Source organism: Lepidochelys olivacea (assembly GCF_965140295.1).
Source record: "Lepidochelys olivacea isolate rLepOli2 genome assembly, chromosome: 8".
Taxonomy (NCBI): Eukaryota; Metazoa; Chordata; order Testudines; family Cheloniidae; genus Lepidochelys; species Lepidochelys olivacea.
Window position 1 is genome coordinate 94,689,109 of NC_140418.1, and position 72,089 is coordinate 94,761,197.

The following is a 72,089-nucleotide window of genomic DNA, read 5'->3' on the forward strand; positions in this document are numbered from 1 at the left end:
TAAAATACATCTAACTGCATTGTCGTTTCAAAAAAAGGAAACCACGAAAATATTTCTCTTCATTGTTTGTTTGGCTGAGCCCAACCGTGTTGACAGGGTCTTTTTAACAAAAGAAAAGGGAAATATAAGAAATAAATAAATAGCACTGGAGTCTGGAACTTCTGGGTGGGTGAATTTCTGTGTGGGATGGCATTTCCATTCCTTTACATGTGCACTGAGTGAAAAAATAAGTTGGATGCTTATATGAACCAGCTGGCATTGGTTTTCAATATTTGTTGTTATTCATATGTATTTAAGTATGAAACAAGGGCTCTATAATGCTGAGTAAATAAACACACACTCACTAATCTTTCAGTTAGGAGGACTGTGTCATTTTATTCACACTTTTTACCATACACTCTAGGGTAACTTTCCAGACTAGGAATCAACGACATCTGGTAGCACTATAACCCAGGGCCTGATTCTACTCATAGTTACAAATGTTACCTTTTTGGCTTCCAGGGTGCAACACCACTGTTAGAGAGGAAAATCAGGTCCCAAAAATGTCTTAAAAACTGATAATAGTCTAGGGCCTTATTCTGAATTCACTTACTTCCTTTTTACACCACTGAGGGTGGATGGAGAATCAAGCAATCTGTGTTTTATTTATAGTCAATTGGAATGTTGTGTGGCTCGATATTTGTTACTCATTTTCTCAGCCTCAATAGGAGCAATTTCAATAAAACAATTGCTTTTTAAAAACCTACAATAAAGTTCCTACTAAATCTAACATAATTTGTTATGTGAGACATTTAATGAAGTTGGAGGGAAGACTCCAGAATGCAAACTGTGGCAGTAGGGAAACCATTCATTTCACAAAGCAAATTTGTTCAACAACAGAGAGATTCCCTTGCTGCTTACTTCAACTTTATATCAATGTAATGCCATTGACTTCAGTGGAGCTACTCCTGATTTACACCAGAATGAGAGGAAATCTGGCCTAAGAGGTCACCTTAGATAGGATTCTTGAACCCAAGTTATTAATGACATCATTAAGGTGTATATTAAATTCAAGTAAGGCTTGGATCTTCTTCCCATTGGCTTCAATGGAAATAGTGACAAAGATTTATGAAGGTGAATGGTTTTGCGTACTAGGGTCAATGATACATGCTATTTATAACAAATAAAACAGCTCGAAAGCTAAGAGAAAAATGGAAGTTGAGGATGAAGTGCCATGAATTTGCTCCTCGTCTCATGAAATCTTACAATATTAATTCAAGTCGGCTTGGATATAAAACCCGACACATGGGCTGAAACCTGGGCTCAGAGGCTGAGGTTGTGAATGCCCTCTGTCACCACCACAGCTCCCAAATGGCTGCATTTGCTACCACCAGAAGCAGTGGCTGAGACTTGTCTCGGGCTGAATCTGGCCCATCAAAATGTGTTTAACAATAACATATCTATGTTCATTTGCAATTGGCAAGTCTTACATGAAGAAAAAAAAAAAAGACAAGCAGGTTTTTGAGGTCAGGCTTGACAAAGCCCTGGCTGGGATGATTTAGTTGGGGTTGGTCCTGCTTTGAGCAGGGGGTTGGACTAGATGACCTCCTGAGGTCCCTTCCAACCCTGATATTCTGTGATTCTATGATTCTAAGCCGGTACTGCAGCACCTGTGATTCACTGTGAACCTCACGAATGTTCCTGCAGGTGCACAAGGGGAGAAAATAAAAATTGGGTAGGTTAGTTAGCCCCCGCCACTGCAGAAGTTGTGAGATCTGAGGGTAGGTTGGTTTCCACAGTCAAGGCAAGGCAGATCACTGGCAAAATACTTCATGCTCTGGGTATGTTCAAAACCCTCTGTATTATTTATTTTGTAAACCCTTTCTTATAACTGTTAAATATTATCTCTGTTGGGAATGTTTTGTATTTCTAAAGGTAAAACTATGGATATGGTAAAGTTCACGGTGGGATTGCCTGATGCAGTTTGTTTGGCCTCATCCGATTTCATGGGGTGCACACAATGATAAGGAAGTTTTAATTTCTTTGCCATTGCAAGGGCAACACAATTGTAGATCTTCGTGGCCCGATTCCTGCTGCTGTTGAAATAAATGGGATTTTTGCCATTGACTTGTGTGGGAGTAGGAGTCGCCCAGAGTGTAGGGTAGCCATAAAATTAGAGCACTGCAGAACAGTATTAATTATGGTATGGTTAGTATAGAAGTGAATTCCCAGTGGTATGGGAGATTACTTAGTGGTGGAGTGGTGTGGGATCTTGCCTACTATTATGTATCACTACCAACCCGTGTTAGGTCTTGCACTGTGTTCCTAGCTTAATAAATACAAATAAATACAAAATCTTTAATGAGACAATCTGCTAAGACTTTGTTGTGGCCTGAGCTGGATGAACACACCGGCTTGGGTAGGGGGTTTATCAAACATGACAGGGGAAGGAAGGCTTGCACATACAATAGATGTACCTTTGAAGACCAACAGTACGGCTACCATCTCCTACTCTACTGTGACCAAATCCAGGTGCATCAGAGTATGAACCCCTCACCTGCCACCTACTGTCATGTACCTGATTGTGCAATATTATCTTATGGGAATTCTGTCCTTGGCTGTTGTTCGGTTTAGATCTTGCAGAAATAAAACCTACTACCCCTTGTATTTTTAGCCTAGCTCATGTAGTTGCTGATATGACTCTATTTCATGTGTCTAATTCTGTTTTCTATGCACAATATGTAACACCATAAAAGTATTCTATCTTGAAGAATTACAAAACACAACTTCCATGTAACATAGGCTATTAGCTTAATCTCTGGTTCCCAGCATGTAACAGGGCTTTGGACATGTACAAGAGGTCTGATCCCACAGGCCAAACACATTTGAATAGCCCCACTGATTTCAATGGGAGTACTTCCATAAGTAAGTTTACTCATGTTTGCACAACTGGGCCTCAAGGCCTTACTCCTATTGACTTCAGAGGGCTTTGGATCAGCCTGCAAGCATTTGGGGGCTACATGGGGTCCATGGTTGGGGTGGTGTCTAGGAAAAATACAAATGGAATGAAGGATGTGCAGACTGTGATGGGAGCAGATTTCATTAGTCTGAACTTTTCCTGTTCATAGATTAGTTGCTGAGAAGAATGTATTTTTAAATACGCACATGGAATTAATTTATTTAATGAAGAATTTTCCTGGAAAGGAACCTTGTTTTTAACATACAAAATGATGGGCTCTGAATTAACTGTTACCAGTCAAGAAAGAGATCTTGGACTCATCATGGATAGTTCTCTGAAAACATCCACTCAATATGCAGCGTCAGTCAAAAAAAAGTTAACTCAATGTTAGGAACCATTAGGAAAGGGATAGATAAATCAGAACATATCATAAAATTTCTAGACATCATAAATGACTGCTTCTTGGAGAAGCTACTCCTGAAACCCACAAGAGGAGAGGCATTTCTTGATTTAGTTCTAAGTGGAGCACAAGATCTGGACCAAGAGGAGAATATAGCTGAAGCACTCAATGATAGCAACCATAATGTAATTAAAATTAACATCATTGTAGGGGAGAAATGCCAAAGAAACCCACCTCAGTAGCATGTAACTTCAAAAAGGAGAACTACACAAAAATGAGGAAGCTAATTAAAGGGAAATTAAAAGGAACAATCACACAGGTGAAATGCCTGCAAACTGCCTGGAAGCCATTCAAAACCACCATAATAAGGCTCAAAGTAAATATATACACCAAATTAAAAATAAACCTAACAAAAATATGCCACCATGGAAAAACAACAGAGTAAAGAGGCGGTTCAATGCAAAATGACATCATTTAAATATTGGATGTCAAATCCTAGTGCAGAAAACAAAAAAGGAGCAGAAACTCTGGCAAGTCAAGTGTAAGAGTATAATAAAGCAGGCCAAGAAAGACTCTGAAGAGCAACTAGCTAAAGAAATAAAAACGTCCAGTATTAAAAAAGTACATCAGATGCCGGAAGCCTGCCAAACAATCATGGGGGCCACTGGACGATCGAGGTGCTACAGGAGCACGAAAGGTAGAAAAGGCCATTGTGGGGAAGCAATGAATTCTTTGCATCAGTCTTCACTGCAGAGGATGTGAGGGAGATTATCAAATCCGAGCTACCCTTTTTAGGTGACAAATCTGAAGAATTGTCCCAGATTGAGGTGTCATTAGAGGAGGTTTTGGAACAAATTGATAAATTGAACAGTAATAAGTCACCCAAGAGTAGATGGTATTCACCCGAGAGTTTTGAAGGAACTCAAATATGAAGTTTCACAACTAATAATTGTGGTATGAAACGTATCACTTAAATCAGCCTATGTACCAGATGACTGGCAGATAGCTAATGTGACACTGATTTTTTAAAAGGCTCCAGAGGCGATCCTGTCAATTGCAGGCTGGTAAACCTAACTTCAGTGCCAGGCAAATTGCTTGAACTTATCAGATACATAGATGAACTCAATTTGTTTGGGAAGAGTCAACAAGGCTTTTGTAAAGGGAAATCATGCCTCAGCAATCTATTAAAATTCTTTGGGGGTTCAGCAAACATGTGAACAAGCATGATCCAGTGGATATAGTGTACTTGGACTTTCAGAAAGCCTTTTTGACAAGGTTACTCAAAGGCTCATCAGCAAATAAGCAGTTATAGGAGAAGAGGAAAGATCCTCTCATCAGTAACTGGTTAAAAGATAGGAGACAAAGGGTAGGAATAAATGGTCAGTTTTCGCAGTGGATAGAGGTAAATAGCGGGATCCCACAAGAATCTGTACTGGAACCAGTGCTGTTCAAAATATGCATAAATGATCTGGAAAAGGAAGTGAACAGTGAGATGGCAAAATGTGCAGATGATACAAAATTACTGAAAATAGTAAAGTCCAAAGCTGACTGCAAAGAGTTACAAAGAGATCTCACAAAACTGGGTGACTGGGCAACAAAATGGCAGAGGAAATTCAATGCTGATAAATGCAAAGCAATGCAGATCGGAAAAATAATCCCAACTCTACATGAAAAATAAGGAGGTCTAAATTAGCTGTTACCATTCAAGAAAGAGATCTTGGAGTCAGTGTAGAGAGTCCTCTGAAAACAGGGCAAGTCATGCCTGACTAATCTAATTGCCTTCTGTGACGAGATAACTGGTTCTGTGGATGAAGTGAAAGCAGTGGACGTGTTGTTCCTTGACTTTAGCAAAGCTTTTGACACTGTCTCCCACAGTATTCTTGCCAGCCAGTTAAAGAAGTATGGGCTGGATGAATGGACTATAAAGTGGATAGAAAGCTGGCTAGATTGTTGGGCTCAGCATGTAGTGATCAATGGCTCCATGTCTAGTTGGCAGCCAGTATCAAGTGGAGTGCCCCAAGGGTCGGTCCTGGGGCCAGTTTTGTTCAATATCTTCATTAATGATCTGGAGGATGGTGTGGATTGCACCCTCAGCAAGTTTGCAGATGACACTAAACTGGGAGGAGATGTAGATACGCTGGAGGGAAGGGATAGGATACAGAGGGACCTAGACAAATTGGAGGATTGGGCCAAAAGAAATCTGATGAGGTTCAACAAGGACAAGTGCAGAGTCCTGCACCTAGGATGGAAGAATCCAATGCACCGCTACAGACTAGGGATCGAGCAGCTAGACAGCAGTTCTGCAGAAAAGGACCTAGGGGTTACAGTGGACGAGAAGCTGGATATGAGTCAACAGTGTGCCCTTATTGCCAAAAAGGCCAATGGCATTTTGGGATGTATAAGTAGGGGCATTGCCAGCAGATCAAGGGACGTGATCTTTCCCCTCTATTCGACATTGGTGAGGCCTCATCTGGAGTACTGTGTCCAGTTTTGGCCCCCACCCTACAAGAAGGATGTGGAAAAATTGGAAAGAGTCCAGCGGAGGGCAACAAAAATGATTAGGGGAATGGAACACATGACTTATGAGGAGAGGCTGAGGGAACTGGGATTGTTTAGTCTACGGAAGAAAAGAATGAGGGGGGATTTGATAGCTGCTTTCAACTACCTGAAAGGGGGTTCCAAAGTGGATGGCTCTAGACTGTTCTCAGTGGTAGCAGATGACAGAACAAGGAGTAATGGTCTCAAGTTGCAGTGGAGGAGATTTAGGTTGGATATTAGGAAAAACTTTTTCACCAGGAGGGTGGTGAAACACTGGAATGTGTTACCTAGGGAGGTGGTGGAATCTCCTTCTTTAGAAGTTTTTAAGGTCAGGCTTGACAAAGCCCTGGCTGGGATGATTTAATTGGGGATCGGTCCTGCTTTGAGCAGGGGGTTGGACTAGATGACCTCCTGAGGTCCCTTCCAACCCTGATATTCTATGATTCTATGATGACCAGGGACACAACCCGACTCTCTTGGTGTCGCTAAACCTCTGAGCGCTAGAAGCTAGGACTGAACAACAGGAGATGGATCACTTGATAATTGCCCTGTTGTGTTCACTCTCTCTGACGCATCTGGCACTGGCCACTGTTAGAAGATAGGCTACGGGCAGTGGTGAGCTGGAGCAGGTCCGCACCAGTTCGCGTGAACCGGTTGTTAAATTTTGAAGCCAGTTTAGAACCAGTTATTAAAGGGGTGGGCAAACTCTGGCCTGCAGGCCACATGCTGCCTGTGGCACTGTCCTTTCTGTCCCACCTGAGTCCCCAGCTGGGGAAGCACCCCTGAGAATTTTTACTCACCCAGCGGCACTCCGGACCTTCGGAGGCACTGCAGTGGCGGGTCCTTCACTCGCTCCGGGACGTCGGCAGCACTTCAGCGGCAGGTCCTTCAGTGCGGCAGAAGACCCAGAGCGACTGAAGGAACCGGTTCTTCAGCTTCTGGCAGCTCATCCCTGGCTATGGGGCTAGATGGACCATTGGTCTGAGCCAGTACAGCCATTCTTGTGTTCTAACTCTGGGCTATCATTACTGAACAAAAGAAAAAAAATATCAGGGCTCAATTATTTGTTGTCAAAATTGATACTTCCAAAGTGTATTATTGCAAGGCAGCAGAAAAAAATGCAGCTCCCCCCAGTTCAGATAAAGGTTCAGTAATGTTCATGAATCAGGCAAATGTGGTGCCACAAGCCAGGGCTTCTCCCCAGGTTCCAAGCATACACTGCCCCCTACCAGTGTCCTTCAGAAAGGTTTACGGTCCAAACATAAGCAAAACAAACAAACAATTCTTCAGCTCACCCTTTTTAGCCAGGCCTTTTTCAGCTAGCTCAACTCTCTGCTGGCTCTGTTACTCTTCTGCCACAGCAGGTTCCTTCCTTCCTGGCCCTTTGCCCCCTAACCCTCTCACAAGAGATAGCACCTCTCCACAGGCACTGCCTGCCCCAATCAGTTTGTGTGACCTCTGGCAGATCTTTATAACCCCAGGTATAGCTCTGCCCCCTTTAAATTGGCGCAGTTGAGTCCACCTGTTCTGAGACAGGGGAGCTGGGCCTGATCTACTCACAGGGACTGGCTCCTCTGTGACACACGGGTTATGGTTGTGCATCAAAACCATGTGGAACTCACAGCTTTGTGTGGGTTGGGCACAAAACCAGGTGAAACTGGGTAGTTTGACTGGGGTTTGCACTGAGTTTTGAGTTGATTTCAAACCCATCAGAGACCCCAAAGCTCAGGTTGCGTGAACCATCAAGTGTTGAAACCAAAGAGAGGGTTTTTGTGAATTGCAGTTGTAGTTCAAACTGCTGAGTCTCACACACCTCTAATGATTGCTTTTTTATTTTGTTTTTTAATAAGACGTATAACGCATTTAATGCTCTGTAATTACAGTTTTGGGGACTATTGTGTCAGAATTGATTAGAGAGTATTGTACTTTCCAGTGATTAAAGTAAACCTGTCAAATTAAAAATCAGATGCTGTAATGAAGTGTTTATTTTCTATTTGTGAAACACCACCCTCTCCTGGGTGGGATCACAACTGCTCAGCCATGTGCTATAAGCTCTATACGAGAGCAAACTGGAAAAAAACCAACCACCACAAATCACTAAAAATGGTTTGAAAAATATCCTCTATTCTTTTTAAAATTAAAATGAGACCTTTCATCAAAATTTCAAAATGTGAAAAAAATTGGACCAGCTTTGCACGGCTAGTCACAAATGAATGAGCTAAGTGGCAAGTTGTTGGAGTAAGATGATCTCTGATTTATCCCTACTGTCACTGGTAAGCTCTAAATGGCCATGAAGTGCAGCATAATTATAACATTCCTCAGCAGTCATGGCTGGTACAATAATTGCATAAGACACTTATTCTAATAATAATTTTGGATGAGTGTAATTGAAAGTACTTTAAAAAACTAATTACAGTACTCTTCACCATTTGCTTACTTTTTGCATTTCTAGTGTATCAGACAATGGAAATAAATATGAGGATTTTAATGTTGCTTCTGGTCAGATTCACTTGCAGGTCACTGGCTTTTGTGCAATGCCAAAAAGATTCACTGCAAAAATTGCAATATGTTCAGGGGAACATTTCCATCCAACCAAAAAAAACCCAATTGTTTTCACTGAAATGGAAAAAAAATCATGCAAATGTTTCTTCTGATCTTAGGGTTTGTTATCATAATGTTTCTATAACACCTTCCTGTTAGGCCTGAATCTAGTTGACACTGTCCCTTTAAATACGAATAGACAAACAGGTTTGGCTAAAATAAGCCTGAAGCTTCCATTTGTCCAACAACAAATCAAATCCAAATCTTATCTAAGAGGTGAAACAATTGGGAGAAAAGTGGAAATATCATAAATAAAAATGATTCTTTCAGCATTTCAATCCCTGGAGGTGCTGGCTAATGCACAAAAAAGCCTGCTCTGGACATTGGTATGTCCACATCCAGCCATTTGGTTTGGAAAGGTGACGGGTGTTTGTTTTTGATCAGTAGAAAATACATTGTCCTTTGAATCTTTCATAGTAAAATTAGATGCTTACAACATGTGTCTCTGTGTTTTAAGCATTTAATGTAAGCATGTATAGCATGGATCAGATGCTATTAGATATGATTTACTCTGAGTCTGGTGTTGTACATCACATAGAGTAAGACCGTCTCTGCCTTCAGATGACAGACGTATGCAACCACATAGTGTAGATTTATAGAGGTGTATTTGATTTTTTCTGATTCAAAAGAAATATCATGTGTGAGTTTTCAGAAGGATTAAGGTTTGAGACACTTAGCCCTGGTCTACACTGGTGGGGGATTGGTCTAAGTTACGCAACTTCAGCTACGTGAATAATGTAGCTGAAGTCGACATACTTAGATCTACTCACTGCGGTGTCTTCACTACAGTGAGTCGACTGTTGCCGCTCCCCCGTCAACTCCGCTTATGCCTCTCGCAGCTGTGGAGTACAGGAGTCGACGGGAGAATGCTTGGGGATCGATATATCGCATCTAGACCCCCGCTGGATTGATTGCTGCCCACCGATACAGCAGGTAGTTTAGACATACCCTTAGATTTGCTGTAGGTGATAGGTGATAGACATTTGTTTTTTAAGGTCTAACAGCAGTTCTTTTGCAGTCATAGAAACAAATGATATGAATTAGAACTGTTGACTTTAAAACACAATGGTTTTATTAGGGAGCATTTGTTGAATTTTACCAGCTTAGTTTAATGTTAATTTATTGGCACATGAATTCTGGGATTTGATAATTCATAGATTTTAAGATCAGAAGGGACCACTGTTCATCAGTTTGGATCTCTTGCATGAAGTGGGAAATTGGCTCAGTAATTCCTTTATCTAGCCCAATAACATGTGGCAGAACTAGAACATTGCTTTCAGAATGACATCCAGTCTTGATTTAAAGATTCCAAGCGATGGAGAATTAACCACATCCTTTGGGAAGCTCTTCCAATTGTTAATTACCCTCATTGTTGAAAATGTGTGCCTTATTTCTTGTCTGAATTTTTTCTAACTTCAGCTTCGAGACATTGGTTATGCCTTTCTCTGCTAAACTGAAGAGCAATCTGGACTCAGACAGCTGCTCCTTGTATGGATACTTATTTAATACAGGCTTACATAGCATCTTGCTTCCATGCCTGGGGAACTTGCCTGTGGAGTTTTTGTTTGGCAGATGTCAGTCACGTAGAATGTTCTGGCCTTTTGCACTTCAGTCAAGGCTGCTATTTCCAGACTGTTTATTAAAGACAAATGATAGAGCCTCATCTGGTTTCCCCCATAAGAGGGAATTATAGATGGAATATAGTTTTTCTTGCCCATGGAGTTCAGCTGCATGCAAAAAGAGTAGCACAGTGAAGCATGATAACTCTTTGCCCCTGGCATGTCCTGGTGTGGGCAGGAATCTAGAGAGGCACCTGAGGTTACACAAGAGGTTAGTAATAACCAAAGAGTGATGAGAAAAGTCAGCACTATTGCTGGCTGTTGTGAGACCTACGGGAACAGCATTAACTCTTTAGGTGCCTTCTAGTACAGAGCCTGCAGTGGAGCCAAGATGGGAGGTTGCTAAAACTAGAGAAACTAAGAGATTTGTTGCCCCTTCTACTGACATCAGTGTCCTTCATCCCTCTGCTGAGTGGTAGCAGATGTCTGAGGTGTTGCAAGTTGGCTTCCCAGTGGAAGAGAAAACAGTGATGTGGAGCCTGGGTATACTGTAATTGTAACTTGTTTTATTTACATACTTACATACACCAGTCCTGGAACACAGGTGGTCAAACAGCATGCAGGCAATCCCTTCTTTCAGGGACCTCAGCCCAACTCCAGTACTAGAGTCAAGAAATGACACTCTTCAGGAGGTCAAGGCAAAAAGCAAACTCTCCTAATGCTTGTACTGCCCCCTTTCTAGGAGCACTCTACACAGAACCTTGTATACCAAAAACTAACAACAACACAGCATGTTTCCCCAAGACCAAACATTTCCCAAAGTTGAACACACAAAGAAAAAGAATTGGAAGACTATGTGTAGTAGCGTCAACTGATGATGTCTGACATAACAATATTGGTTAAGAGAGTAATTTGGGGATTTTTTGAGTTATTCCAGTACAGCCCAAATTTTGACCAGTATCTGTTATAACTAGAGATGGAGAAGCATTTGGAGTTCCTTAACAAATGCTTAACTTCTATTTAAACAGAGAAAGAAAATTCAAAGGTGTTTAGCGATTCAGGCTGGGGTTTTCAAAGATGCCTCAGCGAGTTAGACACCCAGGTTTTGTGTACTTAAATCCCTTATACACCTTTGAAAATCCCATCCAAAAAGGAGAGTATAATTCCAATTTCCAAATTCCTTTGTTGCCGTAGTGATTAAACACATGTGTATAATAGAACATTAATTGTAACTATGTACCATATTCTGTCTATGTACAGACAGTAGGAAAACAGCAAGTCACACAGATTTTAGTTTAGTCGATGAGCAGAAACTGAGGTGACTAACTGTTTAGGTTCTGGACACATGTATAAACACATTATTTTAATTAATTTATTATTTGTTGTTGTGACAAAAGTAACAACAATTATTAGTTACTTTACAAGAATAATTAGTTAAGTATTTAACTGGAAATATCTATGGTTTTGGTCTTAAAAACCAAAACCTAGCTGATGAGAATCCAAAGCCATCCTACTTTTGCCCATATTCTAGTTATGAGGTACATATTTAGCCTTGCAACAATTGGCAAGTGTTGAAATTTAGACACCTCTTGTGCTTTGACTTTGCATGGGGACAGTGAGTGTGATTTTGGCATTGCTTTTTGTATTTTGCATGTATGGACGAATGCACACATTTTGTGGCTGACTTTACCTGCATTTGTTAATATTTCCAAAGCCAGATCTGTGAATGTATTTATTTTTAATGCACCTTAGACTGAAAGACTAGCAACCTTATTAACATCATTCAGCCTTCCATGAAATATGGTAGATGACAAGGCGCAAAGAATGGTCAGCAGTGCCTCTTGAGCTTCAAACCAAGGGCCAGGTCCTCACCATTTTTGCATGGCATGGAAGGGATCAAAGAAGGGGGAAAAATTGTATTAAAGAGCCTGACAGTTAGGAAATCTGATCACTACACAGTATGCTCCACCCCCCTTGCAAGCTTATGGAAATGTGTCTATGAATACTGCAGGGCATCTGGGAGTTTTGGGAGCAGATACGGGTGGTGGGTAAAGCCAGGGAGGTTCCATCGTCTTCACTATAGATTTCTAGGTTTAAGTCCACTTAGAAATTAATGTTACTCCCACATTTGTAAGTTCTCCTCTGTGGCTTCTTCTCCCACCTTAGACAAGCAGGAAGGCTAGCCTCCCTAGTGAGACTTTAGGAGTTACCAGATGGTGCTGTTACAGATAATCTCAGAAGTTCTCTTTAATTGAATATATAAGTAGATAGATCCTGGAAGAAATACCGTTAATTGTGATGCAGTTCTTTTTAGGCTGGAAACTTTTGCTCATTGCCTGAGTGTCTCTTTGACGTGAATAAATTTTTAGGTGCACTGCCATTACCTACAGGATATGTCTCACACAAGCAAGACTAAACACGATAATATGATGTCCGCAACTTTGTATAGCAACACTAGCTATATGGGTAAAATTTTTCCTAGGCTTTTCCAAGGATCTGCTGGTTTGTGATATGCTATATCCATGGAGCCTGAGACTCTGTAGGGGTTTCCCTGTCTGGGCAGCCACAGACACTTCCCGTAAAGGGATGATCAAGTGGTAATGATGGAGGTTGCAGAAGCTGATGAGTCATTTTCCCTCTTATGTTTCCCCTTCTTTCATGTGGAAGGGAAGCATTTAATCCATTGTTTTAAAACCCCTTATTAAAATATATTTCACAACCCAAATGATCCAATAATCTTGAAAGGAATGTGGAAGACAGCTGGGTGATTTTTTCCAGGAAAAAAAGCAAACTGGGAAAAAATTGTTTTCCAACCACATACAAGTTCATTTTCTTTTCAAAATCTGAATTTATTTTTAATGGGCTGCATATCCAGCTAACATGGATGTCAACCAGTTGGAATGCAATGCTGGGAATGACAAAGGATCGAAGTGATATTGATACAAACCAAATGTGATTGTGTTGGAAAGGAAGCAATATTTATCAGCATGCAGCTGGTGTCATCTCTATGTTCTGCCTTCCTTCTGGGTTAACTCTTAGGCATTCCAAATGGGAAGAAGCAGTATTACTATGGTCCCTATATGACTGCGACAATAGAGAATATTACTGAGTTCGGTGTAAAAAACCAAGGGGAGTTTATTACACAGAAATTCCTTCACCTAATAACAGTGGCACATTAAACGATATATTGAAAATATATTTAGTTTCATTATTAGACTAGCCAATTTAATCCATTATTAGTTATTATTTGTATTACAGCAGAGCCCACAATATTCTAGGCACTAGACACCCACACACACACAAAGACACCATCCCTGCGCCAAAGACTTACAGTCTATCTATTCTATTTTTTCTCTTAATTAGAGCCCTGCTTGGATAAAAATTTATATCCGCATCTGTGGCTATCTGCGGATATAAATTGGCTATTGCCCCATGCTGGCAGCTCCTCTGGTGCGGCTGTACTGGCCCCAGCCCTGCCCACATCCTTCATGCAGCTGTCTGTGTGGCTGTGTCTCCTGTCTGGGGTCTGTACAGCTGCACCAAAGGACAGGGGCTGGGGGGCCGGGCTGGGGGCAGTTCAGCCGCGCCGGAGGAGCTGCCAGTGCCAGGCGCTGGCTCCTGGGAGCGGCCACCCCACCTTCTGCTCCTTTCCCTGCTAGGGTTCCCGGGATAGCCCTGTGGTTCCACAGGTATCATTTTCTATCCGCAGATATCCAAATCTGTGGGTATAAATTTGTATCCGTGCAGGGCTCTACTTTTAATGCAACCATCACCATAATACCTAGGCACTTATATGGGTGCTTTAGTTCATCCTTATTAAGGAAAGTACTTAAACGCATGCTTAATTCTAAGGGTGCTATCCTGAATAAGAAAATAAGAATGCTCATACTGGGTCAGACCAATGGTCCATCTAGCCCAGTATCCTGTCTTCCAACAGTGGCCAGTGCCAGATGTTTCAGAGGCAGTGAACAGAACAGGGCATTTATCAAGGGATCCATCCTTTGTTGTCCAGTCCCAGCGTCTAGCACTCAGAGGTTTAGGGACACCCATAGTATGGGGTTGTGTCCGTGGCCATCTTAGCTAATAGCCATTGATGGACCTATGCTCCATGAACTCATCTAATTCTTTTTTGAAGGCAGTTGTACTTTGACTCTCACAACATCCCTTGGCAACAAATTCCACAGGTTGACCTTGCATTGTGTGAAGAAGTACAAAAGGCATCCTTTAAAAAGTGGAAGTTAAATCCTAGTGAGGAAAATAGAAAGGAGCATAAACTCTGGCAAATAAAGTGTAAAAATATAATTAGGAGGCCAAAAAAGTATTTGAAGAACAGCTAGCCAAAGACTCAAAAAGTAATAGCAATTTTTTTAAAGTACATCAGAAGCAAGAAGCCTGCTAAACAACCAGTGGAGCCACTGGACAATCGAGAAGGAGCACTCAAGGACGATAAGGCCATTGTGGAAAAAACTAAATGAATTCTTTGTATCGATCTTCACGGCTGAGGATGTGAGGGAGATTCCCAAACCTGAGCCATTCTTTTTAGGTGACAAACCTGAGGAATTGTCCCAGATTGAGGTGTCATTAGAGGAGGTTTTGGAAAAAATTGATAAACTAAACAGTAATAAGTCACCCGGACCAGATGGCATTCACCCAAGAGTTCTGAAGGAACTCAAATGTGAAATTGCAGAACTACTAACTAGTCTGTAACCTATCATTTAAATCAGCTTCTGTACCAAATGACTGGAGGATAGCTACTGTGACCCCAATTTTTAAAAAGGGCGCCAGAGGTGATCCTGGCAATTACAGGCCGGTAAGCCTGACTTCAGTACCAGGGAAACTGGTTGAAACTATAGTAAAGAACAAAATTGTCAGACACATAGATGCACATAATTTGTTGGGGAAGAGTCAACATGGTTTTTGTTGAGTGAAATCTTGCCACACCAATCTACTAGAATTCTCTGAGGGAGTCAACAAGCAAGTGGACAAGGAGGATCCAGTGGATACAGTGTACTTAGCTTTTCAGAAAGCCTTTGACAAGGTCTCTCACCAAAGGTTCTTAAGCAAAGTAAGTTGTCATGGGATAAGAGGGAAAGTCCTCTAATGGATTGGTAACTGGTTAAAAGATAGGAAACAATGGGTAGGAATAAATGGTCAGTTTTCAGACTGGAGAGAGGTAAGTAGTGATGTCCCCCAGGGATCTGTACTGGGACCAGTCCTATTCAACATATTAATAAATGATCTGGAAAAAGGGGTAAACAGTGAGATGGCAAAATTTACAGATGACGCAAAACTACTCAAGATGGTTAAGTCCCAGGCAGATTGCGAAGAGCTACAAAAGGATCTCTCAAAACTAGGTGACTGGGCAACAAAATGGCAAATGAAATTCAATGTTGATAAATGCAAAGTGATGCACATTGGAAAACATAATCCCAACTATACATATAAAATGATGGGATCAAATTAGCTGTCACCACTCAAGAAAGAGATCTTGGAGTTATTGTGGATAGTTCTCTGAAAATGTCCAGCGGCAGTCAAAAAAGCGAAGAGAATGTTGGGCATCATTAAGAAAGGAATAGATGATAAGACAGAAAATATCAGATCGCCTCTATATAAATCCATGATACGTCCACATCTTGAATACTGCGTGCAGATGTGGTCTCCCCATCACAAAAAAGATATAGTGGAATTGGAAAAGGTTCAGAAAAGGGCAACAAAAATGAGTAGGGGTATGGAACGTCTGATGTATGAGGAGAGATTAATAAGACTGGGACTTTTAAGCTTGGAAAAGAGAAGACTAAGGGGGATATGATAGAGGTCTATACAATCATGACTGGCATGGAGAAAGTAAATAAGGAAGTGTTATTTACTCCTCCTTATAACACAAGAACTAGGGGGTCACCAAATGAAATTAATAGGCAGCAGGTTTAAAACAAACAAAAGGAAGAATTTTTTCACACAACACACAGTCAACTTCTGGAACTCCTTGCGAGAGGATGTTGTGAAGGCCAAGACTATAACAGGGTTCAAAAAAGAAATAAATAAATTAATGGAGAATAGGCCATTAGCTATTAGCCAGGATGGGCAGGGATGGTATCCCTAGCCTGTTTGCCAGAAGCTGGGAATGAGAGATAGGGAAAGATTCACTTGATGATTACCTATTCTGCTCATTCCCTGTGAAGGCCCTGGCATTGGCCACTATCAGAAGACAGGATACTGGGCTAGACGGACCTTTGGTCTGACCCAGTATGGTTGTTCTTGTGTTCTTATGTTTTGTTTGTTTTACACCTGCTCCCTATTATTTTCATTGGGTGACTCCTAGTTCTTGTGTTATGTGGCGGGGTAAATAACACTTTGTTATTCACTTTCTTCACACCATTAATGATTTTATTGACCTCTATAATTAGATTTCTCTTTTCTAAATTGAACATTCCCGTCTTTTTAATCTCTCCTCATATGGAAACTGTTCTATACCTCTAATCATTTTTGTTGCCCATTTCTGTATCTTCTCCAATTCTAATATATCTTTTTTGAGATGGGACAACCAGAACTGCCCGCAATATTCAAGGTGTGGGCGTACAATGGATTTATATAGTGGCATTATGATATTTTCTGTCTTAGTAGCCATCCCTTTCCTAATGGTTCCTAATATTCTGTTAGCTTTTTTTGCTGCTGCTGCACAATGAGAGAATGTTTTCAGACAACTATCCATGATGATGCCAAGATGTCTTTCATTTTGTATGTATAGTTGGGATTTTATTTTCCAATGTGCATTTCTTTGCATTTATCAACATTGAATTTCATCTGCCATTTTGTTGCCGAGTCACCCAGTTTTGTGAGATCCTTTTGAAACTCTTCACAGTCTGCTTTGGACTTAAGGTTGGCAGATAATACTAAATTACTCAAGATAGTTGTCACCTCACTCTTCATGCCCGTTTCCAAATTATTTATGAATATGTTGAAGAGCACTGGTCCCAGTACACATCCTTGGGTGTCCCCACCATTTACCCCTTTCCACTGCAAAAACTGAACATTTATTCCTATCCTTTGTTTCCTATCTTTTAACCAGTTACTGCTGAGAGGATCTTAGTTCCCTCTTATCCCATGACTGCTTAGTTTGCTTGTGGGACTTTGGTGAGGGACCTTATCAAAGGCTTTCTGAAAGTCCAAGTACACTATATCCACTGGATCACCCTTGTCTGCATGTTTGTTGACCCCTTCAATGAATTCTAATAGATTGGTGAAGCATGATTTCCCTTTATGAAAGCCATGTTGACTCTTCCCCAACAAATTATGTTCATCTATGTGTCTGATAATTCTGTTCTTTACTATAGTTTCAAACAATTTGCCTGGTACTGAAGTTAGGTTTTCCAGCCTGTAATTACCAGGATCACCTCTGAAGCCTTTTTAAAAAATCAGTGTCACATGAGCTATCCACCAGTCATTTGGTACAAAAGCTGATTTAAGTGATAGGTTACATACCAGTTAGTACAATTTCATATTTGAGTGCCTTCAGAACTATTGGGTGAAAACCATCTGGTCCTGGTGACTTACTATTATTTAATTCATCAGTTTGGTCCAAAACCTCCTCGATTGACACCTCGGCCTGGGACAGTTCCTCAGATATGTCCCTACAAAGAATGGCTCAGGTGTGGGAATCTCCCCTACAGCCTCTACAGTGAAGACTGATGCAAATAATTCATTTAGCTTCTTTGTAAGAGCCTTGTCTTCCTTGAATGGTCTTTTAGCACTTTGATGGTCCAGTGGCACCACTGAGTGTTTGGCAGGCTTCTTGCTTCTTACGTACTTAAAATTTGTTGTTTGTTTTTGTGTCTTTTGCTAGTTTCTCTTCAAATTCTTTTTTAGCCTGCCTAATTGCACTTTTACACTTGACTTGAACCAGGACCAGAAAGAAGAATCATAATTTCCAATGAATAGACCAATTTCATCACTCTTTCAGTATTCAAACTGTGTTTCTAAGGCTATGTCTACACTACTGCGGTAAGTTGACCTATGCTATGCAACTCCAGCTATGTGAATAACATAGCTGGAGTCGACGTACCTTAGGTCAAGTTATCACAGGGTCTACACCGCGGGGGGTTGATGGGAGAAACTCTCCTGTCGACTTACCTTACTCTTCTCATCAGGAGTAGAGTACAGGGGTCGACTGGAGAGCAATCTGATGTTGATTTGGCAGGTCTTCCCTAGACCCGCTAAATCGACTGCCAGTGGATCGATCTCAGAGTGTTGATCCCAGCTGTAGTGTAGATGTAGCCTAAGAATTACAGGAAGGGGAAGAGTGTATCCCAAAATCAGAGAGAAAACTAACATGTCATTAATTCAAATACTGTCAAGTGGAAGGTCCATTAATCCTTTGTTGTTTGAGTTTCTGTTTTGTTTCCCAATGACATGTGGCTACTGGGAAGTTTCAGAGAAAGATGTCACCCAAATATTTCTCAGAATCACTGATGAGTGAGAAGGAAATGCAGCTTCTAAGGGTCCTACCAATATATGCTTTCTCCCTGTGATTGTTAAAGTTGTCCATTTCCCTCCTATGCTTTAAAGATGAGCAGATATGATGTACATACGAACCAAAAATTGATTTCACACTCATCTGCTTCCCTTAGAAGGGGCTACATGCCGACCCTCCAAAGGATAAACTTCAGAAGAGTAAAACATGAGCCCACTCACAAAGTTACTAGTCAGTCATCCTCAGTAGTGTAGCTACAGCATCGTGGTGTCACGTGCTAGTGGCTCCTAGTATGTGGTTCATGTGGGTTTGTATTCGGGGCGGGGGAGCAGGGCTAGCATGGTGCTGCTGCTCCCCACCACTACCCCAGCTACACTATGATTTTTAGCCTGCTAACTCGAGGTGAGCTAGCATAAGTATGTCTACACAGCTATGATTCTATGCGCCAGGAATCTCACCCCAAGCTCATAGTGTCGATGTAGCCTGAAAGAGGAAGTTTTGAGGGTACCACAGCGGTGGAACAAGTGAAACCTGTGTCCACGTTGGGATCACCATGCAGAACTGCAGGGCCCCCCGTATGGAAGGCTAAACTCTCTGCATGGCTGACTGGGCTCCGGCCTCCATGGAAACATGGCTCCCTTTGAAGCCATGCTGCCATGGCTTATGTCCCTCGTGCTGGTGCAGTAACCCCCCTTCCTGGAGATGGGTGGAGAGCACAGAGGGGAAATGGTGATAGATCAGTCAGAACGGACTTCCATGCAGATGTCTTCTTGGCCCGGAGGGTAACGTGCTATGGAGAAACATTGCTCCTTGCCTTTTGCCCCATCCCAAATGGGCACAGTCCCATCAGAAAGCCACAGAGATGGGGCACAGAGGTTGTGGATGGGGCTTTGGTGATTTCGGGAGGCAATAGAGAGCTGAACTCTTCAGGGCACCTCAAAATAGAGGGGGAGCATATTACCCAAAGCTTGATTACGTCAATAATATACATGAAGCCATATGCCGAATACATCACAACCCCCTGCCCAGCAGTGCTCCTTTTCTAGTGGTATTGTCGCCTACTGCCACAGTAGCACAAACCCATAGTGATTAAACAGGGATCCTACAGTAAAACGGGAAACTCATCAAGTTCACAGCTTCTGCAGTGTATCTACACACACATCCTATATTCTGTGCAGGGTGAAATTCACTCAGGGACAGAGGCTGTGGAAAGCTCCCAGTTCTGCTGTGCAAAAAGCACAGAATGAGCACACAGCAGGGCTCGGCCGGAGACCTGGTTCTATGTAGAAGACATCATAAAGCATTATGGGGAAGAGGTTAGTTTGGAGACATTGGGGCTACGGTTATTCAGATTCAGTAGCCCCAGCATAAGGGTGCACTCTGATCACAGTGCAAAGCACCTCATCGTCGACACACACAACCTCCCAGATCTGCCCTGTGTGTAGCACCCCTCTACAAAGACACAATACATTCCCTCCTTCCTAACTGGTTACCCCCGTTTGCCGGTGCAGCAGAGAGGCTGAGACACACCCTGCCCCCCGCCTCCTCATCCTCCTTGAGGCAGCTCACACATGACATCTGAAATTTCACTTTTTTTTTTTCAGTTTCATTTGTTAAAGGCAAAATGGGATGCGTTGTGGTCTTTTGGTTTCTACTCCAAGTGCTACTGCCAACACAGAACCTTTAAAGAGGACAAAAGCAGTTCACTGGAGGGGGGAGTGGGAGGGAGAAGAAGACGACGATGACACCAAACACTCAATATTTCACAATGCAGCCAAGAGAGCAAATTTAATTGCAGAGGAAATTCTGGTAGGAAAAACATAATTAAAAACAAAACAGTCAATACAGCACTGAAGAGAATGAAAACAAGTATGTTTTCCTCCCGCCCTGTTAAATGGACTAAGGGGTTGTCACACTACATGCCTAGGAAGGCTTAGGAAAACTCACTGATATGTTTGTACAGCCCCTAGCACAGTAGGAAACCAATATTGGCTGGTGCCTTTGGGTACTACCATAAACAATTATAATGATGGTAACATCATAATGCCAAGTGACTCTGCCTGAGAGGGCCTCATAAAAACTCTTCACCGACACGGGCTGTGCACAGGATTTCTATGCTGATTACAAACAGATGAGCACAGAATTGGCCATTGTGGATAGGCTAGATGTGGGGCCATGGGATCTACACTTACAGGCATCCAGTGGCACTGACCCCAGAGATGAGGTGCAGAGAAATTGCTCACAGGAACTGTGGGGTGAATTATAGTTCATGCCCCAATCCAGGAAAGCACTTGAGCATGTGTTTAAATTTAAGCATGTCCCATTGATTTCGGGAAAGGAATGTCTTCAGGGGGACTACTCACATGCTTAAATGCTTTGCTGGATCAGGGCCAGAGTGCTCAGCACCTGGCAAGACCAAGCTTAGTTGCCAGCACAGAGCTTGATTCCTGGGGGAAGGGAGGACTCCGACTGCCGAAGGATAAGATGAAAATGATCTATCAGCCGGTGCAAAGTGTGTAAATGTCCCCAAAATAAGAACTTGATTCACAGGTTGTTTGTGTAACCATCACATTGCACTGACAACAGACGCGACCACAAGCAGTCTAGCTTGATTAGTAACGTGGCGTCTGTTCTGTTTGAACGCCCCCATTCATCAGCAATTTCACAGTCAATACAGCCGAGATAGAGCTCAGAAAGCCACACATATTTGATTGTTTTCTCATCATTTCTTTCCCACGAGCAGCGTTTGCTTCAGTCCAGAAGAAAATCAGTTTCATTAGCTAACTTCTCAGCCAGCTGCAGAATTCCATGCTTTCCATTAGGGCTTCAGCACAAGGTAAAATCTTGGAGTCTTCAAATTCCACCTCTCTTGTAGGGAAAATTCCAGCAGTGCAGGGTGAATTCCACTGAATACCTCTGAGTGCCTGGTATAAAAAGACATCACCTTTCGATGATTTAACTGGGAATTGGTCCTGCTTCGAGCAGGGGGTTGGACTAGATGACCTTCTGGGGTCCCTTCCAACCCTGATATTCTATGATTCTATGATTCTCGCAGGACAGGAGGAATTTTAAGACACCAGGACAGTAGGTAACGTTAGCAGGGCTTTCTTCACTGTAACAGTAAAGAGAGGAAGCACTGTGCTCAGTATTTGGACCCTTACAACCTGATTAAATCTGAATAGCATCTCCGGACAACTGAGAAGTTTGGAAAGTATGGAACTGAGTCTGAATCCAGACACCACGGGCGGATCCATCTGTAATTTCTACATAGGCAGTCTTCAAAAACGGGGAAGGATGATCTCGTGCCTGCAGAAGATGGGAGTGAGCAGATCTGGACTCTGTCCCATGTTCTACCATGCACTTCATCTCTCTGGGCAAGCTGCTGAAACGCTGTGCCCCCATCTTTACAATGGGGGCAGGAATACAGCCCGACCTCACAGGCTGCTATGAGGTTTGATTCACAAATGTTAGGAGAGTGGTCTGAGCTCCTAGTAATGAAGGGACGATGTTAAGTACAAATATTAGATTTCATATTTTTAAGTATACTGAATTCCTTGAAATTTGCAGTCCCTTTGAGAGGCATTTGTTCCAAATCATAAATTTGCTGAGTCTTGGTGGCAGTGCTCTCCATGCATGAGATGCGACCTGGACTGCTTACTCTTGTTTTGCAATTAACAGCACAGCCATTACTTATTAAGTCCTACGAAATGTCTAGAGGGTATTGAGAGAAAAGAAAGTCCCTTATCACTAGCTAATTCCATAATTTTTGGAAACAGAAACTCCATGTGTTTTCTCAATAAGCACTTCTCCTTCTGACAGGGCTAGATCTTTCATAAACACAGCAAGAATAACCTCTGGATCCTAGCCTGCAGCAGTGAAGTATGAAATTTTGAATTCCGTGGGTCACTGTTTTTGCTTCAGCCAGATGTGGATAAAAGGCAAGGGGTGTTTTATTGTTGTTTTCTCAAGAAACAGAGAAAGTTTTGTACTAAGATACATACAGTTCCCCCCCTCGCCTCAAAAACAAATGGCTAACATGTGGCTCGAATATCACCAATTGCCATTTCAAAAGATGAAACTTTTTTAAAAAATATTTTGAATTTAAATATTCCGTCCGCAGCTAATAAAATACATTTTGACTCTAAATTGGATTTAGGAAAACATCAAGGGCTGCGGCTACCTTACTAGCAATCTGTGCATTAACATAAGTCAGAGTAACAGCCGTGTTAGTCTGTATTCGCAAAAAGAAAAGGAGTACTTGTGGCACCTTAGAGACTAACCAATTTATTTGAGCATAAACTTTCGAAGTGAGCTGTAGCTCACGAAAGCTTATGCTCAAATAAATTGGTTAGTCTCTAAGGTGCCACAAGTACTCCTTTTCTTATTAACATGAGTGAAACTGTAACTGGTTATGAGTTGGTGATATAACTGAAATAACTGGTGTCAGTAATTCTCTGTAAGAGTAATGAGGAGTCACCCAAAACAAATGATGGGAAGAAGCTGTAGAGTGAGACCCCTTTTATTTTCTATTGTCATGGATCTTTCAGTTATTTTAGAACTAAAACTGGTCAAATTATTCATGGGGAGTAAATTATCAGGTGAATTTGGCCCGTTTTCCTGTTGATATGTGAATCCTAATTTCTACAAAGACATTCATTATTCATACGTGAACAAATTTTGGCCAATGTGATGTCTACAAACTGCTCAGTTCGACTACTCATAAGTCACAGTGTGCAATTGATGACTTACGTCCTCGGTCATGTCTCTTTCTTGATTGGATGACTGAATATTGACTAACAAAGAGTCACATCTGGCATGAGTTTTCAGAGGAATACTCTTTATGCTAAACTATAATATAATATACTAAATTTAGTATATTTAGTTTATATAAATTTAGTTTATATAAATTTAGTTTATATAATATAATATACTAAATTTTGAAAAACTCTCAATGTACCCACTGCATTTAACTTTCTGTTAACACAGCAAAAGATCCAGATGAAGATAGTAATACCTAAACATTATGGAGTCATGATGTAGTTTTTGGGTTGCTGAAGCCTTTGACCTTGTTCTTGACAGTATGCCCACTGGATGCAAATAATAACCAAGCCATGTATACACCCTGTTATGTCTTCTCGCCTAAATTAAACTTTTATACTGTGAGCATAGATACATACTGCAAATGATATTTCACTACATAAAGTATCTTAAAATTCAACTGTGTCCTATGAACAGGAAAAGCTTGAGACCCATCAATTTTCTGAGAACAATATTTCATTAAGGATGGTTTTTCCATGCATAAATCTGTAGTTTTCACCTGCCTCTGCATGAATTCTCCTTCCTGATTAGATAAATTATTTGGTAAAGATACAGATCTGAAAAATAAGTTCCAGTATTTGCACACTGACATTAGTCTGCTAGATTCTCAGAGTAATCCCAAATATCTTTGTTTAAAATTCCTTAAAATGTTTTTATGACCAGTTATAGATTAGAATCTGACGAATTATACTCTGCGATTAACCAATGCATGAAAAAGCCATTCCTAAAGAAAAGGTGAAGAAAATAAGTAGTTGTGCATTTATAAATGTTCAGAACACTAATTTTACCCCTAAATAATGCAATTATTTTGCCCCTATATTTGACAAACGTCTCCCCCTAAATTATAATAATGTTTTTTGAACCATTGTGTATAGCAGATTTATAAAGAGAGTGTAAATGAGGGGCTTCAAATAACATGGCACCCTGGGAAATGTGGAACTCCTCCTAATGGTGCAACAAATTTCAAAGATGAGTGCAACTCCATACAAGAGGATAAAAAAGAAAATAAAGCCTCACGAGAAGAAAGGGAATCAAACTCCTGGTGGGAGACATCTCCCCTACCTGACTATTGCAGAAATATATCCTTGCAAGGGACATATTCCATCTTTAGTGTAACTCCATGCACTATGTTTGCACTTGGGTCATGGTGACTAAATCAGGATGATGGAGAGGAGGAATGGGTTTTGTGGTTTCATCATTGGTCTGGAGCTCAGGAGATTTAGGTTCATTTCCTAGCTTTGCTACAGAATTCCTGTGTGATCCTAGGCAAGTAATTTAATCTCTATGGGCCAGATCCAGGTTAGGAGCTTAAATACCTTTGTGGATATGGCCCTCAGGTTCCTATCTGTGAAATGGGATAAGAGTACTTCCTTTTTCTAAGATTTTTCTGTGACACTGTAAGCTCTTCGGGGGCAGGGGTTGTTTCTTTGCATTGTCATGTGCATTGGGTCCCTGCTCTAATTTACGATCCCTTGACCTTAACTATAATATAAATAGTAATGTAAAAATCACCAAGCAGATTTAACAGTGAGATACAGATAACAGCCTTGATAATCCAGCTGCAGTGTGAAGAGTAGATTCCCCCCCCCATTCTAATTTATAGTTCAGACCAAGAGTTATTTTTGTTCCTGACCCTTTGAAGTTACCTCAAGCTTTTCAGCCTCAGAACTACTGCCCATATTCTAGAGTCATTTGAAATCCCCGTGTCAAAACATCTGGCTCCTGGTGTGTGCAATACCTGCTTCCCACCATTCAAGTTCTAGCAGCAATGAGATGTCTTATGGAGATGAACTATCCCTTGATTTAACACATGAAAACCCAGTGTAAATAAATAAAGCCAAGTGCAGGACACATGTAGATCATGAACTCATATTCTGCATCTTGCACTTTTGCTCACAGCACATGTTTTTGCAGCTTATCTCCATAGGTATCGATATTGGTGCCTTCCCATTTGTTTGTTTTTTGTGTGTGAATATTTGGCAAGAAACTGATGCGTTGGGAGAAAAGCTGTGTCTCCTAATTAAGAGCCTTCTCCATGGGCTTGGACCAAAAGGCACAGGGTGAGATATCTAACAATGGGCCTGATCCAAAGCCCATTTGTCATCATCATCGGCGATCCCTTGATTCGAGGAATATCTCGACCATGGATTTGCAAATGGATCCTGAGATGACTCAAGAGTCCGATCCTGGGACCACAGTTCTGCCTGCAGACATTTCCTGGAGGGTCAGCTGGCTGCTGGGAGAAACTTCTTTCTTTTTCCCTTCCTTCTCTCTCTCTTTGCAGCTTCAAGGGCAAAGCGCTTCTCCTCGAAGTGGGCCGCTGCCTGATGGAGGATATGGTGCCATTGGGGTTAATTGGTGGCTTGCTCTCCCAGCTTGTGATGTCCACATCAGTTTTCTTGAGATTTGCTTTCAGTGTGTCTTTGTAGCATTTCCTTGACTTCAGCGGGTATCCCTTTCCCCTAAGTTTCTCACTTTCACTATAGAGCAGATTGTCTTTCACTAACTGGTTTCTGGTTTGACTGTTTTTGCTGATGAGGGAACTTCCTGTAATTCCTAGGTGTAATTTAGTATATTAGGGCAGCGAGCATGGCAGAGATTTTCCTTTCTCCTCTGACATTAGAGTTGTTTATTGATTGTTTAATTAAGCATTTTAATTAAACAACTGTCTAGAGCAGGATCTCTGTTCTGAAGGGGCTCTGCTAAAGGAAAGAGGGGGAATAGCTGCTTCTCGTTGCTGGTGGGAGAATCACTGCACATCAAAGGATGAAGCTTCAGCTGTTGATGTTTCTCCCGTAAAGCAGAAGCAGCAAACCTCACCTCTCTCAATAGTATTAGGGAGCTGGAGCAAAGGTTGTTAACACACTTTCTAGTATAAGTTCAATATTAATTCTCCCTAACTATCACAAAAACTGTCCTTTTCCCCTGAGATTTCATGTATATCATTTTCTCCTAGAGCTCATTCTCTGAAGCTGGCTCATTTTAGAAGTCTTTTATAAGATATGCTACATCAAATATACGACTGGCATTCCACTACTGGAAACATCTAACATTTTTGCTATTGCATATCTCAAAAATCATTTGGACTAGGGACTCCAAGTTCTGGTACAAACATTAGTCCTTACTGAGAACTACTATAGTGTTTAGGAATATTTTAAAGTATGTTTGGTACCGATCAGCGTAAACTTGTGTACTATGGTAAATCATAGTGAGTAAATATGGTAAATAAATTGGGCATGGTGGCACAAGCCTGTAATCCCAGCTACCTGGGAGGCTGAGGCTGGCAGATCGCTCAGGGGTTCTGGGCTGCAGTGTGCTATGACGATTGGGCGTCTGGTGCCACTGACAGCCTGGCAAGTGGGTGGCTGAAGGATTGGCTAGAACAGCATGAATGATGTGCTGTGATTGGCGCTCTCTGTGAGGGCTGATGGACCGATAGATCAAGGTGACTGTGGTAAATCAAAGCTCTGGGAGCGCCACAGTGTCTCCATGGACATCAATGGGCCTGATTCTAAACTCAAGAGTTTTCACATCAATGTAACTCTATTGATATTAATGAATGTCGTCCTGATTTACGCTGGGGTAAGCAAGATCAGAATCAGGCCCTGGAGGGCTGAAAGAAGTCATGGACATCTTGTAGATTCCATAGGCATCCCTTGCAATGATTGTACCCCACAGACACTATTTTATAGGTCTGATTCTGCTGTCAGTTCTGTATGGCTAGACCGCAGTGCCCTCACAGACCTCCATTGGTTTAATGGGACTTTACGCAGACGCAGGGGTCTGTCCACTGTCTGAGCTCTTTGCCTGGTCAGGGCCTAAACTGTTCACCTAACAAAACATGTTCTTACACAAGAGAGGAACATGATGCAGCTGACACATTCTTAGCTGCTGGTGGTGGACAAAAAAACATCCTTTCAAATACATTTGCTTAACAATGAACCAAATCATGAAGAATAATCAACTGAGGAGTTACAGGGCGAAATATAAAGCTAACTGCCAGTTAGTGATTTAGATCAGGCAGGGTTAAGATGAGGCATCTCAATGTCAGCAGAGAAAAAGGCTTCAAGTGTCCTTGAAATCTCCATATGACATTTAGGCATCAATGACATCGTTGTTCAAATCCGATAACTTGTGTTCTAAGAAATGCAGCTTACTTGCTTCTGAATGGACTGTCAGTAACTGATGATGCTGGGCATCCTGTGAGCCAGGAGTTTGCTAGTTAATTTAGGAGATGTACAAGTTAAATGGCAAATGGTTCAAAATCAGCATAGCTCCATTGAAGTTCAGCTACACCCATTTAAAACAACCGAGGATACAAACTTTAAAATGTTCAGCAATCTCTTCTCTTATGCAAAATTTTCAAGAGCTTTTGGGTGGCTAATGTTTCTTCATTTTTCTTTGAAAAGCCATTCCCCGTCTTTTTTATTTTATTTTTAAAGGATTATCTGCTAATCTTACCCCGTTACAAAATGTATTCATAATTCTCGTGGCAGTTACTTAGCAAATCTTAAACCTGTCATTAAAATACCTCCTCTTGCAACTACGATCTGCAGTTTTAATCCATCAAGGGCCTCTTTTTTCCCCTTTTCTCACTTTGTTCCCAAATGATTCCAATGAAAGTATGGCAGGTAGCAAACAATTCATTACTGAAAATTTTGGAACCAACCACCTCAAGAAGTGTGAAGAGCACAGAAGGCCAGATCCTCATCAGGGACTTGATTCTACAAGGTGCTGAACACATGGGGCCCCAATCCTGTAAAACACATGCTTAGCTTTAGCCACATGGCTTTGCACTGCTTTACTTAGACTACTCTCATGCTCAGAGTTAAGTGCTTTGCAGTATTAGGGCCAGCATGCTCAGGACTGTGTAGGAATGAACCCCTGGTATAAGTGGATGTAGCTCTATTGAAACCAAAAGAGCCAGACACTGATTTATACCAGCTAAGCTTTATGGTGCACAGAAGCAGTAAAGAGTGGAGGATGATCAAGCCTGGTGCAGAGAAGGGACTGCTCTGCAAGAAAAAAGAGGGATGTGAGCATGAGAAAAACACCCTGTAGCAGGTTGTGGCCTGATTCAAAGGAACGAGATGGGGGTTAAACTAAACAAAGGATGAGGAGCAGAGTAGAGAATTCCTGGAGATGAGCACAGCTCCACCTTAACTTCTACAATGCTTTTGATGGGCAAGGGGAAGGTTCAGAAGCATTTTGGATAGTCTTTAGATGGTCCAGACATCTTTCCGTTGGAATCCTTCAAAGGAGAGCCCCCTTGAGATAAAATGTATCAAAGAGAACTCCCACTTGCTTTAAGTCTGGAGATTTTCCTTCCCCATCACCTCCACGGAAAGTGGAGGCATATTTCTGGGGAGAACTGTGACCAAAACCACTCTCAGCACGTCTCTCTATGAAACTCTCACATGGGACACACTAGCATTTACAAGTCACCACGGGAATTGTGTAGTACATAGAGCACTAGTCTGAAATCAGATATCTCCTGTATAAAATGTTCCACAAGATAATTAGGCTGGAAGTGGTATTTTTAAATGCATTAAGTCCATGAACTTTTGAATGTAAAACAAAGTCATGATTATATCAGGAATAAAGCCTTGTGTTCCTTTTTGGATATCATGTGTGAAATTGCCTTGTTAGTAATTAGATGCTAATGCAATAAATAAACGCATTGTGGCATGGGACAGCTGCGCTTTTCCAAGTGGAAGCTTATATGTATATGATTAATGACCAAAATGGGATTTCTGGGGCTCTGCACTTATACTGCATACAAACATATTCACATTTTGAAATGGGTACATGGTATTTCTTTTTCTTTTTTACATTTTAATAAGTGAGGATTTTTGTGTTCATGGCATACACACAGAGAAGTTAGTTAAAAACATCAAATATACTTTGTGGTTGCAATGTAACACTACTTTATTTCTTAGAATCCAGAACCCAAACACACAAGAAACAAAAGCAGAGAGAGACAAAGCAGACTGCTCCTTAAGTTACAGAGGCACAACTCAACCCACCTTGTTCTAGGCTGAGTCTTTACAGACTGAATGCTGAAGACCCAGATCATATGCTTCCTTACAGAGCCCCCTAGCCTACAAGCAGGACCAGGAAACCGCTTACACTTAGAGTAGTAGATAGCCATTTTAACAGTTTTTTATGTACCACAATGATGATGATAATGTTTCATTTATATACATATATGTGATAAAATGACATATTCATTTTGAGTAAGTGCTGTTGATAATTAAGCTGGTTGGGAATGTTTCAACAAATCTTGACACAAATAGGTTGAGGACTAGAAGACTAGAGGACTTTAGTCACAGCCCTGAACAGTGGGTATTGTGAAAGCTGCATTACTCTCAGAGAAGCCCCAGGGGGCACTGCACTCAGAGACATCCTTGTTGTCTTCCTGCTTCCCCCTTGCTCCAGGGGAAGCAGCAACAAATTTCAACCCTCCAGTTGTGTCCCCCCGACTTTCTCCAAGAGGTATGTAGTTCTAAGTGATTTGCTCAAGGTGATAGAATAAGTACTGGCAGAGCTGAGAATAGCAGATCTCCTACTTTGTAGTCCCAGACTTAATCCTTCATTCCTATTTCTCATGTAACGTTCACAAGTGATCAGTACCTTTTACACACACCGACTCAGCATTCAGTACTTGGGCTCAGCTCTGAAAGGGAGCAAAGGATGGGAAAGGGCACAAAGGACCTTCTTCCATTTACTCTCTGCCATAGGGCAGGTAGGCACAAACACTCTGCTGCCCTCTCTGTAGGCACTAGCTTTTTTGTAAGGATAGGTACTGTGTGACCTGACTTCTGAGGGAGTGACTTTACAAATGCGATGAATCATAGAATCATAGAATATCAGGGTTGGAAGGGACCTCAGGAGGTCATCTAGTCCAACCCCCTGCTCAAAGCAGGACCAATCCCCAATTAAATCATGAGGGAAAGTCAATATGGATGGGACTGTGCCATTGTCTGTGTTAAGCCTGGGAACATGCCCACTGTGAACGGATGGATTATAGAACCAGTGAATTAGGATTGCAGTCTCATAGCAACAACATAGTGTACATTTCTTGCTATCACTACTGGAAAACAGCACTGCTTGAAATTGTTATTCAGCATCACAAATACTGATTTGTCATTGGTGGTTCTTTAATTGGTAGGTGGCAATGTTGGGACTCAGTTGATAGTCTGATAGTATATATATATATACACACATACTCATAGATACATTTAACCTATCTGTGGGTAGAATGACTAACAGGTAATCAATTATGGTAACTGCACTACCCTAAATTGTATACCTAATTCTTCATATAATGTCTTGCCAAAGTTTAGAGCCAGATTGCGGCTTTTAAGTAAAATTATTTGGAGAGCAAGAAAAGCATTTTGACTAACTGTGTGAGCAGTTGGCTCCATCTGAGCCTGCTCTGGCCACGGTAAACATGTAGTTTGTATAATGATTACATTTGCAACTTGTATTACCCTGATTCTGAAAGGTACGACCAGAAATTAACACTCCTCTGTGATTCCCAGTTGCAGGTGAATGTTTTTTTCTCTAGCGTGTATACTGGCTTGTATTATCCAATATCCTTGGCTTTAGGATACGCTAGAGAAAAGTTTCCCCAACATCCCTCTTAAACACTCTGTATTTTTCTAAATATTGCAGTCTCATTGACTGAAACAGGTTTTGAGGTGGCTACTTCAAATCAAAACCAGGAGCATTTTCCTCACCCACCTAAAACCTACCCTGAACAGTCAGTGGTTCGGAACTATCCCAACAAAGGGAGTTTCTTTAAGAGCTGTTTGCTTTTCCTCTCAGACTCTCTCTCCCTACCCCGAATTGTTTGTGGAAAAAATGTTCTTGTGGTGGGTCATTTAGCTGTAGTGGTTAGGAAGCTATAGCTGAAGTCTGGTGCTATGTGGAAGAAAAACATGTCAAAACAGCCTTAAAAATATAGTTGAACTTTTTTCCCCCTGAGATGCCAGGATGTTATGTTTCTCCCTCCATGAAATGGTTTCTGCCTATGAAATGAAAAAAAAAAAATAGCCCTTGCTACCTGAGGACATTTGCTAGGTTTGCCAAGGTGCATTAGAACATAACCCTCTTTTCATGGTAGGAAAACAAATATCTTCTTGAATAAACTTATGCCTATGGTTTCCTCTGTGTTTTTATGTTGCTTGTGCATTCACTCCTGAATATCTCAATATCAGGAAAACATGCTTAATTACTGTTGCGTAATTTTGCCTGTTGGGCTTCAGTTCCTTAAATAAATGCCACGTGGGTATTTTTTTTTTTAAGCATTGCCAAACAAGCAGATATCCCTACTGCCCCTTTGGCTTTTACCTAGTTCCTTTAAAGCAAATTTTGTATGTTCCTTAAGCAAACACTCACTTGGGATACTTTTACAGAGTGGCATGTACACTAAGTGCCAAAAATGGCATGAATGCATTTTTCTTCTGGGGTTTTGGAATGACGTGCATATAATGTGAACGCGTGTTGTCCCAGAGCATGCTCTGTTTTCTTGTCTTGCGTTTGAGTTCATACAGCTGGCTAGCTGAGTTTCACAGGTGGTTGCTGATGCTTATTAGATGATTCATAACTGTTTATTTCTTTATTTTTAAAAAGCAATTAAAAACACATGTAAAAGGGAGAGCACAATGATTACAAGTGCTGCTGACACCTATTTCCAGGTTACCTTTTTCTGTTTTCACTCAGGTTTTAAAAAGCGTCACTGAAACTTGTATATTCCTGCTGCTTAAAGATATGAAAATGGCTTCTTGGGCTCCAGCAGTCAAAGAAGCAAGAAACTGGTTGTGTTTCTGGAGAAAACGATTTACTGATGGTTTGCCAGAGAATCCCACTTGAGAAACCTCTGTTGTTTCCTTGGAAATAAAAAACAAAAGGAATAATAACTGTATAATGACCTGACATGTCTCTAGCACTTGTCATATGACTATCCCAAATCACTTGACAAATTTTACAAATTACTGACAGGGAGCAATTTGTCTGTCACTGAGATATAGTCATATCTTGGCTGGAGGGTGGCAGTCTCTAAACAGCACATACAACAGTTCGGGAAGGGAAAAGGATACTCTCTCTACATGTGAAACTGTGGGGAGAAGGCAGGTAGACAGAATGGGCCAGATTGAAAGCCCATTGAAGTTAACTATACAAGTGGAATTTAGCTGCTATAACAAGGTTATTGCCTGGTCCCCCACCCTGCAAAACATTCCTTGGGCATTTTCATGACTACATGTGATCCAGACATCAGTTTTACATCTCCTCCAAAGGATACTTCTGGTTGCTCTGTTGCTGGCTGTCCAGCTTGTGCATCCCAGATAAGACAGAGTTATTGAGCTCTCTTTGGCTTCAGATCAGGCTGTACATTTCCAGTTCGGGGAGAATCAACCCAAAAAGGCTGAGTTCACTCTCAGAAGCTGCCAGTGAGAGAAAATACTAAAAACCCCATATGTTATTTTTTCTGTCTCTTTCTTTAAAGCAAACAAAATTCACATTACTGAGCCAGAATTTTTAAAAGGATCCTCTGGCATGATGAAAGGTGGTGAAGTGAAAGAGCTAAAGCTAGAAATGGTACTGGCAGCAAAGAAAGTGGAAAATGGAAAGGGTCTTGTGAATCTGCCATTGCACTGATGGCAAAGATGTCACCATGCAGGAGACTATTCAAAACTCTTGAAATGTTGCTGCCAGGGGAGAGTCCTAAAAAATCTCAAGTTACTTTAAAGTCTACTCTATACAAGTCAATGAAAAGCAAAACTCTGCTGCCCATTTCTGATGCTATCTGCCTTTGATGCAGATCTCTAGGAAGTGGAAGTTAGGTGAGCATTTAAATGTACATTTGCATAGTGATGAATGAGCTTGTGAAAGCAAAGCTGAAGAAGGTCTTTGCATTCTTGTTTGCCAGTTAATATGGCCCTGCACCAACATTTTATAAAATGTTCTCACTCACTTCTGTTGTAAAGTCTTTATGCTCCCTCTCTTTGATTTTCATCTTTGCCTTATCTTGTTTATAGTGAGAGTCTTATTCCCCGTTGGCTCCTACGCTCCAGAAGACTCTAGTTTATGTAGCCTGCACATATGCTTCACAGGCTGTTCCCTAGCTCCACCAGAACTTCTCCCAAATAATCTAGATGCTGAAAAGTGTTATTTTAAGAAGGTACTGTCTTGTTATTACCCCTCATGCAGCATGATGTTCTGCACTGTATCATTGTCTGCCTTCAGGGCATTTCTTATACACAGGAAACAAGAACAGGATGGCCAAGTTTGCATAAAATATCTATTCTCACTCAGGAGAAAACAGAGTGCTGACTCAGAGTATGTGCACAAACAATCCAAAGCCTGAAAAATGTGTAGCTCCACTGCTCCTCCAGCTGTGTACTTTCCCTATAACCTTCAGCCACGATCTGTTTGCATGGTTGGCCACTTCAGAATCCACCCATCATTAAGTGCTGATCTTGAAAACTTAGAAACAAATGGTTTAAAAATTATTTTAGGGGCTTAGGGACCAAATTCGGATCATTTCTACCTGTGCAACCTAATTCAAGTCAGATCTGTGGGAAACATTCGACCTGAAAACATATTTGATACCAGCCTTGCTTAGAGTTTAATCGGAATCCATGAACCAGTGGAGAGATTTGACGAGCTTTGTTCCTGTCTGTGACCTTTCTTTCAAAGCCGGATATGAACTTCTTTGCTTTATCTTCACATCTGTGAACAATCTGAGATGGCTTTACACTGCCATATCTTGGGTTTGAAACAGTTTTGGTCTGGAAAGTGCATGCGGAGAAAGTCAAATGGTATTTTCCATTGTGTCCACTAGTCTGACTTCTGGTTCCAATCATCATATGGAAATCAGGAGTTACAAGGGGCATGTGACTATGTGAGAAACTAGATTAACTCATTAAGGGAAGTAAACCCATGTGAACTGCCACTTCTCAAGTAAAAAGTTAGCAGATCTATTTCACACAACAGTTGAATTAATATTTAAGGGGAAGAAACAAAGTATATAAACATAAATGATGATCGACTTACATGGCTGGTGAAGGAGCAGTCCTGGTTTTTAGTAAAGGATTGTCCTTTTGTCCCCAGAAAATTGCCCATGTTAGTCATTCTCCCTTCTAGAGCTTAGTCCCTGATGGCTCAAAAGCTGTTCAAGAGAGCCAGCACCCAGTACCAAGACTTACGATTAAGATACCAGCCTGAGACTGGGTTCTACTCCCAGCTCTGTGTGAACTTGAGCAAGTCACAGAGGGTGTGTCTACACTGTGAGCCGGGGGTGTAATTACAGCTCAAGGAGACATACCTGCACTCTGATTGAGCTAGTGCACTAAAAACAGAGTGTAGCCGCAGCAGCATGAGCTGCAGGACGAGCTAGCTGCCCCATGTACATGCCTGGCACCTGGGACGAGAATGTACTTGGTGTGGCTAGCCCCTCCCACCGCTCATGCCACCGTGACTGTGTTATTTTTACACTCAATCAGAGCTAGAGCAGGTCTGTCTCCTTGAGCTGGGAATCACAGCCCCAGCTCAAAATGGAGCTATACCCATAGCGTGTGATTTTCAGAAACACTCAATGCTGGCTGCATTACGCTCCCATTGAAGTCACTAACAAAACTCCCGTGGGAGCAGAGTTAGGCCAATATTTAGTGCTTTTGAAAACCCCACCCTTTCTGTCTTTCTGTCTTTTCTAGGGAGACTTTAAATGCTTTGGGGCATGAATTCTACTGCTGTGTGTTTATACTGTACTTAGCACAATGGGACCCTGATCTCAGTTGGGCTCTCTAGCTGGTACCATAATACAAATAAAGAAATAATAATAATTTTTCAGTTAGCACCACTTTAATTTTGCCAGACTATGGGATTGATGTTTCATTCCTAGCTTGAGTAAGATACTTTTTTCCATTGGAGAAGCAGTGTGTTTTTATGGAATTCTCTTGGTGAAGAGAACCCCCCCCCCATCCCTTTTATGATTCGTCTGCTTTCTCCCTTTTCTGCTTTAATAATCTTGGGTTTTCCTTGGTTATCTGAAATACCAATGTCTCTCACATTTCCCCGCACATCTGCAGTGTTCAGAGAGCTTCCACAAACATTACACTCCCTTTCTTCCTCTCCTCACTCTGGAATATTACTCTGCCAATATCATTTTCTATAAATGCGTTTTCCACTGTTTCCAAACATGACCAAAGTGACTTAGTTTTAACGTAGATTTGGTTCAAGTTTTTGTTTCAGTTAACGATTAAGGTGGGGCTGCGATGAGGAATCAACTGAGGCTATATACTTTTCTCAAGTACTATATGCTTATTAGATTATTCATAACTGTTTATTTCTTTATTTTTTAAAAAGATTGCAACTTGAGGGCCCCATGTATCTAGCAGAGGACCAGCAGCAAATAACCCCACCTAAACGCTGTCCAATTTGACACAGTCCACTCTAGAAAGAGATGAGCATAAGAGACTTGCTGTCAATTTAGAGTGTTGGGAGGAAGATCTCACCATCCCGTAAAACCTGAACCCCAAGGTTTGTGATGGAAACTATTTGAAGACCAGAACACTTTCCCCCCTTATCTTTCCTGGCATTGCTGTTCACCAACATTTTTATGAGCAATATCTGTGCTTTCTTTTGGCTGAGGCAAGTGAGGCACTCATTCTGTGGGATTAACAGATTTTTGCATTAAATGGAGAAGCTCCGAGAGATGTGCACTTCTTTCTCCTGTCCGCTCCGTGGTTAGCCCTGAAACCCAAAGGATTTTGGTTTTACAGGTCAAATCACAAAGACCTTTTTGACTCAGTATCTGAGCTAACCCTTTTCCCTGAATTACAGCATTTCATTTTTCTTAATCTAACATTTGCAAAGGATTCAAAGAGTCTTTTTCCTAGCCCACTCCATTGCTGAAGTTGTGTAAGTAATTTCATCATAGTAGGAATCACAGCCAAAATAAGTAGCTTAATGCCTTTTCTCAGAAAAAGGTTGTAAATATTATCAGTCTCAGATCCATTTTGACACTGAATCAAAATTATGTTATATACTCTAGCTGTGGACCACTCTGGATGGAAAAAACTACTGACAAAAGAGGATCAGATAAACTGTATTTTGAAAAACAAAAGGGGGACTTGTGGCACCTTAGAGACTAACCAATTTATCTGAGCATAAGTTTTCGTGAGCTACAGCTCACTTCATCGGATGCATTCAATTTTTCCACTGAATGCATCCGATGAAGTGAGCTGTAGCTCACGAAAGCTTATGCTCTAATAAATTGGTTAGTCTCTAAGGTGCCACAAGTCCTCCTTTTGTTTTTGTGAATACAGACTAACATGGCTGCTCCTCTGAAACTTGTATTTTGTAAGTCATACAGGGCCTGATTCGCCACTGCCTTGCAGAGTTATTTACTCTTGTGCAATGTGGATGTAAAACACTATCACTCTCGCTGGATAGTATTTTACACTCACTGCTCACGTGTAATCACTTTCAATCATGGAGGCTGTTCTCAGTCATGCTTTGTTTCCCAGTCACATTAATCCTCTAGGCATCAGCCTGATCAGTCTTGCAGAATGCTGTCTTTGTGTATGGGTGTGTGTGCAAAAAGGAATGAGCAAATTTGAAAAGCATTAATGCCCAAACTTTTGCTGTGACTTAATAATACATTCATTCCTTAATCTATGGTATTTCTGTAGCACCAATCCCAGTAGTGCCTAGGCACTGCTGTTTTAATTCACTGCAGTGAATACAACTGTTGTGAATCCAGAGATAATTCTTAGCTTGGCCTGCTAGACACTTTCTGAGGCCTCGGTATTTCTATTTTTCTCTGCAACTCCAATACTGGATAACGTAGCCTGTGGTATTTAGTGTCACTACAACAGGCATTTGTGATTCTTAGCAACCCAAACTAGGCAGGCATGGGATAGGTGGTGAATTACATTACAATTCCAGGATGCAGTATCTTCCGTGGGTATTTTTGAAATATTTAAGCAACTGAGCATGTTTCTGCCCCAGAGACCTTGCTTAGAGAAAAGTTAACATGAGATAATCACATATGAGTTAGCGTGAAAGGTAAAGTCTTTCTTTATCCTCCCTCTCCTCCCTCCAAGCCCCTCTCAATTGCTCATGGCAATATCAATTACAAGGGAAGGTTTTTTTTCCTGTGGATATTAGGTTTGGTCACCATACACTCTTTGTCCACAGGGCAGTTACCTCGTAACTTGTGCAGATCTTGGCAGAACTCAAAAATAGCCCATATGTAGATCTTAAGAAGCTGGAGTTATGTCTTTCTTCAGTGAATTTAGATAACCAGGTAAATCTTTGCACGTGTCCAACAGACAAATCATAAAATAGGGATTCAGAGAAACTGGAATAAAAGCATCCCTCAAACTCAAGGGATGTGGGGTTATACAGAGAGAAACATGAAGATCTCACATCATAAATTCTCATCTAATTCATTACATTCCCCAAACTACATGTATGCCATTAATGCTCATTATCCAATTTTCTTAGTACCTTAAAACCAATGTTTTAAAGCATTTACATTTTTTTCAAGCCCATTCTATGTCTATGTTTGGTTAAAAACCTTCTTCATGGTGGGAATGATTGCCAAATACTTAATCTTCTCCCCTCATAAAAGTGCTTCTGGAAAGAGCAAAGATTACAGCACTTATTAAAGCAATTATCTAGAATTTCATGTTAATTTTTATGACCTCACAATAAAAATACAGTTTTGAACTCAGGGGATGGGTTTGGATGGGATGATGTGTTATGCTTAATGGGAATTCGGTTCAGTAGGAAATACACTGAAAGAGTACATTAGTGAAAAGCATACTTGTCAGGTACCCTGAGCTGGAATGCACCATGTATGCACTAAACACTATTCCGTATACCACAAAAATCACTTCAAAGAGACTATTTTGGCCTTCACAAGTTACTGCATCACTGCCACTGATGGTAAGATCGCTGTTAGGGTACTTCTACACTTGAAGCTGGGGGTATGATTCCCAGTTCGTGTAGACATATTCGTGCTAGCTCTCTTTGAGCTGGTATGCTAAAAACAGCATTGTAGCCAGGGGAAGCTCTGCCAAGTACAAACCCACCTGAACCCTTTGAGCATATACTTGGCATGGCTAGCCCATGCCACTGTAGCCCCACTACTATTTTTAGCACACTAGCTCAAGTTTGTCTTCAAGAGCAAGGAATCACATCCCTAACTCCAAGCTTTGGTACTTATATATGGTCTCCATTACCGTGGTATCTCACAACACTCCTATGAAATATGGAAGTGCAGTAGCTAATACTTAGTCCTGCCATGAGTGCAGGGGACTGTACTAGATGACCTCTCAAGGACTCTTCCAGTCCTACGAGTCTATTGTCCCCATTTGACAGATGGAGCATTTAGGCACAGAGAAACTAAAGGTCAGGCAGGAAGTCTGTGGAAGAGCAGGGAATTGAACCCAGGTCTCCTAAATCTGAGGCTAGCATCCTAATCATTGGACCATCCTTCTGTATGACGGGGAAGAGAATACACTGCTCGATGACTTACACTGAGCAGCACAGTGGATTAATACACTAACCCTGCACTTCTGGCAATTGCAAATGGAAATGAGTATTTTTACCCTGGACCATAGTTGATATTCATGCTCATCACAAAACTTACTATTGCATGTGGCGTAATTCAGGCAAGGCTAGCAGAATCCACTCTGGACCACGCGAGGAATGGAGTAACAGGGATATGCAGCTCAGGATTGACATTCATTGCTGGAGTTGTGTGTGTGTGTGGAAGTCCCAGATATACCTGAGTCTAGTCAGCACTATTATTCTCTTGTTTACTTGACCACTAAGGTGGTTTTGTACACACATGTGTAGGTGTATCGTTATAATCTCCCAATAACACTATAACTAGACCTGGTTGAAAAATCAGTGGATGTGTAGAGAACTTTTTTCAAAACTGTTTTACAGGTGCTTCGAAGTTTCAGTGAATTAAAAAAGAACAAAACAAACAAACAAACAAACAAAAACAGCCTCCACAGCAGCCTGAAAAACCAAAAACTGACAAAAATTTTTTGTCAAGATTTTTTTGTTTTTCATCAAAATTTTAATTTGATGAAAATTTCATCCAAAAATTAAAATTTTAAAAATTTCGGCCTGCTCTAGCTAGAACTACAAGCCATTGCTTCAGAAAGTACTGCCCATTCCTCAACACACGCACACACTTCCCAGTGTGGGTCGGTGTCTCTCTCTCTCTCATACACACACACACAGAGAGCATGTGAGTCTGCTGTTGGAGGACAAAATTTGGCATGCTATGGCTGGGTTACACCTGCCTCTCCCCACCCTCCCCCACAATGAAGAGCCCTGCTCCAGACATGGCACAAGGCACATGCCATGGAGCCTACAAGGCAAGATTCCTCTTCAAGATCCCTGTGCATTTTGGTTTGGTTCTGGGCTGGGGATTTGGCCCTTCAGGAAGATTCCCTTGCTGCTTTCAATACAGAAAGGAGTACAGGACGTTATAATGCCAAGCTTCATAGGCATGATTGGTAGCACCATTTAAAACAGGTGTATGATACACCATAGGATCTGGCACCTCATGGGGGCTGCAGGGAGCACCAGAGCTAAACCATCTGGCTATCCTCCGAGTCTTCATTCCTTTGCATCTTTACACTCACACTGCAGATTTATTGCTATGCTTTATTGGTAGAAATCAAAAAGAGTCAACTAAGAAATATGTTTTCAATAGTAACATGTCTGATGAATGCTGAAGATCTAGAAAACTAATCATTAAGCAAAGGCAGGAGTGAAATGAGATTCATTTGTTTGTTGCCAGTTTTGTTAGACTGGCTTTCATTTACAAGAGAAGAAAAAATTCCAAATCATTGCTAGCAAGGTTACAGTGAAAAATATTCTTTGTTGGCAGCAAGTCAAAATATAGAGAGATATAATTTTCAGAGAGCTAAATTCACATTTTCTGATCTAAATGCACCACACTTGTCCTTTTCGCTGGATTCCCTTTCCTCAACTAGTCACATATGTTTTCTGGTTCAATTATAACCCAGCTGTTGTCCCTAAAGGAAAAACTTGCAATTACAGATTTTGTTACATTCTAGTGGAGCAGATACTTCTTCTCTGCCATAGCTTATTCCAGAGGTTGAGCCATAATGCCATCATTCTTGGACTAGGAGAGGCTAAACCAATTTCTGCTAGTATACAAAAGTAAGCAGCTAAAAATACTGTTGAGCTATTTAGTGCAGAGGGTTGAAACCCCTGAAGGCTTCAGTCTAGTGGCTTAGATAACAAACAAAGCGAATCTGATGGTCTCACTCTAATAACTAATGAGTATTTTTACACATCACAAAATCACTCTGTAGTCCGGCATGTTTAGAACTGTCTGCTAAGGAGTGTCAGCATATTACATCCCCATTGTGAAATATTAAATGTAAATTAACATGAACTATGGCCGTGTTTGTTGTGCTCCATGTCTTTGATGTACAATTTAGTATGGTGTGCAGCATGTCTAATTAATTATGACAGTTTTAGTTATGGGAGATGGTTGGAGATTACATGCAATGTCAACATACCCTACTGCCTATACCACTGATTCACAAAAATCCTTATAAACACATTATCTTGGCAGGAGCAATCTTTTGAGGTAGTTAGTACTTATGGTAGAAGAGACTATGAAAAAGAATCAAGGAGGATGGTTATGTAGAATATTAATTGGAGGATCTTATGCTGAAGTTCTTCGGAACTTTTTGTCATGGTGTGACAGGCTGCTGAGTGAGAAGCACTTAATCAGCCCCTGCCACTCCAGTCCCCATCAAGGGGAATGGATTGGGGCTGGGTTGGTTAGCCCTGTGTCTGCCTGGTAACGGGCAGCACCTGGCCACCTCATTAGCCAGGGCTATAAAGGCTGGGAGGAAGCCAGCAAGAAGGGAGGAATGGCAGGGAAGAGAAAGGCCAGGCACAGAGGGAGGTGGGAGCCTTCTGGTCTGTTGCTGGCCAGGCCTGCACTAGGCAAAGTTGGCTGTGAAACTGGTACATAGGTGGAAAGCGGTGGCAGGAAAACAACTGTAAATAAAGAACACTGGTGTTGCATCAAGCTGAGGGGTTCCTGACTGATTGGAGAGGGCAACAGGGGCCAAAACTAGAGGGGCCCAGAGTGCGCCCTACTACACAAGACAATGATTCAAATTCTTTGGAAAGAAAAACTGAAAAGAAAACTGGCTTGGAGGACACGTGAGTCCATCAACAAACCTCATGACAACCAGCCAGCTCCATCATTATTCTGCTGCTTCTGCCAGCAAAGCTATCAGCGGAACCAGACACAAATCCAGATGCCTCTGCTTGGAGGGGAAAAGATCCAAGCTTTGACATCTTGGTTCTGCTACAGTTGTAGCCACAAAATGCTGACCCCACTGGTGGAGGCTACAGAGGCCAGATGGAAAGAGAAGCATCACCCTCAGTGTAGCCCACAAAATCTGATGATACAGCCTGGTTGCTGATGAAACGGCACACATACTTCTCCCGGTATGTAATCCGTGGTAACATAACCATACTGCTTTGTGAGCTTCAGGGCTGGTGTACAGGAAACAAAATCCTCCGACTCCACAGCTTTGTACACCCCAAGTTTTCCCTAATTTCTTGGAAGTTACATTTTCTGAACTGTGGAATGCTCACACTTTTGTGCTGAATGTCTGAGAATTAGGGTCATGATTTTAAAAAGTGACTAGTGATTTGTGGGAGGGAAGGGACAATCTTGAAACACCTTAAAGGTACCTGATTTTCAGAAAACACTGAGCACTCTGTGAAAATCAGGCCCCATTAAGATATTTTAATGTGTGTACCCCAAGTCACTGGTCACTGTTGAAAATCTTTGCCTTAGCGTATGTCTGAGATAATGTAGGTACATGCAAAAAAGCCCCCCTTTCAAAACACAATTTAGGCTGTAACACTCGGGAGCCCAGTTTCTCCTTATGCATCCTTTCACAGACTGATCTGTCAAGGTAAGTGACCCATTGAACATAACTGCCACACTCTACATCTGAAAGTGCCCAATACATACCACACCAAGCCCAAGGAACCACAGAAGAAGAAACCAGCTTGGAGAAACTGTGCCAGACCCAGACAGTTGTGCCCCATCCCCGAGCTCATTGTCTCTGCCTGCCTCAGTACAGAAAAGAAATAACGCAAGTTCAGTCAGAAACAAAAATGGATGACACATGAGCTAGTCGCAGATGAGACGCCTGCCTTCTTGTGCCTTTCCAACACCTGTTTGGACAAGTTTGCCAACATCACACTACCTCAGTTCATCCCATCTGGCTGCTTGGCCTACCAGACCCATGGACTGACAAACAAGGAGGAGTGACTGTGTTTGCATCTGACCTCAGACACAGGAGAAACACACCCCTAAAAGTCAAAATTCTGTGAGTGCACCCACCTGGACTACCCAATCTATGATTACTCTGATGGAGTATTGGCCTTCAGACAGCATCAGGAGCTTCACAGCAGACTTGAAGAAGCTTGTGTCATCCTTTAAATTCATCATACCAGGTTGCTTCAACATCCATGTGGGTGACTCCCACCACAACAGGTTGGACCAGAATCTGTTAGCCAGCATGCAGAGCATTGACTTATTCCTAGGAGACATTAGTTCCTCTCACTCTGTAAGCATACCCTAGACCTAATCTTCAGGGCAGGGGCAGGCAGTTGGGACACAGCTAACATGCCCTTAGCTTCATATAATCACCACTTGGTGATGGGAGAGGTCTCAGCACCACATACCTCCTGAGGGCTTTGTATAAATCGCATAATCTAGACCTCAAATGGGAGAAAGTTCATGACCTACATAATTAGCAGCAAAATGCAACCCTCAAAAGGCCTAGAGATTTCGTTTGGATAAACTCTCAGAAATTCAGATGTTCAGTTGAATCTCTTGAAACAGCGGGAAATCTGTGAGGATTCCCCTTGAGATTTCTTGTTACTGATATATGATGCATGAGAACATCCTTTCTTAGGACACATCTATGCTTCTGCTTCTCATCCCCACGGGAACCCAAGACTGTAAAGGTCCACGGTGATTGCAAATAATGGGGAAAAAAGTTAAATTAACTTTTTTCAAACATCTGAAAAATCTGGCTAGATTTGTGCTTTATTAGAAGTTTTTAGTCAGCTCTTAATGAGGTTGAAGTAATTCACTCATTCCCAATAAGAAGAAACATTTCAATGTCACTTATGAAAAAACATGGAAGCTGTGATTTCAGTTTGGAGTCCTCTAGTTTTAAAACACGTCATTTTGATGTTTAAATTACCAAAGGACTCATGATAGACTTTAGTCACATTGTCTGACTGTGCAAATAACCTTTCCAGTTTAATAGATTAATTATTAGCTCTGCTCCTGGGAAACTTGTCCCTGGCTGAATTGGGCGCAGAAACATAACACCCGTAATAAGGTTTCCATCTTTCTTCTATCTTGATCATTTTAATTAGTTTCCACTCAGCCATTAGTGAAAATCCAGAAAGGGGAAAAAGCAAGGAGCCTGGGGGATGCCAGGAGTCAAGTGTGAATTGTTTTTATCCTTTACCAACTCTTCTTGTGTAGATTAATTAGGTGTTGAGAGATATTAACAATTGTTAAGACAAAACTCTCCTTGATCATTTGACAACCTGTGTTTAAACCTGCAAAATAGATCACTTTTTATTGGAGAAGGGCCACTTAGTGCATATGACAATGACAAAATTTAAATGCAGTGAAACACTTTGTAACCGACCTCAACAAACCCCTGAAAACTTGTGAGTTTTTCAGTTTGGTTGGCTTTGGCTTTCTAGGTCTCTCTTTCCTCCTCTCCCACAGCAATAGCACACACAATAATTACTGACAATAAAGATGTGGTTTGTTAAAGGGAAAGCAATGGAGAGTCTTAGCACAGTGCTTGGCTTAACAGGCTAGAGCAGTTGGGGCGACCCAACCCAGATAGAAATCCCATTGAAGCCAGTAGAACGATTTTCCTGATGATGAATTCAAAACCAACATTATATCAGACTGATAACGGTGACTTATGATGTGAATGTTTGTGCAGTGAAACTTGCACTCGGCACCACACTAAGATAGGCCTCCTGTCTTAAATGACCAATTTATAGGATCCCCACGCATTACAGTTTTATCTGATACACCTCTACTACGTGACTGTTTTGCTAGTTCCTTGGGTGGTCACTTACAGGGGGGCTTTAGCTGGGCTCTTATCTCATCAATAGAAAGGTTAATGCTTTTATAGCATTTTTGCTACATTCCTTTGTGCTGCTTGGAACAGAAAAAAAATACATTTTACACCATTAACTGTTGCTGTTCCATTAATAATAAAACAAATATGTCCAACTCAGGGCCAAAGCCTACCTTGTATAGTGGTGGGTGCACTGAGCATGGGCGGGGCAGGGCGTTGCTACCATGCACCCTTACAGCACCAACCAAGCACTCAAGAGAATTCTATGACAAGGTTATTGACATACCAAAGCCTTGAGTCGGAGGGCATGAACTACTGCCGAGTGGGTGCAGTCATGTCTCCATCTCCCAAAGGCATAAGCTGCATATACCTGTGTATACAACAAGTATAGGCCTTGTCTACAATGGCATCCTGTAGGACACTTGTAGCTACACATTGCAGTGAACAGCAGACTGCACCCACCTTGTGGCATGTAGCTACGTGTGAAGTGTACCTACATACAGCAGCAAAAGGCTCTGGCAACTTGGCAGAGAGAAGCAGCGGGGAAAGGCTCTGGCAGGTGGAGGCAACGGGGCACTACACTGCTAAAAGTAGCAGCATAGACTTGGGTAGCACTTGGGCGGGTAGAGAGCTATACCCTAAGGCAGGGTATATACCCTAAGATTCTGCCGTGTCCTTCCTTCACTTATCGAAGCTCGCTTGGTCTCTGTACCGCTATTTATACCTGTACTAGAGGCAGTAGCTGTATATGTACTCTGCATGACACCGTAAGTATAGACAGAGACTTAAAAGAAGAAGGTATTACCCACTGAGTTGTTCCCTTGACATGCTACGTCCTCTGCCTTGCATTGGCAGGATGGTGCTGGGACCATGACTGGTCCCACTTTGCTCCCCACCCATTGGGCAGCTCTATAAAGCAAAGGTAAGATTTTGCCCTAGAAGTTCATGATGGAAATCTCCCTTGGTGCATTTGCACTGCTCCTATAATCTACCAGCTCACTAGTATCCTTCTACTTCGGCCCAGATGCAGGCAATATGATCGGAGCTAGTGAAGTACAAACCTCAGACTTGGTATGCTTAGCAAAAGCTTGTCTGAGCCTCTTGGATGGGCTAGAAACCTCATGAGAATGGCCTTTCTTGTACCATTTCTGGTACTCCAAGGTCCTCTGGAGTCCTTTCAGCATGTTCTGGCACACCTGCCTCTACCACTGGCTGGCTCCCAAAAGGGAAGAGGGTGCACAAAAAGGAAAAATAATGAGGAAAATGTAAATATGCCCAGAGCGCCACTTTTTCCCAAACCCAAAGGAGGAGTTGGTTCTGAATTGGGAGAGAATGTTCCAGCCGGTTCTTGCATTGCTCATCCCCAGCTAGAACGTGTGTGGTTAACAATGTGGAAAACTGAGTTCCTAGAGCAGGGTGTTCAAGTACAAAGGAGGCCTGGAGAGAGCTGCTGACTTTACAGACCAGATAAACCATATTAACTAGCCATATGGATGGAGTTTTGCCCTTAACTTTCCATTTATCCATTCTGCACAGGAACCTTTTGTTATTGCAACGATCCCATAAAGAATGGTGACCACAGAGGAGGCAATCGAAGTGATAAACAAAAATAAAGTAGCCCCTTCAAGAAGCCATTCCCATGTCAGGGCACTTCAGTATACAAAAGCATTGTTGCTTTTTCTATAGAACCTGTCAGAACAATAGCCCTGCACATCCATGTTATACATGTCTGTGTGTGGCTGAACTGCGTAGGGCTAGTCTGGCCCCTTGCAGCACGCCTTGAGTAAGAGCCAGCGCAAAGCTGCACTGCCCCAGGAATTGTGAATCACAATTCAGTCCTTTGTTCCCAAGGGGAAGTAATCTACCCCAGCCCTTTCCTTGGTGCAGCTCTCTTTTCTTCATACACTGGTACAGCTGTCTTGGTCAGTGTGCTGCGGCAGGGTCAGAATGCTGGCTCTGCCCATTCTATGCTAACCCTAATTCTAGCTGCTCTCTCTCTCTTTCTCTCGTGTTGTGTCCCATAAGGTGGATAGTCCACCAGAAAAAGGACTCTTTACTGCCCTCTGTAGGTGTATTGGCCAGCTCCGGGGCCCTATCTATTTTTACAGGGGTTCCGTGTAATTGAGTTAAGCTGTCTGGGCTTCTGCTCTTTAACTTTTTAAATCTGTTGTGCAGGTCTGTACTTCAAGCTGGCCACAGCAAATGAAGGTAAATGAATGATGGTGAATGAAGGTAAATAAGCCCTTATTCCAGTGCCAGTGATATAACTGTCTGCTTTGGCACCACACACCTCTTCTATTGATCTCTAGACATCTCTTCACCACTGAGATTTTCCAGATACCAGAGACACAGAGTTGACTGAGTACAGATTCTTGCTCCATGCTCTCTGTTTTTAGCGAAAACGAGCTTCATCCTTGTTCAGTGAGTGGTATTGCCTGGTGACCTCTGAACCAATGCAAACCCCTGGAGCACTGAAATTAGACTTTAGTCTGGAAGGACCTGTACTAACAGATGACCTGTTATTTCATCTTGAACAGGAGCAGCAGAGCAGCGTTGGCAAATGGCATTTAGAGCTCTGTCTTTGTATATGTTAGGAATTTTGATCCCCTACCCCGCTCTCAAGCCTGGAGACAAATCTGAACCTTATTTCAAGTTTGGATCAGTGTAGATGAACCCTCCCTGCCTGTTTCTTGCCTCTTTCCCTCTCTGATTCCTGTGCTGCCCCACACCCAGGCTCTGATATAATTAATAATCCTCCCTACTGCATGTGATGTGGGTTCTTCACTTGAGCTAGCCAAACCGAACCCTCACTCCACTCCAATCACCTCCTCCCCGTCTCACCCCGTTCCTGACTCCACCTCTCTTCTCACTCAAATCTTCCTGACTCTCCCCGTCACTGGCACCTGATCCAAATCTTGTCCTCTTTTCCACTTCACGGTCACATCACTACCTTTGAAGATCCACAGGGCATAACCAATGTAATGGACTCAGGCAACGCTGTCACTTTTCCTCCCACTTTCCATCAGACCCCAGAATGCACAGTGAGCCTCTGAAGCTAAAAGCAAACAAGAGAAGCCAATCTCCATTTTTGTACATCCTGGCGTTTCATATATTTGTCACTTACTCAACTGGAGGCTACTTCCAGTTCAACTTCGCTGGACAAGACAGCAATATCAACACTTCCCATCTTCCTAATATTCTTCCCTCATGCTTGCTGTTCAAAATTGTAACTCTTTACAGGCCCTCTGTGGCTGCCAACATCTTATATCTCTTATCCTCTACAGCAAGGCTACATCTACTGTGCTGCATAATCTGCTGTGGAACTATTTGAAGATGTGAGCAGCTGCAGACGAACTAGCAAATTCCACAGTGTTTAAGATGTCCTCAACCATCACAGTTCCTGGCTGAACTCACATGAGACCCAGGGTTTAACCTGTCTAGTTGTGATAGCTGTCTTCTCCTTATGTATGGATGGATTGAGTGTGAGAGATGCAGGGGACAGAGTTAAGGTTGTTTGGCATAATTTAGTTCTGCATTTAACTTTGAATTTCTTAGCTTTCAGATGACTGTATTTCACAAAATGACATTTTAATACATTCTCCCCTCTTTATGCCATAAACATAAATCCAGTTTTGAGAAGATTTTTCCCCTCTCAGATTGTCAAAGGAGCAGGAATTAAGGTTTAATGGCACAGGTCATAGTTTTATGAGCTATCATGCAAACTCAGGTGTACATCAGATGATGCCAGTTGTCCAAGTAAATTCAGCAGAATAGTTGGTTTGAAATATTTGTCCATGTGATTTGGGTGTAATGGTTTCGGTTTGATCTTGCAACCTGTCCACATGCAGAATATCTATTAATTGGAAAGGGACGTGGACTGGGTCTTATTCTAAAGCAAAGATGATTCAAATTTTGGCCATGTTCTTGCAAAGATGTGCTTAATTTAGTCCCACTGGCCTCTACTCAAAGTGTGTAAAATTAAGAACATGCATAAATTTTTGCAAGATTAGGGACTTGGGTAGTAAAAGTTAGTTGTAACTAACTAAACTGTGGAGGGACAGAACAGCTTTACTTGCTGATTGGTGGTTTCATATTGCACAGAAGTACACAAACCCCCTTGTTACTATACTGTATGCTGCTCTGAGGAAACATGAATTTACAAATGTGTTCAGACAGCATTATTATCCTAAAGAAACAGGAGCAGAGAGAAAAACAAGAGAAGAAAATGTTGCAATAACAAGACCTCTAATTAAAGTGTTCAGTGTTATGTGTATACTGGAAGCTACTGGTGAAAGGCTGCCAAAAAGCAGATTTACTGGTAAATATGAGTTCATAATGAAAAGGAAAAAAAAAACCTTGACTTTTTTGCACAAGTTTCATGCCACTTCCACTTGATTGCACAGGGAAGTAGGCGTGAATACAGACTGAGAGCAATGCAGAAGGAGAGCATAATGAAAGCATTCCTAGAAGAACTAAGCTTTTCAGCTCTGCATTTATTTTCAGAGTGTAGGACTATATTTTTCAATATGCAGTGGATAAAACACAGAGGTCCTACTTATAATCAGATTAGAATGGGCTAACAGTTTCTGATACAGCCCTCTCTTCCTCCCCAGACACCGTGGGGCAAAATTCAAACCAAACGCTTTGAGGTTCAAAGAAGTTCAGTTACATTTAAAAAAAATATATTTTTTCAAATGCCTCTGCACTTCCTTGTTCTGTTCAGATCTGGAGTGCAAGTGTCCAAGTACAGAGAGGTTCAATCCAATTTTGCAGATCCATAATGCCTGATTAAGCATCTAAATCGTGGGGTGCTTACACTTTTGAGGTTCACTACTTGTAAAAGCAAGATATAATTTTTTTCTGGGGGCAACAGTAGTTCTAATTTGTTTATACACAAGCTCAGTTTCCATATAGTGATTGGTGAGTACACTAATCTGGTCACCTTTAAACTATACATAGGATAGTCAAGAAATGCGTGATACCTTCCCTCACACAAGTGCTTAAAGTCCCTAGGCAGATATGGTCCTATGCCTAGTTGAATTGTCTCCAGGTTCTTGGTGGCTGCCCTGGTGTACGCTATCAGTCTTAAAAAGTATTCTTTTGACATATGTGACCATCCCAATACCAGATGAAACTGCGTGGATGACACTGCGATAGATGTGCCCAGAGGTTCTGCTTTCTAGAGAGGGTGCCTCTTGGACTGATGTAACACAAACGTTGCATCTGTTCATCTGTCTCTATCACCTGTGGTGTTTATAGTTTGTCATTCGTCTGGTATCTACAGTAGGTATCACAGTATCCATCTGTATACAGTAGAACCCCATGTAGCAGAGCCTCCATGACCTGGCTCTCTGTATTAATCAAACAACCAGTGTACATACAGGAATACAATATGGGAAATTGATGTCACCTCCATGGCAATACTACTGTAACCATTGCATCTTTTCAGCCTTGTAAAATGACCATGACTGTTAGGCGAAAATGTGTAATATTGTCATTGTATGCTAAAATAAAAAAGAAGAATCACTGGCAAAAATAGCCCAAGATTATAATACTGGAAAGCGACTCCCTGATTGCAATGAAGAGAACCTCTCATCTAAAACAGCGCAAACAGTCAGATTTTTTCCAGGCATTATATGCATGAGTGCTTCTGTATCTGCCACTGTGCTGTATACAGTACTCTATTTTAATGTGATACTTTATGCTTATTAAGTATTGTTAGTTGTTACCATTACTGTTGCTGCAACGTAAAATGATCCTTTCTGCATTTTTAAAAAGTGGTACCCTTTACTAGAAGTAACTGTTTGTGTACGCTGCAAATAAAGAAGAGGGGTATGTTTTAATGCTTTTCTGGGAGGCGATAGCTAGTTTAAAAGCAACTCCGCATCTTAAAATAACAGAACACTCTTTGCCCGTTCTCCTGATAATCCAAATTTTTGATTATCTGATCTGGCCCCGGTTTCAATTAGATCTGATAAACGGGGTTCTACTGAATTCATACCTTGGGAGATACTTTGGGTATTTTGTAAAGAGGCCACTCTGTGTTTAAAAAACCCACAAAACCAAAAAATACAAAACAAAACAAACAACCCACCGACAAACACCCTCTTTACTCACAGTACTGCAGGCTGGGAATTTGCTGTTTTATTCAACTGCATCATAAACAGAGTGCGAATGGAGGTGGGGGTGGGAATTCTCACTAATAAAACAAGCCGCGAGAAAGGGGTAGAGTATGGCTCCATGCCATAAGTAACCCACCCCATGATGACCACTTTACTACAGGGCAAATACACACACACAATTATGCTCATGAGTCTAGGTATTTCAGCCCTAAACAGGTCTAACTAAAATATACTTGCATTTTTTTAAACTAATGTTCACAGAAATGACATTTAATGACAATACTGGAGTAGGAATTTATTGTTTGGTTTGGGATGTTGCAACTGTAAATAGACTTTGTGGTCTTTTGCAAAGTACTGTATTCAAAGTAAAAAAGAAAAAAGAGACCAACTTCATTTTACCGCCTGTAAGCAAACTGCAACAGCATACCAAGTGGGGAAGAAAGCAAATATGCCTAGCCCCCTGGGCTATTTACTATTTATACCACTGTGCCTAGATAAACTATCCCTTGAAAGATTAGGACAAAAATAATTCTGCAATGTGGAAACAAACTACGTATTTAATGTGATTTTATGTCTGAATGGCCTCATTATAAAAACAGTCTGCTTGCAATAACTTTTTACCTTTTTGTACATTATCCAATGAACTGCTTTTTGTCGCTCTCACCAGTTCAGTACTTTCATGGAACCACCTTAGTAGAAGGCCTCAGTGGTTACCGTAGAAACGTCTTCCTTCCTGGATGTTGACCCACAGTGGTTGAGGCAGCTAAAACCCAGGAGAGGCCTTGTTTAAACAGGAAAGAGCAGACAGTTTAATGGCCAGCTTTGCAGCTCTATTCCTCCACAGTTTACAGTAGTTGAGAGCAATAAAAATCATAATGAATGTTTCTTTATTTTACAGCTAATGTGGAGTTGTTGTCCTCGTTTTCAGCAGATCACAACCGGAGGACCTGCAGAAACAGCCTATTGTCAATCTGTTGCAGAACAATGCAGCTCTCTCGCAGAAAGCTGGGGCTTGGGTAAATGTTTCCCTGATGTAAAAAGGCTTTGTCCTTTGAACAAAATGTACATGCTCAGGTTTATAGATACGTTCATAAGTGGCTAGCGCAAAGGGATGCAGTCTGAGAATCTATATATAATGTCACTTTTCAGGTGTTTGACCATGCTTATTATACGTTAGTGTTCTGAAATGCCTGCACAAAAATAAGATGTGCACATGTATCCGTTAGAGAGAGACAACTGGATAAACCCCTCTCAGGACGGCCCATATGGGTTCTTTTCGTTTATTTTATTGTATTTATTATTTTGTGGTTGTATTCCAATGCAAATAGCAAACATGTTCCTAATGGACAGGTGTCATATTACAAATGAGTCACAGCATCTGGCATTACTTCACATGGGTGTTGGCAATAGAGGGTCCCTCCAGATTAGGGATGAGGCCAGGAGTCAGACTGGGGGAAAATAGGAGAATGTATTCTTCCATGCTCCACCCACAGAATAAGGTCCACCCATGGGAGTTGTCAAAATGAGATGCCAACATAGTAGAGATTGTGCAGATGTTTAGTAGATGATCATGTGTACTCTGGACGTCAGAGGCACTTATATATGCCCGGGGCCGGGTTCCTTCTTGACTGGGGGGGGAAAGAAATTGATGGTATCTCCCAAACACAGCCTGCTTGTAGCACCAAAGTGAGACATGGTTCACAATACATTGTGAAGTTCTGATCCTCCTTCTCCTTTCTATCAGGAGGAATAAAATAGTTAACACTGATGACATTTAAATGATCAACCCTGGGCATCTGGGTTAGCATCTGACTGTGGTAAATGGGGCAGTTCAAACCTCTCAGAGCTGTTCTTGCAGGCTCTCTGCAGACTCTGCATCAGATACACTCCATTCACATTTGACTAGAGACTCATGTTTTTTATGAAAGAAAAACAGATTCTGGAGAACAAGAGATGTGTCAAGACACTGCACCACTCGGTACCAGCTGTTTTTGAGCCTGAATTGAGTCACTTTGTTGGAATAGTGGGGAAAGTCTGTACTATGCCTGTCTGCGATATACCTGTTGTTTTCTTGATAAATCTGTGGATAAATCTTCATTCTTAAAGGCAGTTAAGCTAGCACATTTGACAAGGGAAAATTCACTTACAGAAACAAATTAAACAAAACAAACAAGGAGAGCTGTAATTAACAAAATCAATCAGTTACTCAAGAATATTTCTCCTCAAAATTTTGAACAGCTTAAAATTCAGAAAGCAGATTTTCCAAGCGACAAAAATGCAACTCATTCATAGAATTTTAGAATCTGGACTATCAAAAAACAACCTGTGGACAGGAACTGATGAAATACAAGTCTCTAAAGAAACTGAAGATTCATGAGTGATCAGAGTAGTATAAAAATGTTAAGCCTAAAATAAAAATAGGTCCACAGATAAATAAGGCAGCTGATCCTAGGCCTGAGAGGTACGAGCTGTGAGGAGAGACTTAATCCACACAATTTACAAATCTTAAAATGGTTGAGGAAATTAATTTGGGTATGTGTATAAATCTTAAATGGTATAGATAATGTCCATGAGAGTTATTGCTGTTAGCTCAGCAGTGATAACAGAAAGGGAGAAAACAAACCCAGAGGCCAACCATTAGGTAGTCTTTTCCCCATCAAAGGATAATAGATGTAAGAAATAATCCAGGTACCAGGCACAGTTAAGGCAGAGACACTGAGGTCATATAAGAAACAATTTAACTCTCCAGGGAGATTGGCTATATGATAAGGATGAGCTGTGATGGGCTAAATTGCTTTTATTTCTTTTCAGGCATGTCTCAAGTTCTAATCATTTTATGTTTCCAATGATACAACAACAGACAAGGTTTAAATACCTACATGCAAGAGTCAAATAGCCTCCTGGTGACATGTTTAAATTAATATGCAGACAACTGCTCCAGAAAACAATGGCAAACAAATATTTATTAGCTGTTCCAAAGAGCCACAGTCATAAATGTTTGTTTTTGGATTACAGAAGTTTTCATGTTTTTATTGAAACCAGTGCTAAAGAGTGCTAAAGCTTTATGCCTAACTGAGGTAACATCTGTAACTCAACCATTTACTGCCTTCTGGTAATAAAAACAATCAGAATTTGTTTTATTATGCGGTGCATAGTCCTCTTTCAGTCAACTGAGAAGATGCCAAGTACAGGCTTTAAATTATCATTTTATGTGAGTGAAATTGCTCTTGGCTTGACTATATGGTCGATTGCCTCTGATTTTGTGGTCCGTTGTGTTCTTTTGAGAACAACTGACCCCTTCCTGGGCAAACAGCTCCTGCTAATGACCATGCACTGACACAAAATGGTTTAATGAACAAGGGTGAAATGGACATCGTTAGCGTTGGTTATTGAATTAGGCCATAAAGTGATATCTAAAGAATACCCAAACATGTTCTGTTGCATTGAAAACTCAGAAGAAAACGCAATGGCCAATGAGTTTTCAAAAACGGGAGCCTAAAGTCAGGCTCAAAAGTCTATATTTTAGCACCTGAATAAATAGCCAAATATCCAAAAGCGCTGAACACCCAAGAACTCATTTTTACTTCATTGGGGGCTACATGTAAGGTACAGTACTATTCACGGTGAGTAAAAATACCAGAATCAGACTCTATGTACATACATGCATTCTTGTATCTAGAGCATTTAATACTGCTCCTGCATCTCTGTACAACAGATATAGATGTACAGCATGCACTGTCTTACATGATCAAACTAGCCCATCAGGGAGGTGCATATTAAGTTTGAACAGCAGCTGAGCTCCTTTAAATAAATTATTTAATGCTAATATTTTAATAGTATTTTCTAGCTATCAAAAATCTATTGTGGTTTGACCAAGACTATAAAAAAAGAGAAATTTAATTTCAGCTCCCAAGTCCATATGTAGGCTCCTAAATAAGAGTTCAATCCTGGAAGGTGCTGAGCACTTTGGCCCAGACCCAGCAAAGAATTTAGGCTCCAGTTCAGAAAAGTGCATAAGTACGTGCCTAACTATAAACGTGTCACTTTACTTCAACAGTGCTTAAGTACTTTGTGGAATGGGGGCCTTATGCATCTGTCATTGGGGTCAGAGTACTGCAAACTTTGCAGACCTGAGCAGCCAGATTTTCAAATGTGCTTAGTAGCCAGCAGCTCCCATCAGGTACTTATTTAGAACTATGCTTTTCTTGTTGAATTCTGCAGCATTAGCTATTGGCATAGTGTGCTGGGTATTACAGACAAGTGAGAAGGCCTGGTCCCTGTCCTGAAAAGCGAACAATCTAAGAGGTTGCAGATGAGATTTTCAGTAGTGCTCCGCATTCACCGAATTCTGCTCCCATTGAAGTCAGAGGTCAACTGTGCAGCTCTGTAAGATAGAAATAATGATTTTATATCAGAGTTTATAATTTACAAAACAACAAACATTGTGGAAAGACCCTGAAATCTGCAAATGTACATGCCTGCAGGTAATGGTGGGCCCTCACCACAAGAGCACCCCTTGTGTCAGGGCATGATGTTGCAAAGGTTCCTCATCTCTGGCATCCCCTGCTAGCCACTTCTTTGGCCCTGCAATGGCCTTTCTCTGTCCATGTCTTCTCCCAAGTCTCTGTCTGGGGGTTCTGTGGCCTAGCCCTCTGGCCAAGTTCACTCCCCTTCCAGGGGTGACAAAGGGCCAAGTATCCATTCAAACAAATACATCTTCCTCCCCCTTGAGTCACTCTGCAGCCTTCTGCTCTGCCTCTACTCCTGGGCCCTGCAGAGTTCCCCCTTCTTCCCCAGCACTATTCCCCCCTCCCTTCCCCAGTTTACCTTGAGGCAGTTTACCTCAAGGACCTCCCTGCCCCTTACAAGCCCTATCTCAAGGCATCCCCCACAGGTACCTAACCTACTCCCTGTGGGTTTTTTCTAGGCCAGCTTTCCCAGAGAGGGACCCCCTCCTAATTCCTCTCTCCTTTGCCTCCTCCGTCTCCATTGAGTTCAGCTTTGTTTAAGTACTCCTCCACAGCTGAGGTCAGTCATTCTAATTAAGCTCTATCACACCAGCTAGGATCATTAATTACCACTAAACTGCTATGTCATAGGCAAGGCTGAAGGGTAGCTGCTGGTGATGCTCAGCTTGTCTTAAAGAGCCTGCCTGCCTCTGACACTACCATTCTTCTTCTTCTTCTTCTTCTTCTTCTATAGTTATTATTAACAAAGCATCATACCTGTTCCTGGTATGAAGATCATGCATTATTATTAATATTGGGAAGACAATGCTATAAGTCTTGGTGAGAAAAGGTCTTGAAGGTAAATTATCCTAGCAGCAGGCATCGTCTGTGCCCGAGTCCTCTAAGTCTGGCTAAGCAGAGAGAATATGCATTGTGATCTCACAAAAGTCGCTAGAGGCATTCCATAGCTCTATTGAGAACTTCAGTGCCTAGTGAACATGCTCAAAAGCTATTGCTCAATCTCTGCTCATCTAATATCCTCAGTTACCTAATTAGATTTCATTAATATCTAGTATTTTTCAAACTTGGACACACTCCAAAATGGACACTATTTAAAGTGTGTGCACTTGAAAAGTTCTGTTTGAGGGCTAAGACTACCATTTTAAATGCAGGGAATATCTCCCAAACTAGCAGAAGCTTTCAAAACCAAAGGAACCTTTCTTGTTGTATGTGCCAGGTTACAAGTTTAGCCAGGAAGTTGTTTTTGAGTTCTGTGTGGAAAGGTGAAGCAACAATCTTTTTTCCAGTGGGGAAAAATGTATTTTTGTTTTTAGCTACACATGTCAGAAAAATGGCAAAAAAAGATTTTTTTTCTTAAATGTGCACCTTTTAGCCAAGACCAAGCATGGCAAATTTCATCCCCAAAGGGGGATCTTTTTTGGAAAGTTGCAGACGAAGGCAAAACAGGGGGGTTATAATAATTGAAACTGATTTGCAATCTTAATACTGTAATAGCATTTGTTCCTCATCTATTGAATCAAGACGAAAAAGGAACAGCTGCTGGGGTCAACACAATGGCTTTGCCAAATGCTGTCACATGGGGTTGGGGAGTGAGATCTGGGCTATCATTCGCTGGAAGAACTGAATGTGTGTGATTAGACCAGGGGTGGCCAACCTGTGGCTCTGGAGCCATGGGCGGCTCTTCAGAAGTTAATATGCGGCTCCTTGCAGACACCGACTCCGGGGCTGGAGCTACAGGCTGCAACTCTCCAATGGGCCGGGGGGCGGCTCACTGCTCGACCCCTGGCTCTACCACAGGCCCTGCCCCCACGCCACCCCTTCTCATCCCCTCCGCCGAGCCTGCAGTGCCCTCGCTCTCCTCATCCCCCATCCGCCAGGGCCTCCTGCACACTACGAAACAGCTGATCGGGAGATGCAGGGAAGGAGCGGGAAGCACAGATCAGCAGGGCTGCCATTGGGCCGGAGGCTTGCGGGGCGGGAGCTAATGGGGGGCTGCTGATGTATTACTGTGGCTCCTTCTCAGGGTCAGGTTGGCCACTCCTGGATTAGACAGATGATCCCAGCCTCTCGAAGCAACACCCTCTCACGCTTCCTTGGAAAGCAAGGAGCAATTGTCTTGGAGGGGATCTTTGCTCTCAGCTGCAAGGCGAGTGCTGAAAATATTTTCAAGCTGGAGGCTTTGGAAGAAGATCACAAAAAGGAAGTGACAGCTCAGAATGAACGTAGATTATTGACATGAATTTATTTATTATTATTAATATTAATAAAAAGCATTTTGAATAATAAGCTCCGACCGTGACTTCATTTCTTGGGTTAGTGGGGCAAATAAAACCCTGTGCTTGGATGCCTGGACTGAAGGGGAATAAAAAATGGAATGACTGTCTGCCATATCTGGCAAGAACTGATACATTAAATAAACAGTCAAAGACTGATTCTGTGCTTATTTACACCAGTTTTATGTTGATGTAGCTGAGTTGACTTCAGTGGCGTTACTGCAGGTTTGCACTAGTGTGAAGAAAAATAGAATCAAGACCTCTTTTTTCTCTCTGCTGATCTAGTTTCTATGTGACCCCAAACCCAGGCTAAAATATTTGGTAAAACCTGGACGGTAATCTCCCATGCCTCTTTTTCCTCTGAAGAAGCCCACCTCTTTCTTAGTGTGGAAGGTAAATTTTACGGTGACACTGCAATTTGTTCTCTTGTGCTTATCTTTGTCCAGAGAATAGGACTTTTGAGATAAACCTGGGAGGTTTATGTAAACACACATCCATTTTTTGTACTTTAGAAATAGGTAATGTAAGAGTTGAAAGGTGAAGGTTATTGGCAGTTCTTGTTTATTTCACCAAGAGCCAAGAGATGGGAAACATCTGGCACTTACACACCGTGTAAGTCTTAAAAACAAAGAGACCTAGACTTTAGTCTGGCTGAGCAAGCACTGGGATAAAAGCTAATGACAGGCTGCTTATTTAAAAGGATCATAATACAGGACAGTCATGTAGGCAACCAAAGAGGATCCAAGAGACTGAATATGAGGGTAAAATTTAGCTTTGTGTTTCCAAGCTAAGGATCAGATTCTGATCTCAGTTACACTAGCATCTATCCCTTCCTGCAGGTCTTAAATAGTGCATAGGACCCTCTGAATTTTACCCACAATTAAAAAAAAATAGCTAACTGTTCATAGTGATAATCAGAAATGAGGATGATGAAAATTATTGTTAGTATGTTTATTATGGTAACACCTACATGGCTCAATCAAGGTTGGGGCCCTAGATGCTGTAACATTTATAGAGGATGAGATAGGCTCCAATCCCAAAATGCTTGTAGTCTAAATAGGTGAGACAAAGGGTGGAAGGAGATATAGACACAGAGAGGTGATGTGACTTGTCCCGAGGTCACACAGTGGGTCACTGGCAGAGCTGGTACTAGAATTCAAGTCTCCTGACTCCCACAAGAGTCTAAGCCCCTGGCTTTCAGTGATGATATGTCTTGAATTAAAACACGCAGAAATAGCAATGGGAGTGATTGGACACACATTCTGGATTCAAATAGATGGCGATTCTGTAACAAGGGTCATGGGTAATGGAGAGAGGGATTCTGTGCATTATATACTCCATCAATATAAATGGAGAAAATATAAGTAAAGCGAGAAGACAATGCCTGGATTTGCAAAAAGCATGTTTGCAGATAGTAGTTTGAAGTATTTCTTTAGGCACCAACTAAGTATCGCTTGACAAAAGGCAGTTAGATAAACAAACTGAAACTCAGGAGTAGTTTTATCTGCATGTGTGTTTTCCTGAAGGGTTTTGAATGGGAAATTCAAAAGTTCCAGGTGCCCAACTTTGAATGGGAATAGGGCACCTAACTCACTTAGGTGCTTTTGAAAATCCCACCCTTTGTGCTTTCGGAAACATTGAACATGGTCATTTAGGCTGGATACACTCCTCCATTTTGCTGCCTCTTCTTTTACATGCCACAAAAAGGGCTCGTTGCATGGGAACCGTTCCGTGATTTCAATATCCATTCCTCACACTGTGTGTTATATGGGAAAGCCAGATTCTATCATGTTTTTGTCTAAGTTGCATGAAAATTGACCCTATTTGTTGTAGAAAAATCTCCTTGGAGGAAAAATAGATTCATTGGATCACAATGCCTACACCCATGTGCTATTTCATATGCTTGGGATACATTGCACCATGACCGTGGGGGTCTTCATTCACATGCTTCACTATCTTATGTTCATAAGTTCAAGCATGTGCTCTGTCATTGTGTTTTTCTGATTGTAAATTGCATCCAGAGAACAGACTCACATCTGAAGTCAACCTCAGTGTTGACACACTGACAATCTGGCTCTAGGGAAGCTGATCTGCAAGGACAGCTCCTTTGTCTGGTGCTCCAAACAATCTGTGCACATGGCGTTTGGCACTGCAACAGGAAATTAAAGGCTGTAGGAAAGCAGCCTTTGGCCTTTAATTCACTTTTTAATAAAATCATTAAAAGAAACTTACTCCCTGCCAGACATAATGGGAAGTTGCCTTAATTATACTTTTAAACAAAACACGTTCACTCAGATGCATGCATGGCTTGTTCTTAGCTTCAGCTTTTTTATTTATGTGTTTGCAAGCATGAAAATGGCTTGAATTATAAAGTCAGATAATTTTATGTAAGCCTGCCATGGATCTGATAACAATTCAGGTTTAAATCTTGTATGCTCTGTTTTCCCACCGCCCAAAGAACAATTAAAAACATTCAGTATAAACAACTTTCATCTTTGATCAAGAGAACAGCAGCAACAATGATACAAAAGAACAAAGAGCACAGCGTATGTGTGTGTGTGTGTCTTCTCTAACAATCTGCACTGAACTTTGAGAACAAAATGGCCATTGCACTCTACATGTAGGGAAAATGCATAGAAATTTATATCTACAGTATGCAGGAAGAAAAAGCCACCAGTTTCATAGCTATAAACATACTGTAGTTCTTACTCAGGTAAGACTCCCACTGACTTCCAGAGTTGGCCTTACATGGTCATACAAGCAATTGAGAAAAATTCATGGGATTCTCAGGCTAGAGCTGTGTCAAAACTCAGATTGTAATTGTTAAATGTCTTTTGTTTATGAGACCTTCATAACTTACAGCGTTCACATGGAAGAGCCTCTTTAATCAATCCTATTAGATGATCTGAGTCAGTAGAAATGTAGTTATGAGAAGGAGCTCTTCAAAAAAAAAAAAAAAAAGTCAGCCCTTTACTTAAACTTAAGATGGGCCAACTATTCCCTTCAGTTACAACTGTGAAATTTAAGAAGGTTGAATGGGTGTAGCTTACAGCAGAATTTGTCCTCACGTATTTCAGATCTCGAGCATTTTCATTGTACAGAAAAATACACGATGCAACAAATCCAGTAGGTAGTTTTCTACAATCTATAAATTCTAAGCTCAACAGGCGCAGTAGCTTTCATGTAAGATGTTGTAAAAGTAAATTTACGTCATATGTCAAACATTACACATATGCATGTAAAGAACAACATTGATTCCGGTCATAAAAAAATCTGTGTGTATCTATAAAATCAGCAAGCTGTGTCTTCAGGTGTTTTGTAAAGGGGCATATAGCACATTTGTATCTTGAACTGATGATTTATAAATGACAGAGTGAGCCACTGATACTTACATAGTTTTAATTTCTGCTTCAGAGATTTACTGAGGGACTAAAGATTGGGTCCATTTAATCTATCAACTGGAAATACTGGTGACATAATACATTAAGAGGTTGCCTCTGCTGTGTGTGTTTGGTGTCCAGTCAGGCTAATGTCTAAATCCACATTTCAGTTATAAATGGCCTTGGTAAATTCAAGCCTTGGGAAAGGACTGGGCCCAAACTGAATGGTAAAAAGTTTAGGATGGAAATTAAAAGAGTGGGTGTATTAGTTGTAACTATCTATCTGTGTGTCTACATTGTGCTCATCGCCATAGTACATAATCACCTTGTCTTATTAGAAATAGTACTACGGTAGTGCCTTGAGGCTCCAACTGAGAATAAGGCCTCCACTGTGCCTGTGCTGAACTTGCCCTGAAGACCTTACAATCCAAGGGCCAGATTGTACTGTCCTTACACTGAGTAGTATCTTACCCCATAAGAAGTCCTGTTAATTTAATGGCACTTCTTTTGGTCTCCATGGACCTTCTTGTACTGCTCCATGTGCACAATCTGGCCCTAAAAAAAGATGCTAAAATAGAAATAGAAATCTAAACATATTAAATAATCAGAACAATAGGGTCCACTGACTAGAAGTGTATGGTAGAAATCTTCCCCCCAACAGATGGACTTTCTGATTAGCGTGGCATTATGTTATGCCCTCAGAAATTTCCCACAGAGGGCTGGAAAAGTAGCAAAAATCCTGTTAAAATAGCCTCACATTTTTCAAAGGGGTGATCTGTCCTTACTCCTCTTTCTGACTCTTGGAGCCTCTCCCTTGCATCTGGTACTCCACACCTTTGGGCGGGGGTAATGGGGCACAGGGAAAAGGTAGAGCCAAAGGAAGGCCTGTCTATGGTCTCATTATGCTGCACAGCTGTGGGGATTTACTTGCGTAAGAGAAAATTGATTCTGGAAAACATGTGAAGAACATGAGTATTTTCAGAAAATTTTCCACTCTGTTTTTAATGAAATTATATTTACTCACTTGGGTGGAGGACAGCTCTCTCTTTTTTTTTTTTGGCTGGCTCTGTCCCCATTCTTGGCTTGAGCTTCCTATGGCTGAGTAATTAAGAGGACGCCACCTACTCCCCTAGGAAAAGAGGTTTTCTGAACTACAGACTGATTGGAAAAGGGGCCCTGTGCACCTTTCTCATGAAAGAAGCTGAATGGAAAACTCCACGCAGAGAACAAAATATTTACAAACTAAGCTTTTTCTGATGGTTCACCAACTCAGTAGGAATCATTTGTATGGTGGCAACTGGATACAGGGACAGATCCTCAGCTGGTGTAAATCAACTCCCATTGACTACTAAAGAGTCCCCTCGACTTCAGTAGAGCTACTCTGATTTACGCCTTATTTCCTTGTACTCTCCCATTTATCTGTATCCATCTGTTGTCTCTTGGCTTGTATTTAGACTGTACACTGTCTGGGACAGGGACCATCTATTTTAGTTCCGCACCAACTACAACGTGATTCTGGTCTCCAACGAGGGCTCCTAGGCACTAGAGTAGTATAAAGACTATACCAACTCGAGGCTCTTACCCTCAGAATATTTGTGATGTATATTACTGTGGTACACACAAATTCAAACATTTTAAAATTATTTCTATTTCCCACATTGCCACATTGCATAGAGCAAATTACTCTGATTAAAAAAACCGAAAAACAAAAAAAACCCAGTTTCTTTTCTTAGGATCTGACCCAATGCTTATTGAAGTCAATGGCAATCTTTCCCATTTTGTTTCATCAGGGCCTTAGTGTTAAGTTTTCATTTTGGATACATGATAGTTTTTATGGAAGAGCATAGACCAGACCAAACCAGACTTGCTTGATACTGGGCCCAGGTTGTCTTCAGTGATTTGCAAGTCTTTCAACAAACTTGGGATAAACTTCAGCCTTTTAATGAAAAGTATAGCCAGGCAAGTTTTAGATGGTTTCAGTTTTTGCAAGGTACGTTTTTTTTTAGCTCGAGTTGATACAAAACGTTAATTGATACTAATGTTGTATATCTGAGTAGCATATGACTTCCTGTGTGACCTTGGGCAAGTCACATAGGAATTTTTTTTAAAAGCACCCATGTGACTTAGTCCCCTCAGTGACTTAGGGGACTCCCTGCAGGATCTGAGCCAAGGTGCCTAAGTTTAGGCGCCCAGGTTTGAAAATTTGGTCCTTGAGGGTAGTTCACGAAGTCCTCTGACTAACATAATCCAAACTGATCTATCGTCTTGAAATTTGTATGCAGCCACTATTGTATGTCTTCCTGTCCAGAAGGAAATGTTTCTAGGTGTGCGCATTGGTATGAATACATAGCAGAACCTGGAAGGAAGACAGACCAAAAAAGAGGGAGTAATGCAGAGTGAGGAGGTCTGATGGTAATGAATGGACAGGAATGTACTGAGAACATTAACTCCCTGTGTTCCACATAAGCCACTTTTCAGACAGCTCCCTTTGGGCCTGATCCAAAGCCAATTGAAGTCAATGAAAGACTCTCATTGACTTGATGGGCTTTGAATCAGACCGTTTGTCTCTTGGCCCACTCTACTTCTCCCATGGTGTCCTGCATGCCAGACATGACCTCTCAATGGAAGTATGCAAGTATCCGTCTATCTCCTCCTCAGAATACTTCTAAAAAGCCACCTGTCCAGGAAGCATTCTGGCTATGCTCACCACATGTGAGTGTGTTTGGTCTGCATCATATTGGCCTGTGCATTTAGACCGTAAGCTCTTAAGGGTAAGGACCTTATTTGTTTGGCACAGCTCAGCTATTGCACAATGCAGCATACACTTTGAGTGCTATATATGTAATACATATTAAGTAAACCGATATTATGTGCCTGATTCTCATTTGTCTCATTTACACTTAAAAGTTGGCGTACCTGTAATTTATGCCCAATTTAAGGCCTTTTTACACTGTCAGAGCAGTGTAAAGGGTTATTATTATAAATAGAACCTTTAAGATCAATAAATAATAACGATAAAACACCCAGAAAACAGTGCCCAATAACCAATGTATGCACTCCTGATTGAAAAGAGCAAAAGAAAATGGAAAAAAATCGAGACAGACCAATTTACTTGAAGTAAGAATTTGAGATGAAGAATTCAGACATAAAAGTAGGGATAGTTATTTCTTCTTCATACAAGCTGGAGCATATTTTCTCCATAAAACAAGTAGATGGAATATCCAGGTATATTCCTAACAGAATATTTCGGCAATCATATGCAAAGGAGTGAGGCATAAAGATGGAGTGCAGAGAAATGTTTTCTACTCCTGCTGTTAGCCATCACACTCACTACACAGGGAAAGCCCAAGTTATCAACACTACATATAACGGGCATTCATTTGTCGGCTTGTCCAGTGGCTCCTCTATAATTAATAATCTGTCACATTACGTGTTTGCATTTTTTTTAAAGCAATCAGTCTCACACACACACATATTTTACGGCTTTAACAGATGTAGTACAATTCACAGGGGTGGTGTGTGTGGGGGGAACTAATGTGAGACAGGATGTTTGGTTCTGTAGTTTTAATTTAAAATGGATGTTTTACAGCACTTCGTTACACTCTAGAAAAAGAATGAATGGGCATGTGAGCACACCCAGTTTGGGAATGTTATTGGCTAAAGAGATGAAAGTTTCAATGTTGCTCATTGCTTCCTGCTTGCAATCAAGCTCATGCAACCATTACCAAAATTAAACCTTGCCACACCCTGAACAAGCAGAGTTAGCAGATCCACTATCATAAATAAATGGCGTGATGTGCTCTACTCCCTATGGCAGAGTTATATTAAAAAATGCCCATAAGGCACCACTTCTGCAATAGGATCCCTCTGGGTGAACATTTATCCCTGTCCATATCTGATTGTAGGATCATCTTAAAATTTACATAATTAAGCCCAAACTTTGTTTTTTATAGTTGTCCCAATGATTCTCTTTTTGTTTACCTTAACAGTCCCAAATCTGGGAAAATAAATCCTTTATAAATACATGTTGAAATTGCATTGTTGAAATACTGGCATGCACAGCATGGAATTAAAAAAATAGTTTAAAAACAAAACAAAACTAAAGTGGTTTGTTATAAAAATGCATCCCAGCACCTCACTCTGTGAAAGTGCCTCATTCCGTGAAATCGAGCACCCTATGTTTAAAAGAAACAAAAACAGTGAAGCAAGATTCTCCATCACTGAAATTTTTAAAATCAAGATTAGATGATTTTCTAAGAGATATGAATTAGTTCTGGGAAGTCCTATGGTCTGTTTTATACAGGAGGTCAGATTAGATGATCACAATGATCACTTCTGGTTTTAAAATGATTTTTGGCCACTCCTTTACAGGTGGATTTGATCTGCCTTTACTGAAGCTGAATCTGCCATGCGAGCCACATGGATACCTCAAGCGCTGGGTTTTTGACACCCATTGCCTAGACTGTCACAGGTACTCTGGCACCTGACATAGGGTTTTTAGAGGTCTTTGCAATACCTCTAGCATGAAAGGCAAATTCAATGCCTGCTCCTGCAGCTCTCACTCAGGATTTGAAAGGATTTTTGCTTCAGGAGGGATCAGACCTTTTCTCCAAGTCACTCCCAAGGTATGCTAAGCCAGAACTCCTCGTGACTGAATGTTGTGTGTGTTCATGATGAAGACACCATGTTAACACATCAGACAGCACACAGTATCGTTCCTGGTGTTAAACTCATTGACAAAAGAAGCATAAAGTAAAACAAAGCCTCTTATTATTTCAAATAATCACACATAGCTGTGCCCTTGAATCCTCTATTGCTAACCTATAAATCAACTTCACTTATGTAAGTGTACAAGTTCAAGTTGAAGTTATCAAGGGTGACGGCTCGAGTGACATCCTGTACGTCAGACCAGAAACTGACCGACCCTTTTCTTCCTTTTGCCAGAGAGACAAACGGTGAGAACGTGTCAGATTTTATCTCAGAATAATGTTTTTAGCTGGGGAAATAGAAAACACTGAGCTGGAAATGAATTATTTCTAGATGCATGTTACAACCCTTTCCTGACAAGGGCTTTATTTTTTAGAAAAGAACTGTAAACAAGGAAACATCTAAATACTGACAGGGCTGAACTCTGAAGGGGCACATTACCAAGAAGATATCAAACTCCTCATTCCAGAAGCCAAATTACTCACAGCCAGATTCTATTCTTTGCCAAAGCCCTGCTTGATGTTCTGGTCTGTGCTCCCTGGTAATACAAAGAGTAGCTGCTAGGCTGCTCTAAGTTACATCGCTGACCCAGAATCCTCAGTGAAGCTTGACTGATTCCTGATGTGACAAACTCGGACTTTAACAAACTCAGAGAACTTGCAGATAAGATACCATGGTTGAAAGAATGGTCCCTGAGGGAAAAGGAGTTCAGGAGACCTGACAGTTTCTCAAGGTGACAATATTAAAGGCACAACTGAAAACTCTCCTGCCATGCTAAGTAGTGGACCTACTTTAGTCTTTCCCTTGCTCCAAATGTATTATAATAACCTCTTCTTATTGCCTTTTATGTCCTTAGCGGGGAAGGAGAGCTAATAACTGATGCCATCAAGAGGACTGAGGTGTTTAATGCCTATTGTGCTTCAGTCTCCACTAAAAGGGCTAATGGTGACCAGATATTCCTCACAATTAATATTCACGAAAAGGGGGAAGTCATACAAGGCAAAATAGGGAAAGAACAGGTTAAAAAACATGTAGAGAAGTTGGATGTTTTCAAGTCCTCAGAGCCTGATAAAATTCATGCTAAGGTGCTTAAGGAATTATCTGAAGTAATCTCAGAACCATTAGGCATTATCTTTGAGAAATCATGGAGGATGGGTGAGGTCCCTGAGGTCCCAGTGGACTGAAGAAGAGGAAACATAGCACCTATCTTTAAAAAGGGGAAGAGGATGGGAAATTACAAACCAATAAGCCTAGCTTTGATACCTAGAAAGGTACTGGAACAAATTATTAAACAATCAATTTGTAAGCACCTAGAGGATAATAGCATTATAAGGAATAGCCAGCATGGCTTTGTCAAAAACAACTCATGCCAACCCAACCTAATTTCCTTCTTGGACAGGGTTAATGTCCTAATGTATGGGGGGAAACAGTAGACAATATATATCTTAATTTTAGTGAGACATACGATACAGTCCCACATGACATTCTCATAAGCAAACTAGGGAAATGTGATCTAGATGAAATTACTATAAGGTGAGTGGACAACTGGTTTAAAGACTATACTCAAAGAGGAGTTGTCAATGGTTCGTTAACTAACTGGAAGGGCTTATCTAGTGGGATCCTGCAGGGGTCAGTTCTGGGTCCAGTACTATTCAAATATTTTCATTAATGACTTGGATAATGGAGTGGTGAGTATACTTATAAAATTTGCAAATGACACCAACCTGAAAGGGGTTAGAAGCACTGTGGAGTACAGGATTAGAATTCAAATCAACTGTGACAAATTGGAGAATTGGTCTGAATTCAGTGCGATGAAAATCAATAAAAATATGTGCAAAGTACTTCACTTCGGAAGGTAAAATCAAATGCACAACTACAAAATGGGGAGTAACTGGCTAGCCGGTAGTCCTGCTGAAAAGGATCTGTGGGTATAATGGATCACACATGGATTATAAAACAATAATGTGATACAGTTGTGAAAAGGCATTATTATTACCTGGCTCTTCTGAGAGTACCTCCCCCAAGAGGGGTATCCTGAGTGCAAGACATCATCTGGAAAGAGGATCCCAGCTATTGGATTCTTTCCTTCTGCTCCATCTTAATGCTCTCCTTCCCTGAGACTTTCATCCTCCTTAACAGCACAGAAGTTGTCAGACTGGGGTTTCCCTGAAAGTCTATTCTGGGTGCCTCTCTGTCTCAGCTCCTCCAGTGAGTCACTCTGGCCTCAAGAGCCCATATGGTGTCTCTGAGGGCCGCGAGCTAGCTGCTTGCACCGTATGCACACATACACCATCTGCCCAAGAGGCAGGTAGTCATATGTGCTGCATTCAGGGCGATAAACTGGATAGCCCCCACTCTGCTGCTGCCTGCATTATTTTTACTCTTGCAAGGTATTTTTGTTTGTTTGATTGGTCTGGTGGCAGGGGCAGGGATTATTGGCCTAAATTTAGAATATGTCTGTTAGGTGTCTCTGCCTGTCACACCCTCACAATATTCCCCTTTTCACTAGCTCCGCTGGTCTCTTAGGGTATGTCTACACTACGAAATTAGGTCGAATTTATAGAAGTCGTTTTTTTTGAAATCGGTTTTATATATTCGAGTGTGTGTGTCCCCACAGAAAATGCTCTAAGTGCATTAAGTGCATTAACTCGGCGGAGCGCTTCCACAGTACTGAGGCAAGCGTCGACTTCTGGAGCGTTGCACTGTGGGTAGCTATCCCACAGTTCCCGCAGTCTCCGCTGCCCATTGGAATTCTGGGTTGATATCCCAATGCCTGATGGGGCTAAAACATTGTCGCGGGTGGTTCTGGGTACATATCGTCAGGACCCCGTTCCCACCCTCCCTCCCCCCGTGAAAGCAAGGGCAGACAATCATTTCGCGCCTTTTTTGTCTGCTGCCAGCCAAAGATGTAAAGGATCGATGGAGTGGGTCAGAACAAGAAATAGACCAGATTTGTTTTGGACTCATTTTCCTCCTCCCCTGTCTAGATCACACTGCAGTCAGTCACAGAGAAGGCGCAGCGAGGTTAATCTAGCCATGTATCAATCAGAGGCCAGGCTAACCTCCTTGTTCCAATAACAACGATAACTTTGGTGCACCATTTCTTATTGGAACCCTCCGTGCAGTCCTGCCTGAAATACTCCTTGATGTACAGGCACACCCTTTGTTGATTTTAGCTCCCTGAAGCCAACCCTGTAAGCCGTGTCGTCAGTCGCCCCTCCCTCCGTCAGAGCAACGGCAGACAATCGTTCCGCGCCTTCTTTCTGTGCGGACGCCATACCAAGGCAAGCATGGAGGCCGCTGAGCTCATTTTGGCAATTAGGAGCACATCAACCACCACACGCATTATCCAGCAGTATATGCAGCACCAGAACATGGCAACGCGATACCGGGCGAGGAGGCGACGTCAGCGCGGTCCCGTGAGTGATCAGGACATGGACACAGATTTCTCTGAAAGCATGGGCCCTGCCAATGCATGCATCATGGTGCTAATGGGGCAGGTTCATGCTGTGGAACGCCGATTCTGGGCTCGGGAAACAAGCACAGACTGGTGGGACCGCATAGTGTTGCAGGTCTGGGACGATTCCCAGTGGCTGCGAAACTTTCGCATGCGTAAGGGCACTTTCATGGAACTTTGTGACTTGCTTTCCCCTGCCCTGAAGCGCATGAATACCAGGATGAGAGCAGCCCTCACAGTTGAGAAGCGAGTGGCGATAGCCCTGTGGAAGCTTGCAACGCCAGACAGCTACCGGTCAGTTGGGAATCAATTTGGAGTGGGCAAATCTACTGTGGGGGCTGCTGTGATGCAAGTAGCTCACGCAATCAAAGATCTGCTGATATCAAGGGTAGTGACCCTGGGAAATGTGCAGGTCATAGTGGATGGCTTTGCTGCAATGGGATTCCCTAACTGTGGTGGGGCTATAGACGGAACCCATATCCCTATCTTGGCACCAGAGCACCAAGCCGCTGAGTACATAAACCGCAAGGGGTACTTTTCGATAGTGCTGCAAGCTCTGGTGGATCACAAGGGACGTTTCACCAACATCAACGTGGGATGGCCGGGAAAGGTGCATGACGCTCGCATCTTCAGGAACTCTGGTCTGTTTCAAAAGCTGCAGGAAGGGACTTTCTTCCCAGACCAGAAAATAACTGTTGGGGATGTTGAAATGCCTATATGTATCCTTGGGGACCCAGCCTACCCCTTAATGCCATGGCTCATGAAGCCGTACACAGGCAGCCTGGACAGTAGTCAGGAGCTGTTCAACTACAGGCTGAGCAAGTGCAGAATGGTGGTAGAATGTGCATTTGGACGTTTAAAGGCGCGCTGGCGCAGTTTACTGACTCGCTTAGACCTCAGCGAAACCAATATTCCCACTGTTATTACTGCTTGCTGTGTGCTCCACAATATCTGTGAGAGTAAGGGGGAGACGTTTATGGCGGGGTGGGAGATTGAGGCAAATCGCCTGGCTGCTGGTTACGCGCAGCCAGACACCAGGGCGGTTAGAAGAGCTCAGGAGGGCGCGGTACGCATCAGAGAAGCTTTGAAAACCAGTTTCATGACTGGCCAGGCTACAGTGTGAAAGTTCTGTTTGTTTCTCCTTGATGAAACCCCCCGCCCCTTGGTTCACTCTACTTCCCTGTAAGCTAACCACCGTCCCCTCCTCCCTTTAATCACCGCTTGCAGAGGCAATAAAGTCATTGCTGCTTCACAGTCATGCATTCGTTATTCATTCATCACACAAATAGGGGGATGACTACCAAGGTATCCCAGGAGGGGTGGTGGAGGAGGGAAGGAAAATGCCACACAGCACTTTAAGCACAGCACTTTAAAAGTTTACAACTTTAAAATTTATTGAATGACAGCCTTCTTTTTTTTGGGCAATCCTCTGTTGTGGAGTCGCTGGTTGGCCGGAGGCCCCCCCACCGCGTTCTTGGGCGTCTGGGTGTGGAGGCTATGGAACTTGGGGAGGAGGGCGGTTGGTTACAGAGGGGCAGCAGTGGCAGTCTGTGCTCCAGCTGCCTTTGCTGCAGCTCAACCATACACTGGAGCATTCTGGTTTGGTCCTGCAGCAGCCTCAGCATTGAATCCTGCCTCCTCTCATCACGCTGCCGCCACATTTGAGCTTCAGCCCTGTCTTCAGCCCGCCACTTACTCTCTTCAGCCCGCCACTTACTCTCTTCAGCCCTCCACCTCTCCTCCCGGTCATTTTGTGCTTTCCTGCACTCTGACATTATTTGCCTCCACGCATTCGTCTGTGCTCTGTCAGTGTGGGAGGACAGCATTAGCTCGGAGAACATTTCATCTCGAGTGCGTTTTTTTTTCTTTCTAAGCTTCACTAGCCTCTGGGAAGGAGAAGATCCTGTGATCATTGAAACACATCCAGCTGGTGGAGAAAAAAAAAGGGACAGCTGTATTTAAAAAGACACATTTTATAAAACAGTCGCTACACTCTTTCAGGGTAAACCTTGCTGTTAACATTACATACATAGCACATGTGCTTTCGTTACAAGGTCGCATTTTGCCTCCTCCCACCGCGTGACTACCCCCTCAACCCTCCCCCCTCCCCGTGGCTAACAGCGGGGAACATTTCTGTTCAGCCACAGGCAAACAGCACAGCAGGAATGGGCTATACTGAGTGTCCCTGAAGAAAAGCACCCTATTTCAACCAGGTGACCATGAATTATATTTCACTCTCCTGAGGATAACACAGAGAGAGAAAGAACGGATTTTGGTTGAATGCCAGCAAACATACACTGCAATGCTTTGTTCTACAGTGATTCCCGAGTATGTGTTACTGGCCTGGAGTGATAAAAGTGTCCTACCATGAAGGACGAAATAAGGCTGCCCTCCCCAGAAACCTTTTGCAAAGGCTTTAGGACTACATCTAGGAGAACCGCAAATGCCAGGGCAAAGTAATCCTTTCACATGCTTGCTTTTAAACCATGTATAGCATTTTAAAAGGTACACTCACCAGAGGTCCCTTCTCCGCCTGCTGGGTCCAGGAGGCAGCCTTGGGTGGGTTCGGGGGGTACTGGCTCCAGGTCTAGGGTGAGAAACAGTTCCTGGCTGTCGGGAAAACCGGTTTCTCCGCTTGCTTGCTGTGAGCTATCTACAACCTCCTCCTCCTCCTCATCTTCTTCGTCCCCAAAACCTGCTTCCGTATTGCCTCCATCTCCATTGAAGGAGTCAAACAACAGGGCTGGGGTAGTGGTGGCTGAACCCCCTAAAATGGCATGCAGCTCATCATAGAAGCGGCATGTTTGGGGCTCTGACCCAGAGCGGCTGTTCGCCTCTCTGGTTTTCTGGTAGGCTTGCCTCAGCTCCTTCAGTTTCACGCGGCACTGCTTCGGGTCCCTGTTATGGCCTCTGTCCTTCATGCCCTGGGAGATTTTCACAAAGGTTTTGGCATTTCGAAAACTGGAACGGAGTTCTGATAGCACGGATTCCTCTCCCCAAACAGCGATCAGATCCCGTACCTCCCGTTCGGTCCACGCTGGAGCTCTTTTGCGATTCTGGGACTCCATCATGGTCACCTGTGCTGATGAGCTCTGCATGGTCACCTGCAGCTTGCCACGCTGGCCAAACAGGA